Below are 71818 nucleotides of genomic sequence, written 5' to 3'. Positions count from 1 at the left end.
TTCCTGCCAGAACGGTCACTCCTACAGGTCTCTGGTTTATTGTAACAGTGCTCCCTGGCCACCACTGTCATATCCCACTTCCAAGTCTTCCCCACACATCGCCTGTGGTCTGTGTGCCCTGCATGTAAATACTTCATTTGGGGTACCTCCTTCAAAACCCCTGTGGCTCATCACATACAGATGTGCTGTTTCCCTACCATTTTCACTCACGTGCTCATTGTCATGGGAGTCACTGCTACTGACCTGGGCACACATGAAGTCATTCAACAAACATCCTTCCTGCCAAACAAGAAATGTCCCAAACACTCAAAATTCGTGTAGGAGACAGCTCGTGTTTGAGTTGTTTCCCTGAAGGAAAACCCCTTGGCAGCCGTGGTAGCTGCTGACGAGTTGCCTTTAAAGTATTTATTATCCATCCAGGGAGAACTCTCTTCGTCTAAGAGGGCTGCCTGTGGTATGTGGGTAGGAAGGTGCCACTAATAGCACAACAAATGAGACAACAGATTAAAATAATATCAGTTAAATATTTGAACAGAGTTCTGGAACCATACTTACACGTTCCTGGATCCCTCCACATATTTGGATGACTCTATTCAAATGTTTTCTTGAGGCTTTGTCACCTTAAATACAATATGTTTGCACTTTTCACATAGCTGTTTAATTAATATGCAAATCAAATTTATTTGAATAGTGGCATCATGCAGCCAAGCAACCTCGGGAGTGAACACTAATAGACACTGACTTGATTTTCCACATTTGACTCTCAATCAGCTGTAGACGCCTGCTCACCCTGTTGGGATCATAATGGTAAACAAGTTATGAACGTTGACACGTACCCCTTTGCTTTTTGTGTCTGCAGATGGGAGGCTCAGACCTTTAAAATGTGAAGCCTCTAAACCTGCACATATTAAATGGCCAGGCTGTGGTCCTTTGCACAAGCCACATGAACAAGCTTTCCCTTGGCCTGTTCTCTTTTTTTTTTTTTTTTTAAATATTTTATTTTTTCCCTTTTTCTCCCCAAAGCCCCCCGGCACATAGTTGTGTATTCTTCGTTGTGGGTTCCTCCAGTTGTGGCATGTGGGACGCTGCCTCAGCATGGTCTGACGAGCAGTGCCATGTCCGCGCCCAGGATTCGAACCGACGAAACACTGGGCCGCCTGCAGCGGAGCGCGCGAACCCAACCACTCGGCCACGGGGCCAGCCCCTGGCCTGTTCTCTTTAGAAGGTATTTTGGAGAATAAACTTTTGTATGAACTTATTGCATGTGGCAACATAATCCTGACGTCTGGTCTGACAGTAGAGTATTAATCCTGCCCGCAAAATGGCAATGATGAAACAGAAGGTAACTCATGGAAAATGTCTTAAATGAAACACGGTAACAGACAGATTTTCTAGACATCTACAGGAGCTCAGTGTAGCGAATTCTTAGAAGTAGTATAGGCAAATGAAGATAAGAAAGCATCTGTAGAAAAAGGACTATTTTATCTATGATTCGTTTTATACAAATCTCAAGGTAAACACAAAACAAAAATTTAGAGCAGAGGAACCAAGCATTGAAAAAGAGGAAACTTAGAAAAACACAATTGGAAACCGCAAAGTAAAATGTCAGACAGAAAACAAGGGAAAAGGAAAAATGGAGATATAGATCAATAAGAAAAACAAAAGACAGAATGGCACCAGTAAGTCCTCCTAGATCAATAATCAGCCTAAATGTAAATGGATTGACATCACCAGTCAAAAGGCCCAGAGTGGCCACGTGGAGTAAAAGACATGACCCAACTCTCTGCTGCCTCCAGGACACCAAGCTCAACTCTAAAGACAAACACGGGCTCAAAGCGAAGGGGCAGAAGAGGAGCCTCCAGGCAAATGGCAGCCAAAAGAAAGGGGGTGTGGCCATACTGACATCAGACAAATAGACTCCAACCCCAAAACAGTAACAACGGAGATGGACATTATATAGTGATAAAGGGGCTAACCCATCAGGAAGACATAGCAGTTAATAATATGTGTGCACCCAACACGGGAACACTCAAATATATACAGCACCCATCAGCAGACCTCAAGGGAGAAATTGACAGCAACGCGATAATAGTAGGGGATTTTAACCGCCCCACTTACATCAGTGGGTAGGTCACCCAGGCAGAAAGTCAACAAGCAAACATTGGCCTTAAATGAAACACGGTAACAGACTTCCTAGATATATACAGACCGTTCCATCCAAAGGCAGCAGAATACCATCCTCCTCAAGTGCACGCAGAACATTTGTGTTGGGACCCAAAGCAAGTCTCAGTAAATTTAAGAAGACTGAAATCACATCAAGAATCTGTTCTGACCACAATGGTACGAAACCAGAGGTCAACTACAGGAAGAAAGCTGGAGAAATCCCAAATCTGTGGCGAGAAAACAACAGGCTACTGAACAACTACTGAGTCAGTGTTGTCACAGATGAAATCTTGCCATTTGTGACATCATGCATGGATCTTGAGGGTGTTATGCTCAGTGAAATAAGTCCGAAGGAGAAAGGAAAATGCCGTATGTTTTCCTCCGTGGAATATAAAACAAAAACAAAGCCAAGCCCTGTCACCCCAGCTGCCACTCTGAGGGCTTTCCTCCTGGGAAGAGAGGACTTCAAATTGTCAAAGCCTGCCCCAGCGGCCTGTTGCTGAGGGTGACCAAGTGCGGTGCGAGTTGGCTCAAAAAGTTGGGACACCGTTGTTTCACTCCCTCCACATGGAACTGAGGCGACATCCATGGTGCAGTGACCTGACAATCCTGGGGCACTGGTCCCCCTGTCCCAGCTGCTGAGGTGGCTGGAACATAAGTCATCCATGAGGTGCCAGGAGACACAAGGAAGACGACCTCTGGCTGCTGTCTCTCCCCTCCCCTGAGCACTCAACTCCTGAAGTGGGATTGTCACTCAGAAAGAGGCTTCCCGTTGTCCTCCAGACAACTCCAGGGTCCTGGCACAGAGATTTTTCCTGAATGTGGGGGTGAAGCAAGCCGTAAAGCACATAGCTCTTCATTCCTTTCCAAAGAATGAAGCTGGCTGGCAAGAGATCACGAAAAGTGCAAGTCAAAGGAAGCTCTCAAAGAAGTGGAGAATGAGGTGAAAGGCAATTAGCAGTAGATTTAAGTATTTCATAAAGATCCAACTTAAACTGTGGGCTGACTGGTTTCTGGAAAGAACCAGATAAGTAGACTGCTGGGAGGGGGCTTCCAAGGGTCGGAACAAATATCCAACACTGACTTCTGGAAGTGTTTCTACAAAGGAGCAGACTGTTATTGGACTAACTGGTAGAGCCAATGATGCCCCCAGGACCCTGATGAAAACAGGAGAGCAATCAGGCAGCAGTTAACTGAATGGAACCACCGCGTGTGGCCCCTAAAGGAGGAAGAGAGCCCTGGCAATACCATTATCCCCCAGGACAGCAGTGGGCGCACCCAGAGCGGGGCCCACCTGAGGAGCTGGGGAAGAGGTTTCTCTCTGTATGGTGGCTGGTGAGAAACAACTTTTGTTCTGAGTTCCTGCCTCAGTGTGTTACAGTCTGAGGCCCCTGCTCACACCCAGAATCTGTACGGTTTGAGAAGGACCTGAGTTTAGGATTCTGCCCTAAGTTCCCGCTTTACTTTCCCAGGGCGCCTTTTAAACTGAGCACTTAGAGTTCAGCCCGGGAATAGTTAGTGACCTCCGCCACAGCGCACTTCTAAGTACCGGGTGCTTTCTCCCTGCTCTCTGTCTCCTGCTCGCTCCTGACCTGGACAGAGGATGGCCCTTCCCCCAGCTCACTGCACCCTCAGCCCCCGCTTCTGTGACCTTTGAGTAATAAATCCTGTGACTCTGTCCCTTTGGGTGGGTGCGTTGAAACTGCCCCTTCAATCAAAATGAGCCTGTGGGTTTCACTTCCCCACAGTGGGAGCTCGCATGCTGAGGGACCTGCCTGCTGACCTTGTTTGGGTGGCCTTTGTCCCCTCCTTCAGTGGGTCATAATCTACCGATCAATTCAATACACCACCTCCAGCTTCTGCAGACAATTGTCCAGGGGGATGGGGCTGCGGGCTGTTTGTATGCACTCAATGCCTTGGAGCTGTGAAGGGCTTACTAACCTCCTCTCCTGGACTGCTCAGTCTCTCTGGGAGGAACCACCGCTTGCTGGGATCTGCGGCAGGTATTTCCACTGCTGCATAAGCTGCTGCCGGGTGAAGCCTCGGATTCCCACCCTACACTGTCAGTGCTGTAGGTCAGAGCGCCCTACAGAGACTGGCCTGCAGGCCTCAGTCTGAGGTGGGTGTGTCTCCCACTCCTTTCTGAGAGACCCCGCTGGGTGTCAGGGCTGGAGGTGATGGGCTGTAATCACATTAGGAAGCCCTGGCATTGAGCCCAGGAGAGCTGACTGGGAAGGTAGGGCTCTGCCCCGTCCCCCCAGGCAGGGACCAGGGGCCTGGTTCATCAGGTCCTGGGAGCCGAGGAGAGTTCCTCTACATCGGTGCCGGGAGGGGAGGTGGCTGCTGGGACCACCGTGTCAGTGGCAGGTATCGGGGTGTTGAGCTCAGCCAGCCAGCCCTACCCCATGACAGAGGCAACTCTCCCAGGGGCATCATGGCAGTCTGCCCGGGTAAACGCTGCCAAGGCAAGTTCTTCTTATGGTGCTGCCTTCCTTGCGGCTGTCACAAATCATCCCTGACCCCAGGGGACATCGGGAGGCCCAGCCTTGACGTGGTGCAGCAGAATGAATTCTCCCGAAAAGCAGGCCCCTGAGCACATGGTACCAGGTCCTCCCAAGTCCCCAGAGGAGGTTGGAAAACTACCAGATGCTTGTAAGAGCCCTGCTCCAATGTCTTGGGCTCCACTGAGTGCCCCGGTGCATCAACAGGCCAAATCACCATTGGTGTGTTCTTGGGGCTCGGGAGCTTTCCTGAGCACATCAGCTAACACTGGACTGGTAGAGGTGGGCTCCAGCCCCCGGAAGATGACGGGGACACCCTAGAATGGGAGTTGGGAATAGGCAATATGCTCAGGTCTTCCCTGTCACTATCCAGCAGGAGTGAGAGACAGAGACACGTAACTATAATAATTATCCTGAGAGAAGTCCAAGGGTTTTTAGAAAAAATTGTCCAAAGGGAGAAGGAGAGGTGCACATGTTGGCTCTTACAGGTCTTTGGACCAAGCTCCGAGCTGTTGCTCACTGAGACTGAGTCATGCCAGCTCGCTGGACTGGTCAAAGATCCCAGAATTCACAATTTGTTAAGAAAAAAAAAAACCTCAAGATATTGAGGGCCCATTTTATTACAGATACCCTAGGGGACACCACGGACTTGTCACCACAGCGAGGACACTCCCAAATGATGTGAGCGACCAGTGCAGAAGATGCAGACAAAAAAGGAGGAAATGGACTCTGCAGAAGAGACCCCCCCCCAAGCTCTGGAGCCCACAGGGATGAGGGGGAGACACGGTGGCTGTCCTGACTTGGACTTTTATGGCTTGGCGCCAAGCCCAGCCTTCCATCATGGTTGTCACAGCGAAGGCTCACTGTGCATGGAAAACCCGGCATGACACGCACCTCCTGTTACATCAAATCAGATGGTTCAATGGGTGTATCGTTCTGTTGAGAGGCAGGCCCCCACAGAGCCCCTGACCATTTCCACCCCAGAGGAGACACCCTTGGGGCCAGTATCTCAAGAGTTCTTCTTAAAGGGGGGTCTGCTATTCTTAAGGCCATGCTGTCACAATTCATAGAAATGTCAGCTACACTACAACAGGCAGTAGACTGCATCAATGCTGTAGCTGGACACAGAAAAGAGAATTTTCCAGATCTTGTTTGCCAGTAAAGGTGAATGGGCCCCACTGCCCCCTCCCCCAGAAACACAACAGAGGGTTCCTAGGGAATATGGGGGCTTCCAGGCTCCTTATTGGTACCACAGAGGGGTGGCACCTTGTCCCATCTCGCTCCTTCATGAGATGACCAGCAGGTCTCCCTGCATTGGCAGCTTTGGAGATCAGGGGTCCCGAATGACCTAATTTCAGGACAGCCCGATCACAAAGTAGAAGCATTTGCTCAGGGACTGTGGGCTCTGCAAGAGACTGCTGACCCCCCCAACCCAAGTATAGATGCTGTCATCTCTCAGAATGCCCCAGCCCTGGCAGCAGGATCCGAGATCCGTCCCCTGATCTCTGAGAGTGGCAGCAATCGAGGCCCCTGTGCTAGGAACCTGGCTGTTCCCCAGAGAGTGTCTCTCCCCTGGGGGACAATCGCCCGCACACTTCTTTAATTATCTATTGGGACACACACAAGAAACAACCTTTTACTGGTCTCATCAACTCTGGAGCCCCAGTTACAGTGCTTCCTGGGAACCCCTCCAAACATCAGCCAGGGGCACCCTTTAAATTTCAAGGTGTAACAGGTGGGACAGGAGAAGGCGTTCAACTTCCATTGGATGTTGCTGTCCAAACAATCTGCATTAAAAACCTTCGGGGCCGGCCCAGAGGCACAGCGGTTAGGTTCGCACGTTGTGCTTCAGTGGCCCAGGGTTCGCCGGTTTGCATCCTGAGTGCAGACATGGCACTGCTTGGCAAGTCATGCAGTGGTCAGCGTCCCACATATATTAAAAAAAAAGTGGAGGAAGATGGGCACAGATGTTAGCTCAGGGCTAATCTTCCTAAAAAAGAAAAAAAAGAAAATCTTTTAGTGGTGGTGACCTCTCTGGCCATACCCTTTCCTGTTATAGTATGGACACCTCAAGGTGCCACCACACCATCTGGAACAAACCCACAACCCTGGCCTTCCTGGTGGGAGCTGCCCATTGGTAGCCAGTAAACTACCACTCCTCATTAAGGACAGTAAATACTCCCAGTATCATTTCCAAAAGGGGACTGAGGAATTACGGCCCACAATTCAAGATTTATGAAACACTACATCCCTTTCGATTCTCTCATTTGGCTGGTATAGAAGCCTGCTCCTGTGGAGTAGTGCCTCACAGTCCACAATGGAAATTTAAATGCTCAGCTGCCCCCTATTAAGGCTCCCATTCCCTACGTTGTCCAATTAGTAAAAGACATCCAAAGGACTCCAGGGGACTACTGTGACATGATCAATCCAGTTAATGTGTTCTCTACAGCATCGATCACCAAGGAGTCCCAGTCAAATTGTTTGCATATTTGAAGGGACCCAACATCCCTTTACCCGGCTGCCTATGGGTGATGTTAATATCCAGGCTATTGCCCACAATCTTTGCTGGCAAATCCTGGATGCCCTTACAGTGTCCCCTCGCACAGTCAGACACTATATTGATGGCATTCGAACTCGGGGCACTTCAGAGGATGTGGTGCATGAGAGCCTAGCATAGCTGGTGACCCACCTACAATGTAGAGGATGAGCTATGGCTGGCCCCACATAAAATTCAAAGGCAGCCACAACTGTTAAATTTCTGGGAATTCATGGGTCCTCTCAAGGCTGGGCAATTTCACTTGCAAATGAACATCAATTCTTAACTATTCAGCCTCCCATCAAGCTACAAGCCCAACACATCTTAGGTCTCTTCACATTTTGGAGCAACACACACCGCACTTAGTCATCACTCTCAGACTCATTCACGCAGTCACACAATCCCCCACATTTCATTAGGGAGAATCTCAACAGCAAGACTCACAGCTGGTGTAAAGGTCAGTTCATCAAGCTCTCCCCTTGCGTGCTCCTGGCTCCTCCTTCAGATGGAGGCCCTGGCCACCATGGACTATGCGTCCTGGACCCTTGGACTAAACATGCCTCCTCCTGGTTGCCTATGGGCTTCTAGAACAGAGGGCTGCCTCCCCCAGCTGCCTGCTATACCCCATTGGAACATCAAATTCTGCCCACTCATTGGGCTTTGTTAGAAACAGGCCTTCACAGGACAGGAGCCTGGTCTCTGCATGCCCACATTCCTGTCACATCATGGAAAAGGGATGCCTCCCAACAGTGGCTCGGCATGGCCACCAATGCCTCTTTGCTAAACTGGAAATGGTACCTTCAGGAATGGGCTAAACCTGACATGGCAGATCTTTCTAAATTACAGGAGGATGTGACTTCCCTGAGCCTCACCCCATGGACCTTGAGGAACTGGTGACAGCACCCCCATTGCCTAAGACTCTGGTGGCCTGGGTGGACCCTGGGAAGAGCCGATGGAGCTACTAAGAGTCCGTGTACTTCACAGACAGCAATGCCCCCACTGGACATGGTGGAGCCTGATGGAGAGCAGAGTGTACCTTCCTGCCAGTGGTGCCACTCATCAAAGATGGCAAGTCAGGGTTGGCTCAGCTTGCTGAGCTGGTGGCAGTACAAATGGCTGTGCAGAGTCCCGTTGCCCATGACAAGCCTCTTGTCCACATTTTTACTGAGTCATGGGCAGTTACTAACAGGCTAGTGGTTTGGTTGGGCCCATGGAAGTGGGACAATTTTCACATTCAAGGCCGTAGTCTTCGGAGAGCACCAATTTGGAGGGATATTCTCCAGACACCAGTCACAATTATGGTCACTCACATTTCAGAACATACAAATGCTGTCACATCAGAGTTACTTTTCAGAAACTCTGAAAAGTAGAATTTAGCCTTTGTAAGAGACATGTCCATTTGTAAAGGAAATCTCCATCTGTAAAGGTGTCTCCCTCTCTGTACCAGGAAGAAGGGGGGATGACCTTCTCTCTAGAAACTCTTCTCAGTGTAGAAGACAAGGACTCAAATCTGCATAATGACCTTACTCTTGTTTACGGTGCTTTTCTGGGAACCTCCCATAACTGACTTCCCCCACCCCCAGCATCCTCCTTTGTCTTCAGCTGAGGAGGGTATTTAAGGTGAGAAACTCTGCCATTTTGGGGAGCTACCCAGTTTTTCTGGGTCTCTCCCATGTATACATGTTATAAAGTTTTGTTTGATTTTCTCCTGTTATTCTGTCTCATGTGAATTTAATTCGTTGTCCAGGCAGAAGGACCTAGAGTGGGTAGTGGAAATGTCTTCCTCCCCTACATATACATACATTTGTTTAGTTGAAATGAATCTGTAAGATAGCAAAGTGGAACTCTAGAAGACTTACTGCCAATATAGCCTTGTCCCCTCCAGTGCTGTTAATCTAGCCACCCCCAATACAGTTCTGATCATTTCTTTTTTTAAAAAAAAAGATTTTATTTTTCCTTTTTCTTCCCAAAGTCCCCTGGTACATGTTGTATATTTTTAGTTATGGGTCCTTCTAGTTGTGGCATATGGGATGCCACCTCAGCATGGCTTGATGAGTGGTGCCATATCTGTGCCCAGGATCGGAACCAGCGAAACCCTGGGCTGCCAAAGCAGAGTTCACGAACTTAAGCACTTGACCACGGGGCCGGTCCTTGATCATTTCTTGAGACTGCTGTCAGTGTTTCTTTATATAGATCAATGGGAATGCATATTTTTCTTAACCACATTTGTCCCTGTAAGGAGAAGTCCGTCTCTACATTTTGGGTGACTGCTCACAGCTTAAGTCTCACCCCACTCTCCTCCCCTTGTGCCCCCACCTGGACAAGCTGAGGAGGAAGCCTGGGTGCTCTCTCCTCTAGAGCAGGCAGGAGATTCCCACCACCCCAGCCCCTGCCTGTGTGCAGAGCTCTTGCCCCGGCCCCACCCCCAGGGCCAGTGAACCCCCAGGCCAGGCTCCATTCCTTGCTTTCTGAGCCCTGTGAGAGCTGCTTGAGAGGCTGGCCCTGCCCTCCCCTCAGACCTCTCTTATGTGAGTCCTGAGCCTTTTCCTATCCTGTCTGTGTGTGTGTGTGTGCCACCCTGGCATCAGTGTCAACAAGGGAACCAGCCCTCTGCAGGTGACCATAACAGTTGGCGCCCGCGCAGCATGTCCAGACATGTCCCTACCCATGGGTCTGTCTTGTCCTGCTCTGACTTGCTTACCGGCTCTGCCGCCTTGTGGTGACAGGCACTGTGGGTGCAGCTTGCTGGGGAGCTCGTGCTGTGAGCTCAGTGGCCCCATGCTGCATTGCTGACCCTATAGTTCTAAGCCACAGTTGTAGGTTCAGCTGCCCAGTGCTGGCAGTTTGAAGAATTTATAGGCAGTTGGGAGCAGGACTATGGATTGAGACCTCCTTAAATGAGTCCTGGGTCATGCTTCTGGTGGGATGTTTCTGTGTGTTAGAGTGAAGCTGTGACAGAGGCTGGGTGGGCCCTGACATACTCCAGGGATGGGGGTGGACAGGGACTATACCCTTTGCAAGAGGTGGGTCCATCACATATTCACTCTTGAAAGAGCTGTCATTTAAAGAAAAAGAGAAGTGAGGGGAAAGGCAGGCAGTAGGTGGCAGGCTGAGTCCATGCTCCTGACACCAGAGGGCTCCCCAGGCTGCTTCAGTACCTCTGCTGCTGCCCCTGCCTCTACTGCCACAAGGATCCTGACCTTCAGGGTTGCAGGGGACAACACCCATGGCATCCCTGTGACACAAGGGATTAGTTCAAACCTGACTTAAACCCAGGGTTTAAACCTTATAAAGCAACCAGTTGTTATAGGGGAGGCTCCCAACCTTGGTGGCACTAGGTGTCATATTACAGTTATACCTGGGAACCCACTAAATTTAAGGAAGGTGCCCCTGAGGATCTTAGGGGTGTTATGAATATAATATAGAGGACAAATAGGACAAGTATTTCATCTTTAGCCGTCAGAACTGTGGTCCTGCCTAAATTCTCCATGGTCATAACACTTATTACCATAAAATATCCCATAGTGAGCTGAGGAGTTCTGAACCAATGATCAGAGCTAATTGATCAGAGTTAAAATTAAATGAAGTTTCTGCCACTTACAAATTGGCTTGACAAATTGGGACCCCAGGGACCTCAGCACCCAAATAAAGTAGTTAATACGGCCCAATATAAATCACCCAGGGCCTTGTAGGATTGGAAACTGTAGAGGAAGCCTAGTTAGTGAAGGGTTGATTATTCCCAGTGCTTTTAACAGCCCAATTCATCCTATGAAACCTATTTGTCCTCTGGGCCTCCCAGACTTCATTCCTGTGGCTGCTCAGGTCCCCACCCTCCTTCACCAGGGACCGACCCCCTCCAGGGGTTACATCTCAGCCAGGAGAGCCTAGACTGCAAGTTTTGGAATATGGTTAACTTTCTGAGTGTGGGTTTTCCTTCTGAACTGTAGGTAAGCAGGCAGCTTCTATGAGCTGATCTGCATATTTGTGTTTCCTTGGATCCGTTTATCAATTGAAGGCTGCAGCCCTCTCATTCTAGATTTGTTTGCTCTTGGAGTTTTAAAATCTAAGTTGATGGAGAGTTATTATGTGAGTAAGGGAAGAAAATTGTGGAACCAAATAGAATTTGTGTTCCATTTAGGCAAGAGAACCTCAAGATGTGAGATGTGTGTATGTACGCTCTCCAAGTCTGTATTCCATTTTTAGGTGAGTTTTTGTGTGTCTATTGATGCGGGCTTGGTGAGCTGAGGAGTCGAAGGAAAGATTTTGTGGACTCTCAAGGTCTGGCAGTAGTGCTCCTTTATTCAGAGAATAGCGTGGGGACAGGACCCACGGGCAGTAAGAGCTGCAACATGGGGATAGGATCCATGGGCAGCGAAGAGACGCAAAAATGGGTTGAGGGTAACTCTAAATTTATAAGGCATAGGTGTGTGAGTTATCTCTATACAAGACAAGGGGAAGCTTATGTGAAAAAGTCATTAAAATGGTCTCAGTACAGGTGGGGTGTGGTTATTGGGTGGTCCTGTAACTTTAGATAAGAATCAGAGTGGTCAGGTCAGGACGTCCTATGCTTCCTGGAGGATGATGTAGGTGGGTCCATAGGGCAGGACGCCTTGGGCTTCTTTCTCTCCCTGGGCAGCCTTGATCCTCATCATCTGTGTCCCTAGAGGACTTTGACATTTAACAGGCTATGCTGTTCCTAAGGTGGATGAATTCCTGTTTTAATGGTGTGAGGAAGGATCCCTTGATTTCCTGTTTTCATTGATATGATGAAACTGGTCAAAGTTCATGAACATCTCTGGAATTCCTCGTTTATTTCAGGGCTTAATTGCAAACCCCTAATGGATTACAATAAGCTACTCCATGCTGATAATATCCACAGTGTAAATATACTGGAGGGACAAACTGTGAGGTCCTTTGTCCTTTTTGTTGGAAAGGGATTTGTAAATTTTTTATGGTTTGCAGCTTTATCGCCGTGAGTGCTAAAGGATTAAACCTTGGAGTGGTTTCCTATTTAGAAATGTTAAAATGAAATTAATTTTTAAGCAAAAGTTATTTAAAAATAATGATCAAGCATAGGAAATAAGGTGTATATAAATGTCTCTTCTTATTTTAAATAGATAGTGCAAGAGAAGGTTTAAGAAATTCCTAAGAGAGGAAACTCCCTTAAGGAGACTCCCTGCCTGCACGTCCTGCCCCACTCCTCTGCTCTGACTCCACCCTCCCTACGTGACCAGTGTTGATCACTCCTTCACCATCCTGTTCGTGTTTCTTTATGTAAAAACAAGCCAGTGTGAATGCTTATTTTCCTCACCCAAGTTTGCTCTTGTAAGGAGTGGCCAGGGTGCCCAGATTTGCTGCTTGACTATTGTAAACTTAAGCCTCATCCTCCCTTTTCCCCTGGGCCTTCTTACCTGGACAGGCTGACGAGAAAGCCTGGAGGCTCCTGCCCTGTGGGCTGCTGCTTGCTGGGCAGCTCCTCCTGGGCGCTGTGCTGCCCTGTGTTGCATTGTTGACCCAGCACACTGGGTTCTAACTACAGAGAACACCAAGTTGGCAGTTTTGGTAATTTGGGGCAGTTTTTCCTTGTCCTTGGGAGCAGGAATGTGGCCTCTGTCAGTGTCTTTAGTGGAATCTGTGTGTTTAGAGTGAAGGTGAGCCTGAGGCTGGAGTTTCCTTGACATTAGCGGGAGCCTGGGGTTAAATGGATGATTATAGTGTGACTTAGCTGAGCCCCCTGATGGTCCCTGTTTAAAGAGCAATTATTCAGAGAGAAAGAGAAGAGACAGAAAAATGCTGCCAGTAGGTAGTAAGATCACAGAGGGCTCACCAGGGCCCCAGGTAACTACAGCTGCTGCCACCCCTGCATCTATTGCAACAAAGATCCTGACCCTCTGGGTTAGAGCGGACCAACTCCACAGTCTGAGTTTGGCACAGCAAAGGGATTAGTTCAACCCCCCCTTAAGCCTGGGTTCCTTAAACTCTTTAAAGCAACCAGTTGTCATGGAGGAGGCGTGTGACCCTGACGACAGTGGTGTGATGCTCTCTGGAGGAGGGCCTTAAGTTGTCCATAGCCATCCTATGAAGAAACTGCCCTAGGCCCCAAACTATATGCCATTAGATCTGCTGTTATGTCCAGGAACTGAGATCTCTTGAAAACAGAGGCTCTCATAAGCACTGAGCATGTGACCCTCTACCGAGGTGCCTGTTATGCCTTTGACCCCCAAGACAGCACCCTGTCAGCTCAGCCCAGTGACTGGCATCTACCTGTGATATGATAAAGCCTAACCTTGGCCCTACAGCTTGTGCCACCTGCAGGAGGAGCATGGCATTTCTTTCTTCAGTTCCTTGAAAGATGCTAGGGTGCTGGAGGAGGTCTCCCCTCTCTCAGACACCGTGGTTCCCGGGGTAGTTCCTCAGGATTAACTGAGTGCACAGCACTGGGGAGTGCATAGACTTGAAGGACAACAATACACATTCTTACCTGCGGAGCTCAGTGGAGAGTTGCTGCTCTTCATCCCTTAATTGGGACATCCCTGATGAAGAATCAAACCCAGGTGTCACCAGGCCTAACCAAACTTCAGGCAGTCATCTTTCTACTGGCCAAAAGTTGGTCTCATCTGAATATGTTCACAAACTCTTGGACAATTGTCTACGAGAGGCCCCTTTGTACTAAAAGAACTCTGAGAATCTCTTGACTCAGAGATACTCAAAATAGGAATAAGGTAACCCTTGTCTGTACATTACTAGGTCTACAATATGAGGACCCACCAGGACACTCTATCCCCTTGGAGTTCTGACACTACTGGGAGTGACCATGGCACTTCTCAGATGATACAGTGCTGTGTTCTCCAACAAGGCATTCGATGGAAGTTTCCCCTCCCTTATGGGTCTCAGGCTCATAGAGCACCACACTGGCTTATTGAAGTGTGTTGAATGAGAGATGTCCTGTTTCAGTAAAAAAAAGGGGTGAATTGGACAAATTACAGTGCACGGTGCACATTAGCGTTGACTCTGTGTGTATGGGTCCTCCACTGTATGGGTTTTGGCAAATATATAATGACATGGATCCATCATTTCTGTGTCATGGAGTGTAGTTTCACTTCCCTGAAACTCCTCTGTGCTCCACCTATTGACTCATCCCTCCCCCGAGCCCCAAATCCTTTACAAACTAAGATCTTTCTACTGGCTCCTGGTTTGTCTTTTCCTAATTGTCATATTCTTGGAATCACACACTACATAGACTTCTCACATCAGCTTCTTTCCCTTAGCAATAGACTTTCAAAGTGCCTCCATGTGTTTTCATGGCTTGATACCTCATTTCTTTGTATCACTGAACAGTATTTCATTGTATGGATGCACCCCTGTTTGTTTTTTCTGTTCGACTCTTGAAGGACATCTTGCTTAAAATGCTAACTGTTGCCAATTGTGAATAAAGTGCCAACAAACATTCATGTGTAGGTTTTGTGTGTTTTCAACTCATTTGGAAAAATAACAACAGTGTGATTGTTGGATCTCGCTCTACATAGTAACAGTGTATTTTGACTTGAAAAAACGTTCCTGTCTTTCACTGTAGGTGGACCTAATTCCATTTCCACCAGCTATGAATGAGGCTTACCTGTAACTTTGCATCTTCACCAATATTTGGTGTTCTGTTTTGAGTTCTACTTATTTAACAAGAGTTTGATGACACATCATTGCTGTTTTATTTGCAATTTCTTTTTCTATTGAGTTCATAATAGTTTAGATCAATGTGAGATGTCAGTTGTACATTATTTGTTTTTTTTCCTTTTTTTCTTTTTGGAAGAATATTAGCCCTGCGCTGGCATCTGTTGCCAATCCTCCTCTTTTTGCTGAGGAAGGCTGGCCCTGAGCTAACATCTGTGCCCATCTTCCTCTACTTTATACATGGGACGCCTGCCACAGCATGGCTTGCCAAGCAGTGCCATGTCCACACCTGGGATCCCAATCGGCGAACACTGGGCCCCTGAAGTGGAACGTGTGCACTAAACCACTGTGCCACTGGGCCAGCCCTGAGCTGTACATTATTTCTTGTCTGTCACCACATAAGTGCGCCCATTCACTCCCTGTGCCTCCCCTCTTCTCCTGGTAACCACTGAACTGTTTTCTTTGTCCAAGTATTTGTTTATATTCCACATATGAGTGAAACCATCTAGTGTTTGTCTTTCTCAGACTGGCTTATTTCACTTAGCATAATTCCCTCTTGGTCCTTCCATATTATTGGAAATGGGATGAATATGTCTTTTTTCTGGCTAAGTAGTACTCCATTGTATATATATACTACATCTTCTTTATCCAATCATTGGTCAGTGGGCACTTGGATTGCTTCCATGTCTTGGCTATTGTGAATAGTGCTGCAGTGAACATAGGAGTGCATATGTTAATTTGGATTGTTGATTTCTTTTTTTTTTTAACAACTGTTGCCAATCTTTGTGGTTCTTTTTCCTGCTTTTTTTTCTCCCCAAATCCCCCCCAGCACATAGTTACGTATTTTTAGTTGTGGATCATTCTAGTTGTGTAGGTTGTTGATTTCAAATGGGGTAGCTGGATAGCTGGGTCATATGGTAGTTCCATTTTTTAGTTTTTTGAGGAATCTCCATACTGTTTTCCATAGTAGCTGGAGCAGTTTGCATTTCCACCAGCAGTGCGTGAGTGTTCCCTTCTAGCCACACCCTCTCCAACGTTTGTTGGTTTTAGTCTTAGTGATTATAGCCATTTGAACAGGCATAAGGTGGTATCTTAGTGTAGTTTTGGTTTGCATTTCCCTGATGATTAGTGATGTTGAACATCTTTTCATGTGTTTATTGGCCATCTGTATATCTTCTTTGGAAAATGTCTGTTCATCTCCTCTGCACACTTTTTGACTGGGTTGTTTGCTTTCTTATTGTTCAGCTGTGTGACTTTCTTATATATTATGGAGATTAACCCATTGTCAGATACATGATTTGCAAATATTTTCTCCCACTTGGTGGGCTGTCCCTTTGTTTTGATCCTAGTTTCTTTTGCGTTTCAGTAGCTCTTTAGTCTGATGAATTCCACTTATTTATTTTTTTCTTTTGTTTCCCTTGTCTGAGAGGACATGGTATTTGAAAAGATCCTTTTTAGTTCAGTGTCAAAGAGTGTACTACCTATATTATCTTCCAGGAGTTTTATAGTTTCAGAATGTATCTTCAAGTCTTTGATCCATTTTGAGTTTATTTTTGTGTATGGTGTGAGATAGTGGTCTACCTTCATTCTTTTGTGTGCGGCTGTCCAGTTTTCCCAACACCATTTATTGAAGAGACTATCTTTTCTCCACTGTATGCTCTAGGCACCTTTGTCGAAGATTAGCTGTCCGTAGATGAGTGGTTTTATGTCTGGGCTTTCAGTTCTGTTCCATCGATCTGTGTGCCTGTTTTTGTACCAGTACCATGCTGTTTAGGTCACTATGGCTTTGTAGTACATTTTGAAGTCAGGGATGGTGATACCTCCAGCTTTGTTCTTTTTTCTCAGGATTGGCTTAGCACTTTGGGGTCTTTGATTGCCCCATATAAATTTTAGGATTCTTTGCTCTATTTCTGTGAAGAATGTCATTGGGATACTGCTTGGGATTGCATTGAATCTGTAGATTGCTTTGGGTAGTATGGACATTTTAACTAGGTTTATTCTTCCAATCCATGAGCAAGGAATCTCTTTCCATCTCTTTAAGTCATTATCAATGTCTCTCAGTAATGTCTTAGAGTTTTCATTGTATAAGTCCTTCACCTCCTTGGTTAAGTTTATTCCTAGGTACTTAATTTTTTTAGTTGTGATTGCAAATGGAATTGTATTCTTGAGTTCTCTTTCTGCAAGTTCGTTATTGGAGTATAGAAAAGCAACTGATTTTTGTAAGTTGATTCTGTACCCTGCAACTTTACTGTAGTTGTTAATTTGTCTGTTAGTTTCCCAAAGGATTTTTTGGAGTTTTCTATATATTAGATCATGTTTCTGCCAACAGTGAGAGTTTCACTTCTTCCCTCCCTATTTGGATTCCTTTTATTCCTTTCTCTTGCCTAATTTCTCTGGACAAAACCTCCAGTACTACGTTGTATAAGAGTGGTGATAGTCTGCATCCTTGTCTTATTCCTGTCCTCAGGGGGATGGCGCTCAGTTCTGCCCATTGAGTATGATGTTGGCTGTGGGTTTGTCATATATGGCCTTTATTATGTTGAGGCAATTTCCTTCTATCCCCATTTTTTCCACAGTTCTTTATCATAAATGGCCGTTGGATCTTGTCAAATGCTTTCTCTGCATCTATTGAGATGATCCTGTGATTTTTTCTTCCTCCATTTGTTGATGGTGTATCACATTGATTGATTTTCAGATGTTGAACCATCCCTGTGTCCCTGGTATGAATCCCACTCTATTGTGATATAGGATCCTTTTCACGTATTGCTGAATTCAGGTTGCCAAAATTTTGTTGAGAATTTTTGCGTCTATGTTCATTAGCGATATTGGCCTGTAGTTCTTCTTTTGCCTGCTGTCCTTGTCAGGCTTTGGTATCAGCGTGATGTTGGCCTCGTAGAATGTGTTAGGAAGTGTTCCATCCTCCCCAAAGTTTTGGAATAGCTTGAAAAGGATAGGTATTAAATCCTGTCTGAAAGTTTAGTAGAATTCCCCAGGAAAGTCATCTGGTCCTGGGCTTTTATCCTTTGGGATGCTTTTGATTGCTGTTTCACTCTCTTTCCTTGTGATGGGTCTATTAAGATTGTCTGTTTCTTCTAGACTCAGCTTTGCGAGGTTGTAAGAGTCTAAGAATTTATCCATTTCCTCTAGGCTATCCATTTTGTTGGCATATAGTTTTTTGTAGTGTTCTGTTATAATCTGCTGTATTTCTGTGGAGTCTTGTTATTTCTCCTCTTTCATTTCTGATTTTGTTCATTTGAGCTTTCTCTCTTCTTTTCTTTGCAGGTCTGGCTAGGAGTTTGTCAATTTTATTGATCTTCTCAAAGAACCAGCTCTTGGTTTCATTGATCCTTTCTACCACCTTTTTTGTTTCAATAGCGTTTATCTCTGTTCTGATTTTTATTATTTCTCTCCTTCTGCTGACTTTGGGCTTTGTTTGTTCTTCTTTTTCTAGTTCATTTAGGTGCAGTTTGAGATGGCTGATTTGGGAGTTCTCTTGCTTATTAAGGTGTGCCTGTATTGCGATGAATTTCCCTCTTAATATGCCTTTTGCTGCATCTCATGTGAGTTGATATAGTATGTTTTCACTTTCATTTCTCTGTAGATACTTTTTTATTTCTCCTTAAATTTCTTCAATGCTCCATTTCTTGTTCAATAGCATGTTGTTTAGTCTCCACATCTTTGTGCTTTTCTCAGCTTTTTTCTTTGATTAATTTCTAGCTTTATAGCTTTGTGATCAGAAAAGATGGTTGTTACTATTTCAATTTTCTTAAATTTATTGAGGCTTGCCTTGTTTCGCCACATATGGTTTATCCTTGAGAATATTCCATGTGCACTTGAGAAGACTGTGTATTCTGCTGTTTTGGGATGGAGTGTTCTATATATGTCTATTAAGTCCAACTGGTTTCACTTTTCATGTAATTCCACTGTTTCCTTGTTGACTTTCTGTCTAGATGATCTATCCATTGAGTGGAGTGTTGAGGTCCCCTGCTATTGAGTTATTATTAATATCTACTTTTAGGTTTGTTAATAGTTTCTTTATGAACTTTGGTGCTCCTGTGTTGGGTGCATAGATATCTGTAAGTGTTATTTCTTCTTGATGGAGTGTCCCTTTGATCATTACATAGTGCCCCTCTTTGTCTCTCTTTACCTGTCTTATCTTGAAGTCCAGTTTGTCTGATGTGAGTATTGAAACACCTGCTTTCTTTCGTTTGCCATTAGCTTGGTGTATCATGTTCCATCCCTTGGCTCTGAGCCTGTGTTTGTCATTGGAGCTGAGATGTGTTTCCTGGAGGCAGCATATTGTTGGCTCTTATTCTTTAATCCATCCTGCCACTCTGTGCCTTTTTATTGGAGAATTCAATCCATTTACACTTAGGGTGATTATCGATATACGAGGGCTTAATGCTGCCATGTTATCACTCGTTTTCTGGTTCTCCTGCATTTCCTTTGTTTCTTGTCCTGTGTGCTTTGTTCTACCCATTGAATGATGTAGTTTGTTATGAGGTGTTTCTTTGTTTTGTCCTTATTCGTTATTTGTGTCTCTTTCTGCTTTTTTGTTTAGGGGTTTGTGTTCAGATTCTCGTGTATAAGATAGTCCATTTTCTGACAGCCTCTTATTTCCTTAGTCTAAACTGATTCAACCTCTTTCCTCTTCCCCTCGTAAATTGTTTTTGTCACATCTTATTCCATCTTGTGTTGTGAGCTGGTGGTTAAAATGACAAAGTTATCTTTGTTTTCAGTATTTTCCTTCCCTTTATCTTTAATTCTATACTTGAGTATTTGCTATCCTATTCTGATTCTGTCTGCCTATTTATCTTCTTACTCTGAGCTTTGTAACCCCTTTATCCCTGTTTTTGTTTTTGTTTTTGTTTTTTTTTCCGGGTATGAGGGCCTTCTTGAGGATTTCTTGGAGGGGGGTCTTCTGGTTTGAACTCCCTTAGCTTTGGTTTGTCTGGCAAAGTTTTTGTTTCTCCATCATATCTGAAGGATATTTTTGCTGGATGGAGTATTCTTGGCTGAAAATTTTTGTCTTTTAAAGATTTGAATATGGCATTCCATTCACTCCCAGCCTGCAAGGTTTCTGCAGAGAAATCCGCTGAAAGACTGATGGGGGTTCCTTTGTAGGTTATTTTCTTCTGCCTTGCTGCCCTTAGTATTCTTTCCTTGTCATTCATTTTTTCCCAGTTTCACTATTATATGCCTTGCAGTAGGTCTTTTTACATTGACATATCTAGGAGATCTGGAAGCCTCTTCCACATGGATTTCCATCCCTTTATCTAGGTTTGGGAAGTTCTCTGCTATTATTTGAACACACTTTCTGCTCCATTCTCCTTCTTAAATACCTGTAATTCTTACGTTCTATTTCCTAATTGAGTCAGATATTTCCTGGAGACTTCCTTCATTTCTTTCTAGCCTTCATTCTGTCTCCTCCTCTGTCTGGAGCATTTCAACACCCAACACGGGAACACTCAAATATATACAGTACCCATTAGCAGACCTCAAGGGAGAGATTGACAGCAACGCGATAATAGTAGGGGATTTTAACCCCCCACTTAGATCAAAGAATCTCATTTTACAGCGCATGTCACCCAACACTGGGCTCTCCAACAGGGCATCTAGTGGAACTTTCATCTCCCATATAAGGCACAGGTGTTTTTGAACGCCACTGTGGTCTTGGAAAATCCTGGCTCCTTAAATTTCCAGGAGGTAAACGGACTCCTAAATGGGCTTCCTTGCTGCCAGGGGTGCTCACCACTTTAAACTCTAGGCCACACGGCCATCATTCTCCTCACCCCAACTGGTCTCCCCCCACCATGCTGCAGATGATTGTCATGGGGGAATCTGACGCCTTCATCTTATGGGACAATATTATGTCAAAACAATTTTGAGTCACCTTACACATTGGAAATGTCGTGTCTTTTTTTTTTTTTTTTTTTGGTCAGGAAGATTGGCCCTCAGCTAACATCTGTTGCCAATCTTCCTCTATTTTATGTGGGATGCCACCACAGTATGGCTTGATGAGCAGTGTGTAGGCCCATGCCCAGGATCTGAAACAGAGAACCCCAGGCCATTCAAGCGGAGCATGCACATTTAACCACTATGCCATTGTGCTGGCTGAAAAATGTCAGTCATTTTGTCTTCCAATATTCATTGGCAGCCCAATCAGGGACAGCTGGTTAGCTATGACCCCTGGTCATATACAGTCCTGGCCCATTAGAAGAACACAGACCCACTATGCTGCTGCTGGGCCACACTTCCCCACTTGGTCTGCAAATACCAGCTGAAAGTCCAGTGTTTAGTGGCTTTAGTGGAGGCTCATTTCTCCTAACCATCCCTCCCCATAGGAAGTGGGAATAATTGTATCCAGACCCAGTGAAGGAACCATGTGGGTCTCTGAAAGGGAGAAGAGGCACTCAGGTCGGTTAACAGCAGCAACAGTAGGACATGACAGCATGGCAATATGGTCACAACATGTGGCCCTACCCGACTTTGGAGGAGGCCACCCATGAGCTCCTGACTTGCAACAGCCCCATAATCTTCACACAGGGCAGCCGTGGGCAGAGAATAAAGTATAAAATGTGGCTGCTCACTGCTGGCCTTCCTCTGTGCCTTTGTGCCATCTGGGCCATGGGCTTCTCCTCCACCCCAGAGAGGCAACCCTGGAAAGCTGTTGGAACCACACAGCCCTCACCCATGACTGCAACCCTGGATGGGGGCCCGGTGCAGCCCTAGAGGGAAGTCAACCCTAGAGGGGCTGCACCCCAAATGCCACCAGGTGTGCTACTAGCCAGGTGACTCAAGCACTCTACCTTGAATGGGACTAATGGCACCAGTGCCTAAATGTCACCAACCCTCCTCTATTTATGTACCCCACTCAATGGAAGCCGTTTGTAACTCATGATACTCAGCGCCTCTCTGCCAGCAGACTAACCCCCTATGAGCTATTTCTTCTATCTTCACCAAATGTCACTCTTACTAACTGCCATTCCCTCAGTCCTGCCACTTTCCTCCCTTTGCCTTTTGATGAAACATCTCATGAGTTTCTGACTTTGACAAACCAATTATTGTTCCCCAGGCTGGATTTATAAGAACGCTCACTTGAAAATGCTGATGTAGTTTGCTTTCCTGATGAGTCTTCTCTAAAAGAGGAAAATATCAAATATAAGTTAGGATATGCAACTGTGTCTTCTATAGAAACAATAGAAGCTGGTCCTTCACCAACAGCTACCTCTGCGCAACAGGCTGAACTTATGGCCCTAGCCCGAGCCTGTTATCCAGCCAAAGGGAAAACTGCCAGTATCTATGCGGACAGCAGATGTGCCTTTGGAGCAGCTCATGATTGCAGCATGCTTTGGAAACAAAGAGGATTCCTAACCTCTACAGGTCAGTAGATAAAAAATAGCTCCTGTGTGTTCAATCTTGTTGACGCCATTCGGAGAACAAGGCCTTCAGCAGTAACAAAGCTTCCTGGACATTCTAAGGCAAACGTGGAGGAAAGTAAAGGTAATCATTTTGCTGATTCAGCTGCAAAAAAGTGTGGCTCTTCAAGATTACAAACTTCTCTTTGGATTTGCCCTAAAACCAAAATTATCTTTCATTTTCTGAGATATTTAAAAAATGAATCCATGGAAGCCCTTCATTTGGCTACTAGACAGGAAAAGAGGAAATGGACAGAACAAGGTTGCACGTTTCAAGGGAAGAAAAATTTATGGTCTGGTCCTAGTGGCCGTCCTGTCCTTTCTGATCACCTCCAGGAATCTATTCTAAGCTTTGTTCATGATTTAATCCCTTGGGATACTGATAAGATGGTGCTTTGGGGAAAACAATATTAGGGAACCAATACACAAATTGGCTTCAAGGGTTTATCAAAGATCCACATATGTCCCAAACAGAACCCTGGAGAGCCCATCCACAGTGCCATGGGCCATTTCCTTGACCTTCTGGGCCCTTCGAACATGGCAGTTGGACTTCATCCGACCGTCAGCATCTCCAGGGTGTGAATATGCTTTAGGAATGATCTGTGTGTTTTCCCCTGGACTGAAGCGTTCCCATGCTGCAGGGCACCAGGTCACACTGTGGGTAAAATTGTCCTAGAAAACATTATACCTACCTGCGGTGTCCCCTCAGAGCCTCACAGCAATCAAGGACCTTATTTTACAGGTCACAATGTGCCAACCAAGATAGTTATTTGGAAAGTAATTAAGAGTTTTCTGTTGATGTCTCACTTGGCCTCATCTACAGGTGAAATCTCAGTGCTAGGACCCTCCCGGTGTTTGGGGACAGTAGGAAGCCTCTCTGAGTGACAGCCTCATTTTAGGAGCTGAGGGCGCAGTGCAGTAGACAGACAGCAGCCAGAGGTCCTCCTGATTGTCTCCTGGCACCTCAGGAACTTCTTTTATTACAGCCGCCTCATGCGCTGGAACAAGGGCAGTTGGCAGCCAAGTCTTGTCAGCTCACCACTCCCAAGGTCTCGCCTCAGTTCCACATGCAGGGACTGAGACAATAGCATCCCAACGTTTCCAACAGTCCCACCCAGCGCATGTTAACAGCAGCAGGTACTGGGGGCAGGGTTCCGGGTGTTGCATCCTCTTCTTCCTGGGCAGCCCTGTCAGTGGAGCTGAGTGACAAGGTGCCAGGTGCTCTCAGCGCAGTGGTCTCGGGGGGAGTCTCCCCAAACATGGGCTGGGGAGCTGAGGGTGGATTTTTCTTGGTTCAAGTGCCAGACTCTCATGTTTCTTACAAAACTTCATAGATTTTCTTGAGTAAATGTTCTTCACTTGCTGTTTGCCTTTGGGACTATTTCCAGTGGCTTGAAATGTTTGTTATTAAGTAATTTTCACCAGTTTTATTGAGGAGTAGGTCAGCAGAGCTTCTGTCACGGTCACGCCACCCTAATGCACTGAGGATGAAGCCCATTCCAGGAAATACTCACCAGTTTCAAGTAGGAAGGAAGCAGAAGCTCTAACATCACTTGTGAACAAAATAGAGAGAGACATTTGTATGCTTTGCGAAAAGGCATGGAATACTTCATAACAATCACTGTTTGGAGGATTATACAATGAGAAGTGGCTTCCCACTTAAAATGAATCACTCATTTGGCATATATTTATGAAAAATAAAGTCTGGTGTTAGAGTTTATCAGGGAAACAACCAATATGATCTCTTATGTGCATGTGTGCTCATGCATATATGTCTGTTTTCTTTTTATTTAAGAGAGTGACTCAGGGCAGCCCCAGGGCCGAGCGGTGCAGTTGTCACGTTCTGCTTCGCCAGCCCAGGGTTTTCCTAGTTCAGATCCTGGACGTGGACATGGCACCACTCATCATACCATGCTGAGGTGGCATCCCACATGCCACAACTAGAAGGACCCACAACTAAAATATACAAGTATGTACAGGGGGCTTTGGGGAGAAAAAGGAAAAATTAAATTTTTTTTTTAAAGGTTTTATTTTTTTCCTTTTTCTCCCCAAAGCCTCCTGGTACATAGTTGTATACTCTTTGTTGTGGGTCCTTCTAGTTGTGGCATGTGGGATGCCGCCTCAGCGTGGTTCAACGAGCAGTGCCATGCCCGTGCCCAGGATTCGAACCAACGAAACACTGGGCCGCCTGCAGTGGAGCGCGCAAACCCAACCACTCAGCCACCGGGCCAGCGCCAGGAAAAATAAAATCTTAAAAAAAAAAGAAAGTGACTCATGTGGTTATGGAGACAGGGTCAAGTTAAAAATCTGCAGTCTGGCTGAGCCGGCTGGAAACCCAGGGGAAGAACTGTAGTTCAAGTCCCAGGCCATCGAGGGGCAGAGTTTCTACTTGTTCAGGGCAAGTCTGTCTTTTCTTTCAGTTATGCTTTTTGGTGAGGAAGATGGGCCCTGAGCTAACATCTCTTGCCAATCTTCCTGTTTTTATCTCCCCAAAGTCTCAGTACATAGTTGTATATCTAGTTGTAAGTCATTCTATTTCTTCTGTGTGGCATGCTGCCACAGCACGGCCTGATGAGTGGTGTGTAGGTCTGTGCCCAGAATCCAAACCGATGAACCCTGGACTGCCAAAGCACAATGTGCGACCTTCACCTCTCAGCCAGGGTCCACGCCCAAAGTCTGTCTTTGTTCTATAAAGAACTGCAATAGAGGGGCTGGCCCGGGGTCGCAGCAGTTAATTTCGCACGTTTACTTCTTGGCGGCCCGGGGTTCGCAGGTTCGGATCCTGGGTGAGGACATGGCACCTCTTGGCACGCCATGCTGTGGTGGGCGTCCCACGTATAAAGTAGAGGAAGATGGGCACAGATGTGAGCTCAGAGCCAGGCTTCCTCAGCAAAAAGAGGATTGGCAGCAGATGTTAGCTCAGGGTCAATCTTCCTCACAAAAACAAAGCAAAACAGGGAATTAGTTGGCTGGCAGGAGGCTTGCAGGGCTCAGAAGAAATATCACCCCATGACTTTAGAAAATAGTTATGGGGCTGTCCCCGTGGCCTAGTGGTTAATTTCCCGCAGTTTGCTTTGATGGCCCAGGGTTTCGCTACTTCAGATCCTGGGCAGGGACATGGCACCGCTCATCAGGCCACATTGAGGCAGCGTCCCACATGCCACCACTAGAAGGACCCACAACTAAAATATACAACTGTGTACTTGGGGGATTTGGGGAGAAAAAGCAGAAAAACAAATAAAAAAGAAGATTGGCAACAGTTGTGAGCTCAGATGACAATCTTTAGAAACAAAAAGAAGGAAATATTTCTGTAAAGGAGCCCGACTTTTATTGAATTGCTTGTTAGAGCAATTTATGCACCCCAGGACATTGGTGGAAACAATAGAGCAATCAGGGATCAGTTAATGGAGATTACCCACTGGCTGTGGTTCCTGAAGGAGAACGAGGGCCCTCCCAATATCGCTGGCCCAGGAGGGCAGGCTTTCCCCAAGCCATGTCCCCTTCGAGGAGCTGTGTCAGAAGTTCCCCTCTGTTGGGGACATAGACTGAAATCCAGCCAGTCACTGAACAAATAAATTAGCCAATTCCAGTAAAACCCCCTAGAAGGAAGGGGACCAGTTCCTGGAGTTACTACAGTACATTACCTAAAATGTCTGATTTGCAACAAAATTACAAGACATGCAAACATACTGGGCAGAAAAACGGTAGTTGACAAAATCACGGATCTGTTACGAGGAAACCGCAGTCAACTTAACTGCTGACATCTAAGCAGAAAACAAAGGAGGTCAGAAGGCAGAGGAATAACGTATTCAAAGTGCACAGGGAAAAAACCTCTCAACCAGCAGTCCTGTATTTATCAGAACTACCTTGTAAAAAGGAAGGTAAAATAAGGAAAATCCCAGATCAAAAAAACTGAGAGGTTATGTTGAGAGCCAACTTGCATGCAAGAATTACTGGAGGAGTTCTTCAGGCTGAAAGCAAGTGACCCCAGGAGGTAATTCAAATCATTATAAAAAACTAAAACACCAGTATAAGTGATTATGTAAGTATGAAAGACAGAATCAGTCCCTATTTCCTCCTTTCTTCACTCAACTGATAACAAAGGACTTGTATAAAATGCTATGTATGTAAAGTGCTGTTGGGACTGTACTACGTAGAAAGGTTCTCTATGTGTAATATGTTTGCCATTAAATGCAGAAATGACACGATGGGAGCAAAGCTGTATTGAGCTAAGAAAATGACTACAGAGGGCAAGGAAATGTGTGACAATGCATTATTGAGTTATATCATTAATGGATATAATCTGCATAAAAATACCATATAAATGGCAAAAGGGGATAGAGCAATGTCTGAGTAATGTTTCCATGTATCACTGGAATCAAGGGAGCGTAAAGCTGAAGCTCATTCTTATAAATTAAGAAGGATATGTTATGGGCCGGCCCGGCGGTGCAGCGGTTAAGTTCACACATTCCACTTTGGTGGCCCGGGGGCGCGGGTTCGGATCCCGGATGTGGGTATGGCAGTGCTTGGCAAGCCATGCTGTGGCAGGCATCCCACATATAAAGGAGAGGCAGATGGGCACGGATGTTAGCTCAGAGCCAGTCTTCCTCAGCAAAAAAAAAAAAATTGAAAACACTCTTTGGAACCCTTGTGTGCTGTTGCTGGGAAGATAAAATCATATTCAGGTTCTGAAAAACAACATGGCATTTCCTCAAAAAAGTACAAATTGAGTTACCATCTGATCAACCAGTTCTATTTCTGGCTAAGTACCCAAAAGACTTGAAAGTACAGACTCAAACACATATATGTCCACTATGTCCCCTCATGTTCACATTAGCATTATCTACAATAGCCAAAAAGTAAAAGTGACCCAAATGTCCTTCAACAGTTGAATGGATCAAAATTCTGCCAGTGGCTTTTAATAGCTCCACTGTCCAGATAGTGCCCATGATTTTCCCTAAAGACTAATGCCTAGGCATCATGGGGTCTACTTTGAATAGAAAGACAACTATTTTGAGTTACCATCTGGGAATTTCAGAGTCTGACAACCCTGCTCACTCCGAAAATCTGGACGTTGAGTATGTAATGGCCAGTGCCCAAAGGTCAGGATATTGGTGACCATTTGGACAGGGGTGGTGACTTGTAAGCATTTATGCCATTGATCCCACTTTAGAGGGTTTGAATTCCCCAGCCAGTATCCATACCTTGTGACATTTACATACTTGTATTAAAAATATATAAGCATCTGTTATAACCTAATAATAAAAAGTCAAATAACTCAATGTAAAAATGACAAAGTTGTGCATACATATTTTTCCAAGAGAGATAGACAAATGGCCAAGAGCATATGAAAAACTGCTGGACATCATTAGTCCTCAAGGAAATGCAAATCAAGACCTCAGTGAGATACCGCTTCACAATCACTAGGATGGCTAGAATCAAAAAATCAGACAATATCAGATCTCATCAAGATACACAGTGAAATTTCAACCCTCATACATGGGTGGTTCAAATATGAAATGGTGCGGCCATTCTGGAAAACAGCCTGAGACTTCCTTAAAAAATTAAACCTTAGAATCACCATACGATGCAGCCATTCCTTTCCTAAGTATGTGCCCAAGGAAAATGAAAACACATGTTGGAACAAAACTTGTACATGAGTTTTATGGTAATGTTATTTCTAGTAGCCAAAAGGTGGAAACAGTCCAAATATCCAGGAATGGATCCGTGGATAAACAAGTTTTATCCATCCCCTGGAATATTATTTGGCCATGATAATGAATGACGTATTTATACAGGGTCTAACACGGATGTACCTTGAAAACCTTATGCTAAGTTACTGAAGCCAGTGCCAAAGTCACTGTCAGCACACACATTGAATTATTCCATTCCTAGGAAATAGGGAGATCTATAGAGACAGAACGTAGACGAACGGTTGTCTAGGGCTGGGAATTGCGGAAGGAAGAGGAGAAGATTGGGAATGACTGCTAAAGGGCAGAAGAGTTTCTTTCTGAGGTGAGAAAAATATCAAAAATTCACTGTGGTGGGCCAGCCCTGATGGCCTAGTGCTTAAAGTTTGGCACAGTCTGCTTTGGCGACCTGGGTTCCGTTCCTGGGTGTGGAAGCGCACCCCTCGTCTGTCAGTAGCCGTGCTGTGGAGGATCATATGAATCATATGATCGGTCTATTCTAGTTTTTTGAGGAACCTCCATCCTGTTTTCCATAGTGGCTGCACCACTTTACATTCCCCCAATAGTACACAGGTTTCCCTTCACATCCTCACCACCGTTTGTAACTTCACACTTGTAGAGCTTTATTATTTTCTACTGATGTTTTGCAGTTTTCAGAGAATTTGTTTTCTACTTAATTTCTTAAATTTATTCCTATTTTATTTCTCTTGATGCTACTATACGTAGATTTCTTCTGTTAATTTCCTTGTCAGATTGTTCATTGCAGTGTATAAAATGCAATTTATTTTCATACACTGATCTTGTTTCATACAAATTTGCTGTACTCAATTATCGGTTCTAATAGATTTTTTTAGTGGGTTACTTAGAGTTTTCTATTTGCAAGATAAGACACATGCAAGTGAAAATAGTTTTACATATTCCTACCGAGCCTGGATGGTTTTTATTTCCTTTTCTTGCAAAACTGTTCTGGCTAAAACTGCCAGTACATTGTCAACTAGAAGAGGAAGGGCAGACATTCTTGCTTTGTTCCTCATTTTTCGGAGAAAATAATCAGCCTTTCCCCTTTAAATATAACATTAGCTGTGGGTGTCCCATACTTGCTCATCATCAGGCTCAGGAAATTTCCTTCAAATTCTGGTTTCCTGAGTGTTGCTCTTGTGAAACGATGTTTAATATTGTCAAGTATTTCCTCTGAGTGTATTGAGCTGATCAGGCCATTTCTGCTTTTCTATTAATGTGACGTGTTACATTAATGGATTTTGAGCGGTTAACCCGACCCTGCATCCCCGGAATGAATCCCACTTGTTCATGGTGTATAAACTTTTTAAGTTGTTGCTGGATTAGGTACTAGGATTAGTTGAGGTTTTTCTGGATCCATATTCACAAAGGAAATAGGTCTGTAGTTTTTTGAGATACTTTTGTCTGATTTTGGTATCATGATAACACTGGCCCCAAAATGAATTGGAAGTGTTGTGTTGATTCTGTTTTGGGGGAGACTTTGTGAAGAGTCTCTGTTAAGCCTTGATTGGATGTTTTGGAGGATTCTGCTGTGAAAATCTCTGGGCCTGGGCTTGTCTTTACAGGTATTTTTTTGCTTACTTATTCAACCACTTGTTCTAATTCTAATCAGATTTCCTTTTTGAGTCACTTTTGGTAGCTTGTGTTTTTCTAGGAATTTGTGCATTTCATCTAAGTAATATAATTTGCATGCAATTGTTAATTCCTTTCTAATGCTTTTGATTTCTGTAATCTCAGTAGTGATATCCCCTCCTTCATTCTGCTTCTGGGGATCTGAGTCTGCTCTCCTTTTCCCTAGGTCAGTCCAGCTATTGTCTGCTAGTTTTCTATTGTCAATCTTGTTGGTCTTGTCATAAAACTCACATTTGGTTTTATTGATTTTCTTTATGGGTTTTCTATTCTCTATTTGCTTAATTTCTGCTCTATGTTTTATTTCCTTTTCTCAATACATTTGGTTTGGTTTCTCATCCTTTTGAATTTGAGTTAGGTAAAAGGTTTGGTCATTGATTTGGGATCTTTTTTCTTTGTTAGTTTAGGCATTTGTGGGTATAATTTCTATCTACATAGTGTTTTCAAAGTAGCCCTAAAAATTTGTTATATTGTGTCCTTTTTTTCATTCATTAAAAATATTTTCTAATTCCCTTCTTGACTTCTTTGACCCATTGGTTATTTAGGAGTGTCTTGTTTAATTGGCTCAAATTTGTTTTTTTCCCCAAATTTTCCCAAGATATTGATTTCTATTTTCATTCCATTGTTGTCAGAGATCTTAGTTTGTATTTTAAAATAGAAATTTCCTAGCATTTAAAATTTATGAGGTTTTTTAATTTTTTTTATTTTTTCCTTTTTCTCCCCAAAGCCCCCCGGTACATAGTTGTGTATTCTTCGTTGTGGGTTCCTCTAGTTGTGGCATGTGGGACGCTGCCTCAGCGTGGTCTGATGAGCAGTGCCATGTCCGCGCCCAGGATTCGAACCGACGAAACACTGGGCCGCCTGCAGCGGAGCACGCGAACTTAACCACTCGGCCATGGGGCCAGCCCCAATTTATGAGGTTTTTTAATGGTGAAGTTTACTCTATGCTAGAGAAAGGTCCACGTGTGGTTGAGAAGCATGCGTATTCTGTTGTGTAAGGAGTTGCACACCAGATGCCACAAACCTCATTCACATGGCCCAGTATTGATTCCAAACTTAGAAAACAGGTACAATTACCAGCCCAAGCTCTTTAACTTCATGACAGTCTAAACTCACTCTCCAGAGTTTTGTAACAGCAAACATGCAAATTAAAGAAGAAGGGGGTAAAAAATGCCCCCATGTATCTCAGGTTTTTGAGGATAGACCTTGTCTCTTCCATTCCTCCACAGATAAGGTGTTACTTCTGGGCTACTGTCTTTGTTGGGGAACAGACCAAGAAGCACGCAGTTGGCCTTTCCCACCAGAACATGCCTCACTAAAAGGGTTAGGAAATCCACATATGTATTTTGCACATAAATAAGTACAACTATTTGCATTTTGTATCTTGAGCCTAATGAGCTTATCTATAACTTTATTAAGCATTTAATAATTTATAATTTTATAAGGTTTATGACTGGTCTTTGAACATCTTTATTGCAATATTTATATTTTGTTTTTGATTGTTAAGACCTATTTCAACTGCTAATAATATGATCTTTCTCTCTATATTATTATTGAAAACATTTTCCCAGGTGGTGTTTCTGTATATATATTTTTTAAAGATTTTTTTTAACAATTATTTTTTTAAAAGATTTCGTTTTTCCTTTTTCTCCCGAAAGCCCCCGGTACTTAGTTGTGTATCTTTTAGTTGTGGGTCCTTCCAGTTGTGGCGTGTGGTATGCTGCCTCAGCATAGCTCGATGAGTGGTGCCGTGTCTGCGCCCAGGATTCGAACTGGCGAAACCCTGAGCTGCCAAAGCAGAGGGCGCAAACTCAACCACTCGGCCACGGGGCCGGCACCCCTCTATATCTTTTATTATTAGCAATGATACGTTTACATTTTTTAGCTTTTCAAATCTATTCAAATATCATCTACATTTTTCTTGGAATATCATGACTTCCACTGCTTAAGTATACAGAAATACTTTCTCATGTTTACTTTCAGTGTTTTCATTTTGTATTCTTACTGTTTAACTCTTTACCCCATATAGAATTGTTCTGCGTAAAGGAGACAGGAGAGTTCTAGACTGCCGGGATTCACGGTCTCTTTTGTTCCATCCTTGTGTCTGTTGGTAGAGCATCAGGGGCTCATCTGTCCAGTCCACAGTTTCTCAATGTTGACACTACTTCGATGTTGACAAGAGAGTACTCTGTCGAGGGGACTGTTCTGTGAATCGCAGGGCCCCTAGATGTCTGTGGCAGTGCTCCCCACCTGCCACAGTCATGACAGCCTGAAATGCCTCCAGATGCAGCCAAATGTTCCCTGAGAGGCAAAATCACCCTTCTGACAAACAACAGGTCGGTTCTTATGGTGGCAACAGACCATTAAATTATGATGAGTCATTAATTTGTGGAATTGGTGCATCTGGTGAAACTTGTTCTTCTTCCTTCTTTTTAGCAATATTTTCCAGAATACCATTTGGAGTTATTTTCAGAGATATACTTTAGGATTACTGTATTTTGAGACAGAAAAATAGATCCTGATGCAAATTTGAGTAAACTGTTTTAAAATGTTGGTGTGTGTAGAGGGAGCTGCATCTTTGACTTGAGGAGTCCTCCATGCACCAAAGTTGATTATGTTTCCATGGAGGGGATGCGTCTGTCACCTCACCAGGACATAGGCTTTTGTGCATATAGCTCTCACACATGGCATTGGCCCTAAACCTCCACATTTCATATATATGTTGGAGGACATGTGATTTTAATTAAATCCTCTGTGTTGTTATATATTATGCGTGTATTTACACAATGTTCAGCAAATGGACTCCATCATCAGTTGTAGTAATTTTATCTTGTCAAATAAACAGTGCTCTCATCTCCAATAACAGTATTTGCTTCTTCCATCTTATTCATCAGATGGATCACTGTGTTTTCTGACGTGAAGTTACAGAGGAAAGCGATCATAAGCACTAGGAGTGAGAAGAAACGTGTTTGGTTCTTGTTTGGATTGGCTCCTCCTTTCGATGGGCTGCCTCTCACACAGCGGTTCCTCTCCATGCTCTGCTCCCAAACATCTTCTATGAGTACTAGGCTGGCCTGGTTGTCATCGTGCCTGAGAGTGACCATGGGATTTTAGCATGAAAAGGTGGCTAAAAATGCTGTGGCACCCTCTTGAGATTTCAAGCAAGGGCAAAGGGAATCTGTTTCATGGTGGGGATCTGAATAAAGCCTGTGGGGAAGAACAGAGTTCTTTGTGATTCACACAGAGGAATCAATCCTAGTGAAGGAACCATTTGTCCTAATTTCATACAAAGAGATGAAGTTGCTTGGTGGCAAAGCTTGGTCTGAGTCAGGCAGCCTGGTGATGAATCGAGCACCCTCCTGACTGCCTGTGTAAAGTCACAGCCGTCACTCAGCTCCCTTAAGTCTCGGTTTCCTCTCTTATCAAATAGGATCATATTAATGCTTTCCTGTTAGAAGTCTGTGCAGATGAAAAGCAATAAGCCAGTCCCCCTAAGGTGCTGAGTGCCGTGCCTCACACTCAGTAAGCCTCCCCATCGTGCCTTATTATTAGTGTCAGCACTCCTGTTAGTATTCTCACTGTCATTGTCATCATCTTGATAACTACTTAGAAAGCAGAACTTCTCTCCATGGAATTAACATTTTACACTGCAGATGACCCACTGGTTCCTTGACATGTAGGTTTGCAACTGGCCCGTAAGATTACGGAGAACTGATGCATTGAGCAGAGTCCTGTGATGACTATTTTGATTTCCTCCATGGATACTTACTTTCCCATACTTTGAAATCTTCACTATATAAATGCTGTGACAATTAGTTTTTGGTAATTCAGGCCTTCCTCACCAGATAGAACACTTTGGTTAATCATTCTTCCCACTGCTACCTCCAACACCATGCCGATATTTCAGCTAGACCATGAAGAAAAAAGAGTTTTCAAAGTGCCAACATCTATCTATGAGGTCGTGCTATTTAAAGGTACTTCATCATTCCCAGCACAAGGAGAATCAGTTGCGCTCTCATTGTCATTCAGAGCTAAGATCATGTTGGATGGTAATGTCAGGAGTTCTCCAGGTGACATCTGAAACTGGCTCCCATGCATGGGGGGCAAAGAGAGAGCAAAGAGAGAAGCAGCTCACTCCAGATTGGCAGATGGCCATTTGAATAAGCAAGGGAACATGTATATGAGCTTGTGTTAGGCGAGGCAAAATGAGCAGATGTCTGCACCTGCCCACCAGAATTGTAAAAGTTTCTATAGAGGCTTTGACGGGGCTCAGTAACGTCTACCGTCCAGATGGTCTCAACAGCACATTCTTCCCTCCAGGCTGCATCATTGAAATGTCTCAGGAACATTGTGAGGCGCGTATATTCCAAGGACAGGGGAGTGAGTAAGAAGCCTCTGACTTACCGAGTCCATCTGGAGTGTCAACAAGTGGTCACATCCTCTCAGTGACCTCCAACAGAGAACTTCTGGAATCTTGGGTAGCTCATTCCACTGAGGTCATTTTTCAAGGTCATGGGTAAAATATCTCTCTCCATACCTACAAATAACCCCCTGTGCTTCTTCAGTGGAGCTCTTTGCTTAGAAGACCACCTTGTGGGGTATCCTTGTGTCCTCATGGGCTTCCCTCAGTGCAGGTGGATGCACCAGCACTCTAAGTACTTTTTGGCCCTCATGTTTGCCACGATGGAGACTAACAGGAAGAACCTGCAAATACCAAACACAACCTTCAGATATCACATCTCTCGTGCTGAGCACAGTGAGTAAAGGACCTTTGACAGCACCATGAGGTGACCTCAAGACAGAGCCAGGCTGTCCTTAATGTTACCTGTGAGAAGCAGAAGAGTTTATCGATTCATGAGTGGGGGAAGCACATCCTGAGTTTCTGCACACATGGGGCCACTACTGGAGCGGTGCACTTCCCACAGTGTGATGAAAGTAGGGTGGGGAGGGCAGTGATGAAATGTAGCTTCCCCGGCACCATGTTTCTGACTGTGTGAGAGCGGAGCCAGACTCATGCATCTTCCCAGGTGGACGCACATTCTTAGGATGGTGTTTCCTTTGTTTGAGGTGGAGATGAGGAGTTGGGAGTTAAAACAAACAACAGAGGCATTCCTGAGTTAGGAAGTCAGAGTGATTTCCTGGAAACCTCCTTCTAGACTATCATTTTCCAGATAGTTCCTAAAGGGAAGAAGAATAACAGAAAATGAAATGGAAACATCTTCTGCATCTCTCAATGCTTGATGCTGAATATCCACAGAACTTCTCTTCCTACATTGGACAGGTGACTGATCAATGATGCTACTGCCCAGCTGTGTTCCCCCTTGTATGATGAGCTCTGGTGGCAAACTGGGCCCTTCTTTTCTCTCTTCATTGAGATCACTGTGGTTCTTAGGCCTGGCCCCTCAGCATTCTTCCAGGAATGCTTCTCTGTCCCTGGGTGTGCTGGAGTTATGGTTACACTTTGGGTGGACTTGAGAGGCCTGTTTGTCTCAGATGACATCAAAGGTGAGCACTTCCTCAGGGAATTGGGAGAGGAAATGAGCAGAGATGCTATCTGTGCAGACTAAATGGAAAGTATGCCTGTCCACGTGTCCCCAACACTGCTGGAATGAACGTTAGTCTCTAGTATCACAATGGAATGATCATTTCGATGAAATCCAGTTTTCCGATGTCTCATTATATTTGGATTAAATAGTGTAACCACAAGGAACAGGTGGGTCATGGCCACAGAGAGTCATTTAACCATTGGTAAGAAAGAGTCTCTGCTTACATTTTTTATAAGACACAAATATTTTAATGTCAGAAATATTTTCTAAAGTTAACCATTATGAACACCCAGAAGTCAGTTTTCTTCTAAAATGATGGTTTGTTTTTTCTCAAAATGCGCTTATTCTGAATCTGACTGAAGCATTGGAAGGATGCCCACCTACTGCATCCTTGGTACTGTAACTGAACTCAATGGGTTCACCTCTTGGTCAGAGCAGAGCTGAAAACACAAGCAAAGCAGAAGTAGGTGAAGAAAGTTTTATTTCTTGCAGAAGCAATGGAGAACACCAGGGATCTCTCCCAAAGCAGTGTCTCCCCAAACAAGGATTTGAGGGGTCGTTTTATTGAGATCATAGTACAGTTCATGAATATTCAGTTGAGGAAGAGGCACGGGAGCAGGGTTTATTGCCTAACCATCGTGTTCCTTTAAGTCTCATTGGTAGAAGGGACACATGCGACTACATACATAGTATGATCCAGAAATGGCTCCCTGGTCCCTCCCAGAGGAGGAGAATTGAAAATATTAATGAGTTGATAATGGGGAAAGTTCACTTCAGAGCAGATCGAGGCGAACAGAACTGGCTTCGGCCAGCCTGCTTGTGGGAACCTCTGGGGGTTAGGCTCTTCCTGTAACTTTCCATGTGCAGACACTCAACAGACAATGTTAGTTTTTATCAGATCCTCTGTACCCCTTTCCTGGCCTAGTTCCCTGGTCACCGTATCTGTCTGTGTACCTATTTGGCAAAAACTGTCAGACTCCAGTTGACAACAAACATCAAAATGGAGAGAGACTGATCATTGTCATGTGGGGACGGTGAGCCGAAGAGTGGAAAGAAAGATTTCTTGGACTCTCAAGGTCTGGCAGTAGTGCACTTTTGTTTAGAGAATAGTGTGGAATAGCATGGGGACAGGACCCATGGGCAGTCAGAGCTGCTGCTGCCATGTGTTCAGGGCTAGGGCTAAATTTATAAGGCATGGGTACATGCCTTATTTTTACTAGACAGAGAAAAGATGATGTAAAAAGTCATTAAATGGTTTCAGTGCAGATGGGGTCTGGTTATTGTGCGGTCGTATAACTTTAGATAGGAATCTGGTCATATAGACCAGCATGTAGGCCAGGATGCCCTGGGTTCTCTCCCTGGGGCAGCCTTAATCCACACCATAAAATCCATCGCATCATATAAATCAGCATGTAGGCCAGGACACCTTGGGCTTTTCCACCTGGGGCAGCCTTGATCCACATCATAAATCCCCCCCTGAACCCACTTGGCCCCAAAATCTCTTGGGGATATGGATGACGGTAAATCTTCTGTAACTACTTCTGGCTGTACAAGGTCGTAGAGCTGTCCCTAAATGGGGCCATAGGTACAGGCAGGAAGTTCAGAGGACCGGAAGGCTGCACCCGTGGAGTCCAAGGCTGACAAGGTACACGGATCCTCTGGAGACGAGAGAGTCATTTGACGAGAGGAGGTCCAGGAAGTGAAACTTTGTTGACATGCGGAGGACAAGCAACGAAATAGACAGCAAATTATAATAAGAAATACAAGCAATATGATTAACGCAATGAATGAGGCTTTGATAGTAGTCCAGAGACCTGGTCCTGACCAGGAGTCCAACCTATCATTTAGGGATAGGGTAGGGTCCGATCACAGAAGTAGCCAAGTTTATTTCTCATTTGCCCTTTTGAGTCTTTTGTCATTTGCAGATAGTTGCTGTTTTACTCTGATCCTTTTTGTTTTTGCAAATATGTTTCATCTTCAGAGAAATTCCTGGAAAGGAATCTGACACAAGATTCTAAACTACAGGTTTCTGATAAACTTTCAGATTGTAAAACTGAACTGGGTAAGAAATTATAGAATTCTAACGGAGAAACTGAGCTCATAGATCTGCTAACAGAAGATTAAGCTCTAGAATTGATTAGACAGGACTGTGTGAACTGATGAGGATGATTATAATTTCTTTTATGACTTCTGTTTGAAATATTGTTGAGTTTTGATGGGTTGTTTTGTTTTCTCAGATTTAAGGAAATCTTTTTCTCTGTTCTCTTATGGTAACCAAGACACAACAATTTAGTGAAATTATACCTTTATGAGCAAAACTGAAACATTTAGCTTTTTCTCCCTACCCAATCCCTCCAGAATTTGGAAAATCTTTGTGAGTATGGTTATTTCGTGGAAATATAGTTATTTGCATAAGTTCACTAAGAATTTGGTCTCCTTATAACAGGACACATTGGTTATCTTACCAAAGCTTTGACTGGAATGTCATATTTGAGAGAAACATACAGGCTCAGATATGACAAGAGAGCTTTTCAGGAACAAAGATTGGACTCTCTGGAAATAAAGCCACTTGGAAATATGGGCCTGGTACCTTGTTTACAGAGATTCTGGCAATCTTGCCTGGTAAGTAAGGAAGATTGCTCATCTGGCAGGTGCAAGGAACCTCAGAATATTTTGGGTGACCTCGAGAAGAGAGGAGTCCATCCAAACCTGTAGGTATTGCAGGCAAAATCTGATGGCAAGTCCTTGGCTTGGCTTTTCTGGTGTCAAGAGGCCTTTACAGTTCAATCTGAGATTCCTCATAAAAAAAAAAAAATTCCAGCAAAGCAGGTTTCAAAGAGCCTGTATAATTAGTTGCTATCCTTGTTGCACTTATGTAAATAATTGGACGAAGTTGTGTTGAAACTACATTTATTTTGCAAACCAGTTAATCTTAATTTGGCTATCTTTTGTAAAAATGAGGGTGGTTTTAGAGAGAAAAAATAATGTTTCAGTAGAAGCTATAGTACACATTCATGGATATTAGATTCTAGTTCTTTTCTTCTACAAGATTCATCTGTTACTAATCATAATGTCTCCTTGTGGCCATCCATCTCTGATACCTGGGAGTTCCCTGGCCACAATCAAACCTTTTCCTTCAATAGTACTGCCCAAATACTAACTAGATTTGCCTTGTCACAGGTGGATCATAAATAACAAGTTCCAAAGGCAAAGTCCCCAACCTATCTGTGGGAAGCATTCCCCCACTCTAGTTACCATTGCATTGTGACAAGGTCTGGCAATGGAAGGAGAATCGTGCAAGGCACTTCTCCAGGGAACATAATTCTTTAGGCAGAATCCTTCGTCCTCCTTTCTGAACTCCTTACTTCAAAGCCTATCATTGATTAATGTCTTCCTCTCTGCTCTGGAAACCTTGTGGAAACAGGCAGAACCATATCTCTAAAAGTAATGAGCTACCCCTAAGGATGAGGGAGTCTGTGTTCCGTTAATTATATACTCACTGTCCTCCTAGCTTCTTTGAAGACCTTGAAACTATATAACCTCTTCCCTAACAATTGATACCTATGCTTGCTGCACATATGGTCTTTGGATAACAGCCCTCGCATGTAGGAAAATAATTATCTTTAGTTATGCACTACCCCCCACCTATTGATCTTATGACGACAATAGTCAGACCACCTCACATAATTTTTCACTATATATGTATGCCCCGTCCCCGAAATAAATTGTACTTGTTTGCAACTGCATCGAGTCACGTCTTGCACTTGCACTTTCGACGACGCCGTCTCTCCCGCGGGAACCTGGACTCTGCCGAGGCTGGACCCCAGCACCTATTGATACACACAGGACGGACTATATCAAATTTGGGATGAATATATTTGGCTCACTCCTAGTAGTGGTCAACTCAGTCAAAAGGCCACTCTATGTTGGGAACAAACCAATCACACCTGTGATACGTGGCCCAATAACACCCGACCTATGGGGAAAATTTCCAGTTATATGTGTTCTCATATCATAGCCTTAAAAAATACTGATTGGTTTGGGACTGCCTGGGATAGGCGGCCCAGCATACGTTGGTTAGCTCTTAATGGCACTCAGTGGCTATGTGACTCCAACTTATGGCCTTGGCTGCTACCTGGATGGATTGGACCATGCACCCTAGGCTTCATCTGGATGCAAGGTAGAGCTACATTTACTATATCTCCTCCTGCTAACCTACCGAACCTGCACCAGCGCTGGACACGATCTGTCTTCCACTGGTATGATCACCTTGCCTCAATTTTCCTTCCCCAATTAGGAATTGAAAGTGTCATCTAGCACATGGAAGCTCTAAACAAATTTATTATGAAGGCATTAAATGGTACACAACATAGCCTTTTGCTGCTCAATTTAGAAGTATCCCAAATGCGTAAGGCAGTCCTCCAAAACCGAATGGCACTGGATGTCTTGACAGCAGCACAGGGGGGCACTTGTGCCATTATAAAAACTGAATGTTGTGTCTACATTCCTGACTACCATTAAAATATCTCTGGCTTCCTATCAGATATGAGCCACCAAATTAAATCCATGTCTGACCCTACCCTATCTCTAAATGATTGTTTGAACTCCTGGTCAGGACCAGGTCTCTGGACTACTATCAAAGCCTCATTCATTGCGTTAATCATATTGCTTGTATTTCTTATTATAATTTGCTGTCTATTTCGTTGCTTGTCCTCCGCATGTCAACAAAGTTTCACTTCCTGGACCTCCTCTCGTCAAATGACTCTCTCGTCTCCAGAGGATCCGTGTACCTTGTCAGCCTTGGACTCCACGGGTGCAGCCTTCCGGTCCTCTGAACTTCCTGCCTGTACCTATGGCCCCATTTAGGGACAGCTCTACGACCTTGTACAGCCAGAAGTAGTTACAGAAGATTTACCATCATCCATATCCCCAAGAGATTTTGGGGCCAAGTGGGTTCGGGGGGATTTATGATGTGGATCAAGGCTGCCCCAGGTGGAAAAGCCCAAGGTGTCCTGGCCTACATGCTGATTTATATGATGCGATGGATTTTATGGTGTGGATTAAGGCTGCCCCAGGGAGAGAACCCAGGGCATCCTGGCCTACATGCTGGTCTATATGACCAGATTCCTATCTAAAGTTATAAGACCGCACAATAACCAGACCCCATCTGCACTGAAACCATTTAATGACTTTTTACATCATCTTTTCTCTGTCTAGTAAAAATAAGGCATGTACCCATGCCTTACAAATTTAGCCCCAGCCCTGAACACATGGCAGCAGCAGCTCTGACTGCTCATGGGTCCTGTCCCCATGCTATTCCACACTATTCTCTAAACAAAAGTGCACTACTGCCAGACCTTGAGAGTCCAAGAAAACTTTCTTTCTACTCTTCCGTTCTCCATTCCCGCATCAATTGCATATGGTGAGGGGACCTTCAACTGTGTGTTTTTATAAACAAGGATCACAGTCCCAGAAGTCCCCTCCCAGCACTACCTTTCAATGCGAACGGCCCTGCAGACAACGAATTCTGTCTGGCATTCTGCTCAGACACCTAAACTCAGAGGCTGTCACTCAGACAGACGAGGGTGAGTCTTTTGAATTGTCCAATCAGACGAGGCGCCGGGGTAGGTGGGTGGGGCGAAGTGCCCCAACCCCCGGAAGTAGCTGACGCTCCGGCGGCGCTGGGGACCGCGTCTCCCCGCCATTAAACCCTTGGCCCTGCCGCATGTTCTGTCGAGTTGTGGACTGTAGCGACCGCAGTGTCCTAGGAAGGACTCGGGGGACCCAGGAGCCCTGGAAATGGTGAGTGTGCGGCCCCGGGGTGAGGACGCGGGAGGAGAGGCTGGTGGGAAGCGGGGGGCGGGCCCAGCCTCCCGCGGTCCCCTCCGGGGTCTGCGGCCCTGAGTCCGCGGCGGCGCCACTCGGCCCTCAGGCCCCTCCGGCCCCAGCGTGGGGGCGGGGCGGGCAGCCGGGCCCCGGGCGTCCTGTGGTCCCTGCGCGCGGCGACTTGGGCCGGAGCGTCTCTGGGCCGCTGTGCGCCCGCAGCCCCGCGTGTCACAGACGGTGCGGGGCCCGCAGGACAGTCGGGCCTGGGTCTCCGGGGTCCGTGCGCGGAGGGGCTGCGGTCTGTGGGGGTCCCCAGGGCCTCATTTCTCCTCGGAGGGGACCCGTTTTCTCCTGAGTTTTCCAAATGTTTGGGGAGCAGCGCCGCAATCCACAGTCCTTTCCCCACAGGCTGCTCTTCCTGGGCCTGACAGTAAATCCGTACATTTTCAGATGCCTCCCCGCACTCCCAAAGCCACTTCCCCTCTTTCATTCACGGATCCTTATCAACACTTGTCCTCCATGGCGCATTTCAAACAGACTCGATATTTTAAATGCTTATCATTATGCCCCAGAGCCCTGGATGGCTCTATTTTCCAGATTATGTTTGTCTGTGGCTATTTTACATGAGAGGAAAGCGGAGAATAAGCACTGGGAACTACACTTTAGGAAATCCTGGTGCCTCTCCCCGGGATCATCTAGGCCCAGACATCCTATGGCAAATCCTTTTGTTGCGGGGTGGGTGAGCCGAGGAGTCAAAAGAAAGATTTCTTGGACTTTCAAGGTCTGGCAGTGGTGCTCTTTTATTTAGAGAACAGTACGGAATAGCATGGGGACAAGACCCATGGGCAGTGAAGAGCTGTAGGCATGGGGACAGGACCCATGGGCAGTGAAGAGCTGCTGCTGCTGCATGGGGACAGGACCCGTGGGCAGTCAGAGCTCCTGCTGCTGCCCTGAGTTGAGGGTTAGGGCTAATTTTATAAGGCATGGATACGTGACTTATTTTTACTGGAAAAAGAAAAGATGATGTAAAAAGTCATTAAATGATTTCAGTGCAGATGGGGTCTGGTTATTGTGCGGTCATATAACTTTAGATACGAATCTGGCCATATAGATTGGCATGCAGGTGAGGATGACCCGGGCTTCTCTCCCTGGGGCAGTCCTAATTCATACCATAAAAAAAGTCCACTGGGTCATATAGTTTGGCATGTAGGCCAGGTCACCTTGGGCTTCTCTAGCTGGGGCAGCCTTAATCCACATCACTTTGGGTGGGGGTTCCCCTTGGAAAAATGTCCTGAGTGATCAGTTCCATTGGCATTGCCACACCCCGCCCAGGTTTGTGAACGAGAAAAAATTATTCACTGATTTAAGTGTCCGTTTTGCAAGAAGGGTAAATGTATCTAGTCAGTAGAGCTTGAAAGACACTATAAAATAGTTCCAGACAGGCAACAAAGAGGTGAATTTCAGAAAAAATATAACATTCCTTTGTTACGTTCCATTTGTTAAGAATACTTATTTCACTCTCTCTTCCCTTGAATGTCTGTCGTTAGTTTCTGAGGTGTGTTCCTTACTTTTGGGTGCTTCCAAAGGAGATTCCAGGGCTGAGACACGCAAACCACAAGTGTTCAAGTGTGATTTCTTGTCATGGAAATAATGTCACCACAGGCCCAGGAACAGACTTGTCATCCCAAATGATGCGTCTTTGGTATAAGGGCTATTTTGAGCTGATGATTATTAAAAAACAGCAGCCACAGGCAAAGCTCTGAAAACCTAGTAGAAGTTACCCTTTTGTAAGGTCAGTTTACATTCTAAGAGAAACGTCCCTTTTTAAGGGTGCCTCCCTCTGTGTGCCAGGAAGGGCAGGATGACTCTAGATCTCTAGAAACTCTTACCAGTGGAGAAGGCAAGGAGTTAAATCTGCAGGACAACTTGCCCCTTGTTCACTGTGCTTTTCCTGCTGACCTCCCGTCACTAACCCCATCTTAACAGCAGGATATTAGAGCTCTTTGTCACAGGAGGTGGCCAGCCAGGAGCCTGTGCGGGAGAGAAAGTTTTGATCTGCCAGTCAGACCTCACCCTGCCAGGTCTTTTCATCCCAGCCGGCCCTCCCTGCTCCCTTAAGCCTCAGCCCATGCTCTGGATGAGGGAGACGGAGTTGAGAGCCTGTCCTCCTGTCTCCTTGCCAATCGATGGCACAGTCAACTGTTTCATCTTTCAAAGCCTGGTGTGCCGTGGTCTCAGCTTCTGTGTGCATCACGTGGTGAGCCCTCGCTCAGTAACAGTAGCAACTCACATTTTTTCTTAAAAGAATATACATTTGTGCTTTTCTAGTTGAAGTGGTAGAAATACCGTATAATATTTTCCCTTATTTTCTGTGGAAGGACTGCGTTTAAGTGATTTTGCTGGATTATTCCAGCACTGGGTTTGTGTGATTTAAAATAACAGTGATGTTCCAGAGCATCTCCAGTGGGGAGCAGAGTCCCCCAGTCCAAGACCCAAGCTAAGGCCCCCTTGAGCCTGCAGAGGGAAGGCCTTGCGGGCCCAGTTGTTCTTCCTGGAGAGCCACCCCCGCAGGTGTCCTACTGCTCACACCCCCACGGAAGGAGCCTTTATCCTGAGAGGAGCTGCAGAGCCCTGGAAAGCTGGGGGTGAATGTGCCCATGGGGTGGGGAGTGACACCCTTTGTGAGGTTGTGGTTGTGTCTGGACATTTTAGACATCGTTTGAGTTTTGCTTTGACACTTAGGTGCACTGAGAGTGTAATCTGTGCACAGTGAGAAAGTCTTTGAAGAGCAGGTGTTCTGTCCTGTGGACAAAGAGTTCATGTATTTGGAGTTCATGTGGGTCTGAAGCTTAAACTGAATCCGGTTGAGAGTTTCCTCACTTGTGAGAGTGGGAGCCTGGGGAAGGCAATGCGTCCATGCTCACAGGAGAGGGAGGGTGTGTGGGGCTCCCAGAGTGCATTCCTTTGGCTGCTCAGGGGTCTCCACCCTCCTTCACCAGGGCCTGACCCTCTCCAGGGGATCTGTGTCCACTCAGAGAGTCTACACCTTAAGTCTGGGAATATGGTCCCTTTCTGAGTGTGGGTTTCCTTCTGGGCTGCAGGCCAGCAGGCTGCTTCCATGAGCTGAGTGGAATATTCCTGTTTCTGTCCTCGGGTTCCTTGATCAGTTGAAGATTACAATCCTCTGATTCTAGTTTCCATTTGCACTTGGGGTTTTGAAAATTTTATTTCAGAGATATGATGTGAGCAAGGCAAGAAAATTGTGAAAACAGTTTTCTTTCCATTTAGACAAGAGAACGTCAAGATGTGAGATGGGTGTATTTCAATTCTCAGGTGCATTTTCCATGTTTAGGTCAGTTTTGTGTGTCCTTGTCCCTAGAGAACTGTGACATTTAAAAGGCTGAACTATTCCTGAGGCAAATGAATTGCATTTATTTTCTTATTGTTTGTGTGTGTGTGTGTGAGAGGAAGATTATCACTATCTACTGTGTGTGCCCATCTTCCTCCATTTTATGTGGGATGCTGCCACAGCATGGCTTGACGAGCAGTGGTAGGTCCACACCTGGGATCCAAACATGCGAACCCCAGGGCACTGAAGCAGAGCAAAGTGAACTTAACCACTATGCCACCGGGCCAGCCCCTGAATTCTGTTTTAATAGGTGTAGGGAAGAGGCAGTTGAATTTCTGTTTTCATTGATCTGAGGAATCAGATCGAAGCTTGTGTAAATCTTTGGAATTCCTAGTTTACTCAGGGCTTCATTGCAAACCCCTAAGGTATTGTGATATGCTACTCCTTCCTAAAAGCATTCCCAGGGTAAATATACTGGAGGCAGAAACCAAAATGCCCCTTGTCTTTTTTGGTAGAAAGAGATTGGTAAATTTTTTATGGTTTATAGTTGTGTGTCCATTAGTGTTTAAAGGATTAAATCTTGGAATGGTTTCCTATGTAGAAACGTTAAAACTAAAAGTTATTTAAAAATGGTGATCAAACATGGGAAAATATGGCATATATAAATCTCTCCTTATGTTATTTTATGTTTTTGAGGAAGATGCGCCCTGAGCTGAGATCTGTGCTCATCTTCCTCTATTTTATGTGTGGGATGCCTGCCTCAGCCTGGCGTGGTAAGAGGTGTGTAGGTCCATGACCAGGATCCAAACTGGTGAGTCCCAGGCCTCTGAAGCAGAGCACGTGCCCTTAACCACTGTACCACTGGGCCAGCCCGTGTCTCCCCTTATTTTAAATAAATACTGCGTGGGAAGGTGTAAAAAATTTGTAAGAGAGGAAACTGCCTGAAGGAGACTCCCTGCCTGCAATCCTGCCCCACTGCTGCTCGGACTCCAGCCTCCCTACATGACCAGTTTTGCTCACTGCCTCACCATGCTGTTAGCGTTTCTCTATATAAAAACTACCAGTGCGAATGCCTATTTTTGTCCCCCAAGTTTGTTCTTGTAATGAATGGGAGGGTTTGGTACTGATGATGTTTGATGACTGAACACTTAAGCCTCACCCTCCCTTTCCCCTGGGCCTTCTTCCCTGGACGGGCTGATGAGAAAGCCTGGAGGCTCCTGCACTGTGGGCTGCTGCTTGCTGGGCAGCTCCTCCTGGGCACTGTGCTGGCCTCGGTTGCACTGTTAACCCACCAAGCAGGAGTCACCTTGACATTAGGGGGAGTCTGCGGTTATGAGGATGATTGTACACTGTCACCGAGCTAAGGACATCCGATGGTCAATCCTTCAAGAGCAGTTATTTCAGAGAGAAAGAAGGGACAGGAAGGTGCAGCCTGTAGGAAGCAGGATTCCAGAGGGCTCCCCAGTGCCCCTAAGTCACTCGGCTGCTTCTCCCAGCCCTGTACCTGTTGCAACAAAGATCCCGACCCTCTGGGTTATAGTGGACCACACCACAGTCTGAGTTTGGCCCAGTGAAGAGATTAATTCAACCCAACTTAAGCCCAGGCACCTGAAACTCTATAAAGCAACCGGTTGTCTTGCCCCTTTGTGGGAAAAGAATTCTGGAAATCTCTTGACTCAGAGATCCCCAAAATAGAAGTCAGATTCACACTTGTCTGTACACTAATAGGTCTACAATAGCAGGACACTCGTCATCCACCTTGGGCTTCTTCCACTCCTGATAGTGACCATGGCACTTCTCAGAGGATCCAGTGCTGTGCTCCCCAACATGGCATCCGATGGAAGTTTCACCCCCCCTGTGGGTCTCAGGCTCCTAGAGCACAGCCTGGCTTCCTGAGATCAGTTGAAGTCATGGCACAACTAGAAGGACCTACGACTAGAATATACAACCATGTATTGGGGTCTTTGGGGAGAAGAAGAAAAGCAGATTGGCAACAGATGTTAGCTCAGGGCCCATCTTGAAAAAAGAATAAGTTGAAGTCAGTTGAATGAGAGCTGTCTTGTTTCAGTAAAAAAGGGGTGAATTGTCATGAGTCTGTCTTCATCATTTTCTAAAAAGACAGAGGTTTTAAGTTTACGGAAAAATTGATTAGAATTTTCAGTTTCCACATAACCCTTCTGTCTGCATCCACACAGGTGGCACTCTTTCACATTTGGTATCACTGTGGCACACTTCTTAGAATTTCCAAGTCCATATGGATGCATTACAGTGCATGGTGCACACTAGCATTGACCCTGTCTGTTATACACTGTGTGGGGTTTGGCAAATGTGTAATGACGTGTCCCCATCATTTCTGTATCATGGTGTCTAGTTTTGCTTCCCTGAAACTCCCCTGTGCTCCACCTGTTGACTCATCTGTCCCTGCAACCTCCAAATCCTTCACAAGTAAAGAGGTTTCTAGTGTCTGATACTTTTCTCATTTCCAGAATGTCATGTGCTTGGAATCATACACTACAGACCCTTTGTCACATTGGCTTCTTCACTTAGGAATAAGTTTTAAGGTCCCTCCATGTGTTTCCATGGCTTGATACCTCGTTTCTTTTTATCATTGGACGGTGTTTTGTTGTTCGATACTTGAAGGACACCTTGTTCAAAATTCTAACTCTTGCCAATTATGAATAAAGTGCTTATAAACATTCTTATGGGCTGGCCTGGTGGCACAGCGATTAAGTGTGTATGTTCTGCTTCTCAGCAGGCCGGCGTTTGCCGGTTCAGATCCTGGGTGTTGACAAGGCATCGCTTGACAAGCCATGCTGTGGCAGGCGTCCCACATATAAAGTAGAGGAAGATGGGCACGGATGTTAGCTCAGGCTCTGTCACCCCGAACAAAAAGAGGAGGATTGGCAGTAGTTAGCTCAGGGCTAATCTTCCTCAAAAAAATACCAAAGAAACAAAAGGAACACATTCTTATGTAGGTTTTGTGCAAACATAAGGTTTTTCAGCTCATTTGGGAAAATACCACGGAGCATGATTGCTGGCTCTTACTCTATGTAGTGACAGTGTATCTTATTCTGAAAGGAGGTTCCTGTCTTCCAGTGTGGGTGTTCCCAATCCCGTTTCCACCCACGATGAACTAGGATTCCCTTCGCTTTCCATCTTCACCGATATTTGCTGTTCTGAACATTTTGACTTTTACCCATTTAATAAGTGTTTAGTGATCCCCATTGTTGTTTTCTTTGCAATTTCCTAATGACATTTGATGGGGATCATGTGTCAGTTTGCTTATTTCCCATCTAGATCTCTTCTTCAGTGAGCTGTCTGCAGATCTTTCACCCGTTTTTAATTGCATGTTTTTCCTCTATTAAGGTTTAAGAATTCTTTGCATATTTCAGATACCCGTCATTTATCCAACAGTGTTTTACAGAGATTTTCTCTTACTCTGAATTGCGTTGATCTTCTCTTTACACCATCTTTCTCAGAGGAGGAATTTTTCATTTTAATCAAGTAAAATTTCTGATGTTGTCTTTTGTGGACCATGCCTTTTGGTTTTCAAAGTAAAAATTCATCAACAAACACAAGGTCATCCAGATTTTCTTCAGTGTTCTCTTGTAGGAGTTTATTCCTTTGGCATTTTACATTCAGATGTGTGATGTGTTTTGACTTATTTTCCTAAAACGTGTAAGGCCTATGTCTGTGTTTTGTGTGTGTGTATTTGCACGTGGGTATCCATCATTTCTACCACTGTTTTTCAAAATACTTTCTTTTTCATTTGAATCTCCTTTTCTTCTTTGTCAAACATCAGTTGACTCTATTCGTGTGGTTCTAGAAGGAAAGCAGTTGACTCACACATCTTGCAAGCTTGCTGTGCTCTCATTAATCCCAGGAGTCGTTTCTGTCATTGTGAGTTCTTCCAGTTGTTGCGTAGAGACAGTCATATCATATGGAACAAGCACCATGAATTCAGCTACAGGATTTGTGAAGATGTTCTTTCTCAAGAAGTGGAAGTTTCCCTCTATTACTAGTTTATCATAAATGGATGTTGCATTTGCTCAAATCTCATTTTTATATTCATTTCTCCTCCTTTCCTTTCTGATATTAGTAATTTCTGTCTTCCCTCTTCTCTTTGGTATCTTAAGTGCATATTTCTCAATTTTATTGGTCTTGTGAAACAAACAGCTTTTTTCTTTTCGTTTTGTCCATTGATTTCCCACAATGACATTCATTTCCTTTCTGATTTTTATTATTTTTGCTGTGGGTTTAACTTCCTCTTTTTATTCTTTGCAAAGGTACATGCTTGAATTAGTGATTAGAGATCTTTGATTTTTCCAGTGTATTTGTTTCATGGCATGAATTTCCCCCATATACTCCTTTCGCTACATCCAAGAACCTTTGCTATGTTGTGTTTTCGTTCTTTTAGTTCAAAATAATTTTTCATTTTTCTTGAGACTTCTAGTTTGATATTCTGTATTATTTGAAGTGTATTTTTGAATCACCACATATGAAGGGGTTTTCCAACTATTGCTGGTATCGCCTCCTAGAGGAATGCCTATGTGGTGTGAGAGCCTATTTTGGATGATTTCTGTTCTTTCAAATTTGTTAAGATGTGCTTTATGTCCCAGGGTGTGGTTTGTTTTGGTGAATGTTCCATGTGAACCTGAGAAGAATGTATATTCTGCTGTTCTGTGAGTATTCCGCAGATTACAGTGAAACCCAGCAGTTTCGCAGTGCTGTTCATTGCACCTCTGTCCTTCCTCACTTCCTGCCTACTGAAATTTCTAATTCCTGATGAGGGGGTGTTGACTTCTACAGCTGTGGTACTGGATCTGTCTATCTCTCCTGCATTCCATCAGTTCCTCCCTGAGGTGTGTTGCCCCTCTGTTGTTAGGCAGCTACACATGCAGCGTTGCTGTGCCTTCTCAGAGAATAGGCCCCTTTATCCGTACCTGCTGCCCCTCTATCTCTGCATCTTCCTCAGTTTTAAATCTGCATTGTCTATGATGCCTATTCCTCTGGCCGCTTCCTTTCGATTCGTGTTGGCATGGTCTGTTTTTCTCCATCCCTTTACCCTGCGTCTGTCTGTGACTTTATACTTAGAGTGGGTTTCTTGTAGACAACATATAATGATCTGTTTTTTTTGTTTTTTTTTAAAGATTGGCGCCTGAGCTAACATCTGTTGCCAGTCTTTATTTTTTTTTTCCTTTCTAGATTGGCACCTGAGCTAACAACCCTTGCCGGTCTTTTTTTCTTTTTTGCTTTTTCTCCCCAAATCCACACAGTATATAGTTATATCTTCTAGTTGTGGCATGTGAGATGCTGCCTCAACATGGCCTGATGAGTGGTGCCATGTCCGCGCCCAGGATCCGAGCCCTGGACCACCAAAGCGGAGTGCACGAACTTAACCACTTAGCCTCAGGGCTGCCCCTATGATGGTATTTTTTGAAATGTATTACTGTGTCTTTCAGCTGTAATGAGACTGTTGATGATTAAAATTTTTATTGATTCAGTTGGATTAATATTTACAAAAATTTTTACTTTCTCCATTTTTACCCTTGTTTTTGTCTTTTTGCCACCTTCTCTGGCTAAAATTGAGCAATTTAATTCTTTTTTTCTCCTCTCTTAGCATATCTGTTACACACTTTTTAAAAAACACATTTTAGTGGTTTCCCTTAAATTTTTAGCCTACATTTACAGCTAAGCCATCCCTCTGCCAAGTAACAGTGTGCCACTTGACTGTGTACAAGTACCTCTTAACACGCTGTCCCCAAGTTTCCTTTCCCTGTGTTTAAACAAAGTGTCATCTGTTGTATTAATTATAAGAAACATAAAAGATACTTCCCCTCATTTTTTCTTCTTCTAATCCCCTACCTTTATCATTTACATTCTTTCTTGTAAACTTTTGAACAGTTTCCTTCAAAGTATGTGTACTCGGTACGAATTTCCTCAAATTTTGTCTCAGAAAGTCCGTATTTCTTCCTGGTACTGAAGGATAATTTTGCTTGACCGAATTCTGGGAAAGTGGGTTTTATTTTCAACACTTTAAATCTTTCAGTCTCCTCTGTTCTTGTTGCATGGTTTTTGAGAAGAAGTCTGATTTAACTCCAATCTTTGTTTCTTTCTATCGAAGTTGTGTTTCTTCTCTGGGATTTTTCAGTACATTCTCTGTCTGTGATGTGTCTCTAGTTTCAGGGTGATACCCTCGGGTGTGCACTTTGTACTTTATCGTGTTTAGTGTTCCGTGAGCGTCCTGGATGGACAGTGTGCTGGCTATCATTAATTTTACGGTATTTTGGTCATTACTACTTCACGTTTTCCTCTGTCTCGCTCTGCTTTTCTTTTCCTTCAGGTTTTCCCGTTATCTGGATTTTAAACCTTCTCTTATAGAGGCTGTCCTCGGCTTCATGGAAATTGGGTTCTGTCTTTCTTGTTATTTTTGCCCTTGCATTAGACTTTGGGGAAATAGATTTGTTTTTTTTTAGTACAGGCCGTATTAAGAACAGAACATGTGGGGCATATTGCAAAATGCCATCTTTTTTTTTGTCTTTCCCAAGTTTGGAGACTTCATTTGTCCTGTGACCTCAAGGCTCTCCTGGATCTAAGAAGGGTTGTTCATTTCAAGTTTGTTCATTTTCTTCTTGTGAGATCAAGAATGACACCTTCTAAGCTCCTTTGGCACAGGGTCATAAGTCAGCAGGGCATCATCCAGAGTGGGTGGTCAGGAAACACTTCCTCTTGACGTTGAAGAAAGGAAATTTTATGTTCTTTTGGAGGAAACCACTGACAAATCCTTCATGTATTTTATAATCATGGGCAAATTTAACATCAAACCATTGTGGACTTCAAGGAGCTCGCTTGCCATCTGCAGCTCTTTTTTGTTGTTGTTTTTAAAGATTGGCACCAGCTCTAACAATTGTTGACAATCTTCTTCTTTTTTCCCCGGCTTTTTTCCCCCACGCCCCCCAGTACATAGTTGTATATTGTAGTTGTGAGTACCTCTGGTTTTGCTATGTGGGCCGCTGCCTCAGCATCACCTAATGAGTGGTGCCGTGTCCAAAGTGGAGTGCGCGAACTTAACCACTCAGCCACGGGGCCAGCCCCAATCTGCAGCTCTTAACCTACCCCTCAAGGGGAGCAGAGCTCAGGGCACACCGTTGACATTTGACTAGAAAGAGCTCTTATGGCATATTATTATCCGAGAGTGTGTTCTAAAAATGGTGGCAAGTAGCTTTGAGGCCAATGAGTGTAGGGATCTTCTGGTCTAAGTTTTCATGGCTTCTTCCTTGTGCCTGAGCTCTCAGTTCATAATAATTCCATCAAATCATCCAGAGTGAGAAAGGTAGAACCGAGTCTATGATAGATACTACACAAGTTAAAAGCAGCGTTTCACCACAAGAGGAGTTCCATTCAGCCAGCTGCATCTGATTACCTGTAATGGCCTGGAGTAGTTTAGGACAGTGTGGGCAGCTGGGCTTGGTCAAAGTGTGATTTCTTAGGCCTCCTGGACTCTCACTTTGGTGATGGGACCAGAACAAAAAGCTTGCATTTGTTCACTATGTTTTTATTCACTGAAACATCCCGTAGATTTCACTCTCTGCCTCTGCCATTTCCCAACTTGTTCTGGAACTTGTTATTAGAGAGAAGTCGGATGTAATGTCATCACAGTAAAACTGTGTAAATATTTCCATGTGTTCATAATATTGTTAAATTGATGAGACTGTGTACAGAAGAAAGCGAGTTTGTGATGATCACACATAGAAGAAATATTTGGAGATAATAGAATCCCAGGTAACCTTCCTAGAATTGGCGTATAGATCCCCAGTGCTGTCAGGCTCATGTATGCTACTCGACACGCATTTGTGGTGTTTCAGGACTCAGTGACCACTGAGGATGTGGCTGTGAACTTCACCCCAGAGGAGTGGGCTTTACTGGATCCTTCACAGAAGAAACTCTACAGAGATGTGATGTGGGAAACCTTCAGGATCCTGGCCTCAGTAGGTAAGAATGAGGACATTCCTTCATTGCATCAATGTGAGAACAACTGCTGCCTGAACATCAAGAGTGTTCTAAGGGGCTGGCCTGTTGGCATGGCGGTTACATTCACACATTCTGCTTCGGTGGCCCAGGGCTCACTGGTTCAGATGTTGGGTGCAGACATGGCACCGCTTGTCTGTGGCAGGCGTCCCACATATAAAGTAGAGGAAGATGGGCACGGATATTAGCTCAGGGCCAGTCTCCCCCAGCAAAAAGAGGAGGATTGGCAGCAGCAGTTAGCTCAGGGCTAATCTTCCCCAAAAAGAAAAAAAACAACAGTGTTCTAAGGATTAGAATGTGGAAAGGTGAGGTTGTTAGTAAATAAAGTAGAAATGGTCATAGATTATCGCATACTTAGAATCTAAATTTTTTTCCATAGTTTCTAATAATTGGAATAAACGTTCTTTGTCTGCATTTCAGGAATAACATGGGAAGATCATGATATTGAAGATCAGTACAAAGACCTGGGGAGAAAACTCCGGTGAGTGACACAGTAGAAAGCTCTGTCTCATGTGAGAATCCTTGTATGTCAAGACAGTCTTTTTAAAAAGAGCAAACAAAAGAAATAGCCCTTGCTTCACATTTAGGTATTCTTCAAAGATTTTCATCAAGTACACTTTCTGAAATGTGATGCAGTGGTTCACTTTTTGCAATACATTTCACTTAGTAATAGTAATAATGAATCGTATCTATGAATATTGCTGTTTGGATAATAGCAGAAAATTCAGTATATTTATTTCAGAGAATTCACAGAAGGAAGAAAACAAACATTTCCTGTAAATCATAATAAATGTAAGAAATATAAAACCATTAATAGAGAAATCATTAACAATGTGCTTCTTGTTTGTACAGAAAGCATGTGGTAGGGAGACTCTGTGAAAGCGAAGAGGGTAGTCAATGTGGAGAAAACGTCAGCCTTCTTGCAAATCTCAGTCTGAACAAGAAAACTACAGGAGCTAAACCATGGGGATGCAGTGCATGTGGAAGAGCCTTCACACATCATTCATTGCTGAAAATGCACATTAGATGTCACACTGAACATAAAACACGTGAGTATCAAAAATATGGAGAGAAGCCACATAAATGTAAGGAATGTGGGAAAGCCTTCACTTACCTCACTTTACTTCAAACACATGAGAGAACTCATACTGGAGAGAAACCCTATGAATGTAAACAATGCAGTAAAGCATTCACTTCTTCCAGTCAACTTAAAAAACATGAAAGAAATCACACTGGAGAGAAACCCTTTGTATGTAAAAAATGCAGTAAAGCATTCACTTCTTCTGGTATTCTTTCAAGACATGGAAGAACTCATACAGGAGAGAAACCCTACGAATGTAAGCAGTGCGGTAAAGCATTCACTTCTTCCAGTTATCTTCGAATCCATGAAAGAATTCACACTGGAGAGAAGCCCTTTAAATGTAAAATATGTGGCAAAGCCTTCATTTCTACCTGTCCTCTCTCAATACATGAAAGAACTCACATGGGAGGGAAACCCTACAAATGTGAAAAATGTGGTAAAGCATTCACTTCTTCCAGTTATCTTCAAATTCATGGAAGAATTCATACTGGAGTGAAACTCTATGAATGTAAAAAATGCAGTAAAGCCTACACTTCTTCCAGTTATCTTAAAATACATGAGAGAACCCACACTGGAGAGAAACCCTTTAAGTGTAACATATGTGGTAAAGCCTTCATTTCTACCAATTGTCTCTCAGTACATGCAAGAAGTCACACTGGAGAGAAACCCTATGAATGTGAAAAATGTGGTAAAGCATTCACTTCCTCCAGTTACCTTCAAATACATGGAAGGATTCATACCGGAGAGAGACCCTATGAATGTAAAACGTGCCGTAAAGCATTCACTTCTTCCGGTCATCTTAAAAAACATGAAAGAATTCACACTGGAGAGAAACCCTTTGAATGTAAAAAATGCAGTAAAGCATTCACTTTTTCCGGTCTTCTTTCAAAACATGAAAGAACTCATACAGGAGAGAAACCCTACGAATGTAAAAAATGTGGCAAAGCATTCACTTCTTCCTGTTCTCTTCGAGTTCATGAAAGAACGCACACTGGAGAGAAACCTTATGAATGTAAAAAATGCAGTAAAGCATTCAGTGTTTCCTGTTGTCTTCGAGAGCATGAAAGAACTCACACTGGAGAGAAACCTTATGAATGTAAAAACTGCCCTAAAGCATTCAATTCTTCCAGTTCTCTTCGAGTACATGAAAGAACTCACACTGGAGAAAAACCGTATGAATGTAAAATATGCAGTAAAGTCTTCACTGCTTCCAGTTCTCTTCGAGTCCATGAAAGAAGTCACAGTGGAGAGAAAGCCTCATGAATGTCAGGAAAGTGAGACAGGCTTTACTTCTCATGCAACCTTTTGAGGCTATGCACAAATGCACACTAGAGGAGAAACCAGGTAGATATAAACAATTTGGGAAACACTTTTGTTATCTCAGTTCTTCTTGAAGGCATGAAAGGACTCACTTGATAAAAACGTCTTGAATGTGAACAGCATGAGAAAGCCTTCATTTGGCCTACATCCTTCTCTGTGAAACTCCCACCAGCAAGAAATGTAAATGTAAGTCATATGAGAAAGCTTCATGGAATAAACTTTCAACATGAAGAGTTGTTATAAAAGTAGTAAACATATTGTATTTATCAAGCCTGTTTCTTAAAGTGCAGCATTGGACTGTGGATTTGTATTAATTACTTCAGAAATGAATATTGAGGTGAGATGATTCTGCTAGTCAGCCTTCATAAATGGTAAATAAGATTCATAGGTAGTGCTTTTCCCTTAAATCAGTTAATAATTTTGTATTTTTAGTTTTTTTATAATGTTTTAATTGTTCTTTGTTACGGGGGTATTGAAAAAATGACAGTTTGTACGTGGTGATTTTCTTACTGGCCTTGTGTTTACAGCTCCCGGATATGCCTAATTCATTGTCTATATTGTACATTTTATTTTAACTTTTTATTAAGATTATTACAACCTTGTTAAATTTCAGTTGTAAAGTGTTGTCAGTCATGTCGTACGTGCACCACTTCACCCTTTGTGCCCTCCCCCCAAACCCCCTTTCCCCTGGTAAGCACCAATCAGTTCTCTTTGTCTGTATGTTTAACTTCCACCTATGAGTGGAGTCATACAGAGATTGTCCTTCTCTATCTGGCTTATTTCACTTAACATAATTCCCTCAAGGTCCATGCATGTTGTTGTGAATGGGATGATTTTATCCTTTTTTTATGGCTGAGTAGTATTCCATTGTATATATACACCATATCTTCTCTATCCAGTCATCTGTTGATGGGCACTTAGGTTGCTTCCACGTCTTGGCTGTTGTGAATAACGCTGCAATGATCATTGGGGTGCCTGGGACTTTTGGAATTGGTGATTTCAAATTCTTGGATAGATACCCAGTAGTGGGATGGCTGGGACATATGGTAGTTCTATTTTTAATTTTTTGAGAAACTTCCATACTGTTTTCCCTAGTGGCTGCACCAGTTTGCATTCCCACCAGCAATGTATGAGGGTTCCTTTTTCTCCACAACCTCTCCAACATTTGTCACTTTTTGTTTTGTTTATTTTTGCCATTCTAACAGGTGTAAGGTGATATCTTAGTGTAGTTTTGATTTGCATTTCCCTCATGATAGTGATGATGAGCATCTTTTCATGTGTCTATTGGCCATCCGTATATCTGCTTTGGAGAAATGTCTGTTCATGTCCCCTGCCCATTTTTGGATCGGGTTGTTTGATTTTTTGTTGTTGAGTTGTGTGAGTTCTTTATAGAAAATGACTTGCAAATACTTCTTCCCAGTTAGTGGGTTGTTTTTTGTTTCAATCCTGTTTTCCTAGCCTTGAAGAAGCTCTTTAGTCTGATGCAGTCCCATTTGTTCATTCTTTCTGTTGTTTCCCTTCTCTGAGAAGAAATGGTGTCCGAAAAGATCCTTTTAATACTGATGTCAAAGAGTGTACTGCCTACATGTTCTTCTAGATGCCTTATGGTTTCAGGTCTCAGCCTTAGGTCTTTGATCCATTTTGATTGTATTTTTGTGAATGGTGAAAACGCATGGTCAATTTTCGTTCTTTTATATGTGGCTGTCCAGTTTTCCAGCACCATTTGTTGAAGAGAATTTCTTTTCTCCATTGTAGGCCCTCAGGTCCTTTCTCAAAGAGTAGCTGTCCATAGATGGGTGGTTTTATTTCTGGGCTTTCAATTCTGTTCAATTGATCTGTGCAAAATACAGAGCGAGAGATGTGTGTGAATGGTTTCTGTTCTGATATGTAAAGATATCTGAGTGATCGCTCTCATCTTCAGAAGAAAAATACTAAACACTCTTAAAGGGAACACCTCTTCTTCGATCCATAAGAGATTTGAGTTTACATGGCAACAGTGCCCCCTACATGAGAGAAGGTGAATATAGATAATGCCCATGTACCAGGAGGCGGAGTGACTGGAGCAAGCAACTTTCTAGGAACACATCAACATAACAACAGATGAATTGCTAGACACACAGTATGGATTATCTTGAGAGTTAAAAACTCTAGGGAGGGGCCAGTCTTAGGGGTCCCCCCACATTCATGAATGCTTCCTTCAGCAGCCCAACGTGGTCTTCATAGTGAAGATCAGAAAAAATTGCCTCCTGCTTCATCCAGCAAATGAGGAAAAACCTTTTGATATACATGAAAAGCATATTGCTGTCTGTAAAGTAGACCATCCGTCAGATAAAACTAATGTACCCACGTCTTAACTCAGTGTATAAAGTTCAAATAGACACCTGCAGTCACCTCAGGTTCCTCTCTGCCAAAAGCAGAGGAAATATAAGTGCTCAGATCCTGTTGTAAAGTTCACGGTCCAGGGATTCTTTACCACCAAACATTGCAGGTTTCATCATCACATGAGAGGACAATTTGCCTTTGAAATCCCTGACACCATATCGGTAGGGCCCCAGGATACAAACAGTGGATGAAAACAGAGCTGCAAGACACAGATTCTACTTAAGAATGAGTTTCTAGGGAAATCCAACAGACCAGGGAGATAAGTGCAAGGACACTGCAGACCATGAAGCCCCTGACCCCTCCAGCTGCAGCAAACACAAAACATAGTCTGACTCGTATTTAAGAAATCATGAAACCTCACACTAAAGGCCTGTTTATCTCAAATCTTATCGTGAAAATTCAAAAACGTGGAAATTAAGTAACATTCTTGGACAAACCATTGAGTCAAAGACAAAATCGAAGGGGAATTTAATATAAGTGTTGCTGAAGCAAGATAAATGAAATTTTCAAAATAACTTGAGACAAACAAATGTGAAAATACAATTTAAGAAAACTTGTAGGATGAGGCATAGGGAGTAGTAAAGGGAAGTTAGTAGTGAAAAACACCTGTATTAAGAAAAAGATAGCAAGTTAACAACGTACATTTATACCTTAAGGAACAAGAAGGTAAAACCAAAATTAGCTAAAGGTAGGGAATAAGAAGTATTAAAGCCCAAACAGTTTCAACTAAAAAAAATAAAAATAACAAACCCTAGCAATGAAGAGAGAAGACTCAGGTACATAAAATCAGAAATGAAGGAGGACATATTACAATGGCGCCTCAAGAATAAGAAGGATAAAAAAGGACTATTATGTACGTTTGCATGGAAACAGATAACTTAGAAGCAATGGATAAATTCCTAGAAACATGTAAACTACCTCGAAATAGTCAATCATTGCCAATCCCAATGCCACTACCAAACACCACCACGTTCAGAGAATTCGCACCAATCCTTGTTAAACTCTTCCAAAACTGGAAGTGGGGAAAATACTTCGAAACTCATTTTAGAGGCCAGCATCTCCCTGATTATCAAAGCCAGGCAGACACTAGAATATAGGAAAAGTACAAGCCACTAGCTCTGTGTCAACTCAGCTCCACCACAGTGCCCAGATACTGGTTCAAACATTCCACTGGATGCATCTCTGCGGGGATTTCTTTCAAGAGATTACATTTCAATGGGTGGAGTTTGAGTGAATCGGCCCCCATGGGGATGCGCCTCATCCAATCAATTCTAATTCCTAATAGAGCACAGACTGCCCTTCTGAGAACAGGGAGGAATTCTGTAAGTAAGCTGCATTTGTACTGGAAGTACAGTTCTCCTGGGTTCCCAGCTTACTCATCTAGACTACAGGTTTTTGATTTAACGAAGTCTTTATGTTTGCATGAGTCACTTTTTTTTTTTTTTTAAGATTGGCTCCTGAGCTAACAACTGTTGCCAATCTTTTTTTCTTTCTTTTTTTTTTCTTTCTGCTTTTTCTCCCCAAATCCCCCCAGTACATAGTTGTAGATTTTAGTTGTGGGTCCCTCTAGTTATGACACGTGGGATGCCGCCTCAACGTGGCCTGATGAGTGGTGCCATGTCCATGCCCAGGATCTGAACCAGTGAAACCCTGGGCCTCTGTACAGAGTGCGTGAACTTAACCACTTGGTCATGGGGCCAGCCCCACGTATTTGCATGAGTCACTTTCTTAAAACAAGAAAAGAACAAGTGATATATATGTATAAACAGACACACACTTACTTGTTCACATCATATTGGTTCTGTTTCCCTGGTGAGCTCTGACTAACACCGTATTTTACTTTTAACACTTTATAAGTTGAATGCATGGTTCATTTTAAAAGGGAAAGCATTTTTTTAATGTAATTCTCTAAACGTCAGTTTTTATGAAGTATTCAATACAGTTTTGCAAACCATAAAAAATAAATTTTCTGTCCTGTTCCCATATACAATGACAAGTGATATTGGAGCTGCTTCCATCCTATTTCACACTGGTGAGTACTGAGAGGAATGGCCTTCACTCTAATGTATTAGGGTGGCATAACTGTGAGAGGAGCTCTGCTGACCTACTCCCCAGTAAGACTGGTGAAAATTACTTTAATAAACATTTAAAGGCACTGGAAATGGTCCTGAAAGCAAAGATGAAATGAACATTTATTCAGGAAAATCTTTGAAGTTTTGAAAGAAACATGAGAGTCTGTGGTGTTGGGACAAAGAGCACTGCCTTCCTATCTCCTCCAGCTCACATTGGTGGAGACTCTGCTCCAGACCCCTGCAGTCTAGAAGACACGGCCCCCTGTCAACTCAGCCCCCACTCACAGGGCTATCTTGCTGAGAGGGTAAATAAGTGCTGGGGAAGTGTGCTTGAAAAGTAGGGACACCATTGTTTCAGTCCCTACACATGGAACTGAGCTGATGCCCTTGGAGTGGTGAGCTGGCAATACTTGTGTGCTGATTGCCCTTCTTCCATCTCATGAGGTGAGTGTGACATAAGTCATTTGTGAGGGACCAGTAGACACAATTGAGAGCACCTCTGGCTGCTGTCTCTTTACTGCACTGAGCCCTCTGTTCCTAAAATGGGATTGTCACTCAGAGAGAGGCTTCCCATTGTCCTCAAAGGAGCTCCAGGGTCCTGTCATAGAGTTGTTTCCTGAACACGCAGGTGAGGTGAGCCACAGAACACAACGTTCTCAATCACGTTCCAAACAGTTGATGTGGTTGGCCCAAGATCATGAGAAGTTCAAGGCAAAGGACACTATCAAGAAAGTGAGGAAAGGCAATTAGCAGTAGACTGGTATCATTGTTCAAGACACAATTTTGAGTCTAGGCCAACGATTTTCTCAAAAAAGAAAAAACCCCAGGGAATTAAACTGCTGAGAGGAGGCTTCCAAGGCTCAGAACAAATACCACCTAGTGACTTCAGAAAATATTTCTGTAAAGAAGCCAGAATTTTATTGAATTTATTGATTGAGCAGATTATGCCCCAGGACATTGGTGAAAACAGTAGAACAAGCAGCCAGTAATTATTGAAGTTTATCCACTGGCTGTGGTTCATGAAAGAGAAAGAGGGCCCTCCCAATATCACTGTCCCAGAAGAGCAGGCTTTCTCAAAGCCATGTCCCATTCTAGGAGCTGTGTCAGAGATTCCACTCTGTATGAGAGACATAGACTGAAATCCAGCTAGTCAGAAACAAATAAATAAGTCAATTATAGTAAAAACTCCCAGAAGGAGAGGGATGAGTACCTGGAGTTACTACCATATATTACTTAGAATGTCTGATTTGCAACACAATTAAAGTAAATGCACAGATACAGGAAATTAGAAACCAGACGCCGTGAGAAAACAGCCGTTGAAAAAATGATCCAATTCAGACAAGGAAGCCCCAGTAAAATTAAGAGCTGGTGTCTCAGCAGAAAAAGCGAGGTCAGAAGGCAAAGGCATAGCATATTCAAAGTGCCCAAAGAACAAACCTGTCAACCAAGAATCCTATAATCAGCAAAACTACCTTGGAAAGGGGCCGGCCCTGTGGCTGAGTGGTTGAGGTTACACACTCTGCTTTGGTGGCCCAGGGTTTCACTGGTTCAGCTCCTGGGTGCCGACATGGCACTGCTCATCAAGCCATGCTGAGGTGGTGTCCCACAACTAGAAAGACCCCCAACTAAAACACACAACTATGTACTGGGGGGCTTTGAGGAGAAGAAAAAAACATTAAAAAAATAAAACTACCTGGTAAAAAAGGAAATTGAAATAAAGACATTTCCAGATAAACAAAACTGAGAAAGTATTGATAGCCAACTGCCATGCAAGAATGAGTGAAGGAGGTCTTTAAGCTGAAAGCAAGTGATGCCGGGTGGCAATTCCTATCAATATAGAGAAACTAAGACACCAGTGTAAGGAAGGATGTAAGTCTGAAAAGAATCTGCCAATTTTCTCCATTCTTAATTGATATCAAAGGAATTGTATAAGATACTATGTATGTGAAGTGCTGTTGGGAGTATAATACGCAGAAATGTAATATATGCATAATGTTTACCATTAAATGCAGAAAAGACTGGATGCAAAGCTGTATTGAGCTAACAAGGTTACTACAGATGGTAAGGGAAGAAGAGTAACAATATATTATTGGGTTCTATTATTAATAGATGTAATCTGCATAACAATACCACAAAATGGGAAAAGGTCGTAGAGCTATATATGAGTAACATTTCCATGAATCAGTGGAATCAAGGTTGTTTAAATGTGAAGCTCATTCTTGTAAATTAAGTAGATGTTAAATAGTGGTACCCCCAAAAAACTTCAAAAATACAGTGAAAAACATTTACAAATTAAAATGCTACTTTAGGAAATATTCACTTAATGGAATAGAAAAGCTATAAAGGAGGAGTAGAGAAACTAAAACAACGTGAGAATTGTAGAAAACTAAAAGTAAAATGGTGGATGTAATTGTAACCATGTCAATAGTACTACATGTGAATGGATTACATTATCCTACAGGAGGAAGAGATTCTCACCTCAGATTTAACAAACTGTCATCTAAATATGTGCTATGTGTCAGAAACACACTTTAGATTGAAAGATACCAATAGATTGAATATAGAAGTTTGGGAAAGATACATCTGTAACCAGCCCCGACAAGACAGCTGGAGAGCTAATAAAAATATCTGCCAAATGGACCTGAAAACAGAAAATGTCACTAGAGGTATTGAGGAACATGATGTCATGCTGAAAGGGCTGCATCTCAAACACAACAGAGAACACAATTTATAGCTATCAGTGCCTATACTGGCAAGGAGAGATCTCGAATCCATAACCTAACCTTTCGCCTAAACAGACTCTAAAACATGAGGTACCAAACCCATAGCAAGGAGAAAATGAGAGAAGAAAGATGGAGCTGAAATCAATGAAATGAGGAATAGAATAACCACAGAGAAAATCACTGATACCAAAAGTGGGTTCTGCCAAAAGCTTGGGCAAATTGACAAATGCGGGAGGAGGCGCTGGTGGGAAGCGGCGGGGCGGGCCCGGCCTCCCGCGGGCCCCCCGGGGTCTGCGGCCCCGAGTCCCCGGCGGAACCTCTCTGCCCTCAGGCCCCTCCGGCCTCAGCGTGGGGGCGGGGCCGGCAGCCGGGCCCCGGGCGCCCTGTGGTCCCTGCGCGCGGCGACTTGGGCCGGAGCGTCTCCGGGCCGCTGTGCGGCCGCAGCCCCGCGTGTCCCAGACGGTGCGGGGCCCGCGGGAGGGCCCGCAGGACAGTCGGGCCTCGGTCTCCGGGGTCCGTGCGCGGAGGGGCTGCGGTCTGTGGGGTCCCCAGGGCCTCATTTCTCCTCGGAGGGGACCCGTTTTCTCCTGAGTTTTCCAAATGTTTGGGGAGCACCGTCTCAATCTACAGTCACAGGCTGCTCTTCCTGGGACTGACAGTAAATCCGTACATTTTCAGATGCCTCCCAGCACTCCCAAAGCCACTTCCCCTCTTTCCTTCACAGGATCCTCATCAACACTTTGTCCTCCATGGCGCGTTTCAAACAGACTCAATATTTTAAATGTTTATCATTATCCCCCAGAGCCCTGGAGGGCTCTATTTTCAAGATCATATTTGTCTGTGGATATTTTACATGAGAGGAAAGCAGAGAATAAGCACTAGGAACTACACTGCAGGAAATCCTGGTGCCTCTCCCGGGGATCATCCGGGCCCAGACATCCTATGGCAAGTCCTTTGGGTGGGGGTTCCCCTTGGAAACATGTGCTGGGTGATCTGTCCCATTGGTATTGTCACACACCCCAAGGTTTGTGAACGAGAAAAAATTATTCACTGATTTAAGTGTCCGTTTTTCAAGAAGGGTAAATATATCTAGTCAGTAGAGCTTGAAAGACACTATAAAGGAGTTCCAGACAGGCAACAAAGAGGTGAATTTCAGAAAAAATATAATGTTGCTTTATTATATTCCATTTGTTAAGAATACTTGTTTCACTCTCCCTTCCCTTGAGTTTCTCTCGTTAGTTTCTGAGGTGCGTTCCTTACTTTTGGGTGCTTCCAAAGGAGATTCCAGGGCTGAGACATGCAAACCGCAAGTGTTCAAGTGTGATTTCTTGTCATGGAAATAATGTCACCACCGGCCCAGGAACAGAGTTGTCATGCCAAATAGTGCGTCTTTGGCATAAGGGCTATTTTAAGCTGATGATTATCAAAAAGCAGCAGACACAGGCAAAGCTCTGAAAAGCTAGTAGAAGTTACCCCTTTGTAAGGGAAGTTTACATTCTAAGAGAAACGTCCCTTTGTAAGGGTGCCTCCCTCTGTGTGCCAGGAAGGGCAGGATGACTCTGCATCTCTAGAAACTCTGTATCCATGGAGAAGGCAATGAGTTAAATCTGCATGACAACTTGACCCTTGTTCAGCGTGCTTTTCCTGCTAACCTCCCGTCACTAACTCCATCTTAAGAGCAGGATGTTAAAGCTCTTTGTCACAGGAGGCGGCCAGCCAGGAGCCTGTGCGGAATAGAAAGTTTTGATCTGCCAGTCAGACCTCACCCTGCCAGGTCTTTGCATCCCAGCTGGCCCTCCCTGCTCCCTTAAGCCTCAGCCCACGCTTTGGATGAGGGAGACCGAGTTGACAGCCTGTCCTCCTGTCTCCTGGCCAATAGATGGCACAGTCAACTGTTTCTTCTTTCAAAGCCTGGTGTGCCATGGTCTCAGCTTCTGTGCGCATCAGGTGGCGAGCCCTCGCTCAGTAACAGTAGTAATTCACATTTTTTCTTAAAGGAATAGACATTTGTGCTTTTCTAGTTGAAGTGGTAGAAATACCGAATAATATTCTCCCTTATTTTCTGTGGAAGGACTGCATTTAAGTGATTTTGCTGGATTATTCCAACACTGGGTTTGTGTTATTTAAAATAACGCTGAGGTTCCAGAGCATCTCCAGTGGGGAGCAGAGGCCCCCAGTCCAAGACCCAAGCTAAGGCCCCTTGGGCCTGCAGAGGGAAGGCCTTGAAGGTCCAGTTGTTTTTCCTTCCGGGGGCCTCCCCCTGCAGGTTTCCTACTGCTCACACCCCCATGGAAGGAGTCTTTCTCCTGAGACGAGCTGCAGAGCCCTGGAAAGCTGGCAGTGCACGTGCTCATGGGGTGGGCAGTGACACCCTTTCTGAGGTTGTGGTTGTGGTTCCTTAGGCCTAGATATTTTAGACATCGTTTCAGTTTTGCATCAACACTTAGGTGCACTGAGAGTGTAATCTGTGCAGGGTGAGAAAGGCTGTGAAGATCAGGTGTTCCGTCTTGTGGACAAAGGGTTCATGAGTTTGGAGTTCATGTGGGTCAGAAGCTTAAACTGAACCCAGTGGAGAGTTTCCTCACATGTGAGAGTGGGACCTGGTGGAGGCAGTGCCTCCATGCTCAGAGGAGAGGGAGCGTGTGTGGGGCTCCCAGAGTGCATTCCTGTGACTGCTCAGGGGTCCCCACTCTCCTTCTCCAGGGCCTGACCCTCTCCAGGGGATCTGTCTCAACTGGCAGAGTGTACACCTCAAGTCTGGGAATATGGTCACTTTCTGAGTGTAGGTTTCCTTCTGGGCTGCAGGCCAGCAGGCTGCGTCTATGAGCTGGTTGGAATATTCCCGTTTCTGTCCTTGGATTCCTTTATCAGTTGAAGATTGCAGTCCTCTGCTTCTAGTTTCCAGTTGCACTTCGGGTTTGAAAATGTAATTTCAGAGGTGTTATGTTAGCAAGACAAGAAAATTGTGGAAATCAACAGTTTTTTTTCCATTTAGACAAGAGAACGTCAAGATGTGACATGGGTGTATTTCAATTCTCAGCTGCATTTTCCATGTTTAGGTCAGTTTTGTGTGTCCTTGTCCCTAGAGAACTGTGACATTTAAAAGGCTGTACTATTCCTGAGGCAAATGAATTGCATTCATTTTCTTATGGTTTGTGTGTGTGTGAAAGAGGAAGATTTTCCCTGAGCTACCGTCTGTGCCCATCTTCCTCCATTTTATGTGGGATGCTGCCACAGCATGGCTTGATGAGCAGTGGTAGGTCCACACCTGGGATCCAAACATGCGAACCCCAGGGCACTGAAACAGAGCAAAGTGAACTTAAGGACTATGCCGCTGGGCCAGTCCTGAATTCTGTTTCAATAGATGTAGGGAAAAGGCAGTTGAATTTCTATTTTCATTGATCTGAGGAATCAGGTCCAAGCTTGTGTAAATCTTTGGAATTCCTAGTTTACTCAGGGCTTCATTGCAGATCCCTAAGGTATTATAATATGCTACTACTTCCTAAAAATATTCTCGAGGTAAATATAGTGGAGGCACAAAGCAAAGTGCCCCTTGTCTTTTTTGGTAGAAAGAGATTGGTAAATTTTTTATGGTTTACAGTTTTATGTCCATTGGTGTTTAAAGGATTAAATCTTGGAATGGTTTCCTATGTAGAAATGTTAAAACTAAAAGTCATTTAAAAATGGTGGTCAAACGTGGGAAAATATGACGTATATAAATCTCTCCTTATGTTATTTTATGTTTTTGAGGAAGATGTGCCCTGGGCTAAGATTGTGCTCATCTTCCTCTATTTTATATGTGGGATGCCTGCCTCAGCCTGGCGTGGTAAAAGGTGTGTAGGTCCTCGACCAGGATCCAAACTGGTGAAGCCCAGGCCTCTGAAGCAGAGCACGTGGACTTAACCACTGTACCACTGGGCCAGCCCGTGTCTCCCCTTATTTTAAATAAATAGTGCGTGGGAAGGTTTAAAAAATTCGTAAGAGAGGAAACACTTAAGGAGACTCCCTGCCTGCAGTCCTGCCCCACTCCTCTGCTCAGACACCATCCTCCCAACATGGCCAGTTTTGATCACTGCTTCACCATGCTGTTAGTGTTTCTTTATATAAAAGCAAGCCAGGGCGAATGCCTATTTTTTTTTATCCCCCAAGTTTGTTCTTGTGATGAATGGGAGGGTTTGGTACTGATGATGTTTGATGACTGAACACTTATGCCTCACCCTCCCTTTCCCCTGGGCATTCTTCCCTGGACAGGCTGATGAGAAAGCCTGGAGGCTCCTGCACTGTGGGCTGCTGCTTGCTGGGCAGCTCCTCCTGGGCGCTGTGCTGCCCTGTGTTGCACTGTTGACCCCACCAAGCCTGGGTTCTAACTGCAGAGTACTCCAGGTTGGCAGTTTGGGAAATTCTTGTCCTCTGAGTGCAGGAGTCTGGGAATCAGGCCCTCCTTAATGTGATCTTCTGTCAGTGTCTTGGGTGGCCTCTGTGTGTGTGTTGAGAATGAAGGTGAGACTGAGGCTGGAGTCGCCTTGACATTAGGGGAGTGTGCAGTTATGAGGATGATTGTACCCTGTCACTGAGCTGAGCCCATCCGATGGTCACTCCTTCAAGAGCAATTATTTCAGAGAGAAAAAAGGGACAGGAAAATGCAGGCAGTAGGAAGCAAGATTCCAGAGGGCTCCCCAGAGCCCCTAAGTCACTCTGCCGCTGCAACAGAGGGTCTATTGTAACAAAGACCCTGACCCTCTTGGTTATAGTGACAACACCCCAGTCTGACTTTGTCAGAGCAAAGGGATTGGTTCAAACCAACTTAAGCCCAGGCACTTGAACTCTATAAAGCAACCAGTTGTCTTGCCCCTTTGTGGGAAAAGAACTCTGGAAACCTCTTGACTCAGAGATCCCCAAAATAGAAGTCAGATTCACACTCGTCTGTACACTAATAGGTCTACAATAGCAGGACGCTCGTCATCCACCTTGGGGTTCTGCTACTACTGATAGTGACCATGGCGCTTCTCAGAGGATCCAGTGCTGTGCTCCCCAACAAGGCATTCGATGGAAGTTTCCCCTCCCCTTTGGTCTCAGGCTCCTAGAGCACAGCCTGGCTTCCTGAGATCAGTTGAAGTCATGGCACAACTAGAAGGATCTACGACTAGAATATACAACCATGTATTGGGGGCTTTTGGCAGACGAAGAATAACAAAAGCAGATTGGCAACAGATATTAGCTCAGGGCCCATCTTGAAAAAAGAATAAGTTGAAGTCAGTTGAATGAGAGCTGTCTTGTTTCAGTAAAAAAGGGGTGAATTGTCATGAGTCTGTCTTCATCATTTTCTAAAAAGAGAGAGGTTTTAAGTTTACGGAAAAATTGATTAGAATTTACAGTTCCCACATAACCCTTGTCTCTGCATCCACACAGGTGGCACTCTTTTACATTTGGTATTACTTGTGTACACTTATTACAATTTCTAAGCCCATATGGACGCATTACAGTGCACGGTGCACATTAGCATTGACTCTGTGTGTTACACACTGTGTGGGTTTTGGCTAATGTCTAATGACGTGTCCCCATCATCTCTGTGTTGTAGAGGGTAGTTTCACTTCCCTGAAACTCCCCTGTTCTCCACCTATGGACTCATCCCTTCCTCCAATTTTCATGGCTTCTTCCTTGTGCCTGAGCTCTCAGTTCATAGTAATTCCAGCCCCGTCAAAGCATACAGCATGACAAAGGTAGAACTGAGTCCATGATCAATATTTCACAAGTTAAAAGCAGTGTTTCACCAGAAGAGGATTTCCATTCAGCCAGCTGCGTCTGATTACCTGTAATGGCCTGGCATAGTTTAGGACAGGGTGGGCAGCTGAGCTTGGTCAAAGTGTGATTTTCACTGGACTCCTAAACTCTCAGTTTGGTCATGGGAGCAGACCAAAAAGCTTCCAGTTGTTCACTGTGTTTTCATTCACTGAAACATCCCATAGATTTCACCCTCTGCCTCATGGAGTGCCGTATCCGGTGGGTAATATGGAAGAAGATGAAAGAACTTTTCTTACGAGGGATCATTGGTCCACAAATGATAATATTTATTTCATTTGTATAGCATTTCTGTCATTTCCCAACCCGTTCTGGAACTTGTTATTAGAGAGAAACAGGATGTAATGTCATCACAGTAAAACTGTGTAAATATTTCCATGTGTTCATAATATTGTTAAATTGATGAGCATGTGTACAGAAAAAAAGCGAGTTTGTGATGATTACAACATAGAATAAATGTTTGGAGATAACAGAATCCCATGTTACCTTCCTAGAATTGGAGTATAGATCCCCAGTGCTATCAGCCTTATGCATCCTGCCCTATACACATTTGTGGTGTTTCAGGACTCAGTGGCCGTTGAGGACGTGACTGTGAACTTCACCCCAGAGGAGTGGGCTTTACTGGATCCTTCACAGAAGAGACTCTACAGAGTTGTGATGTGGGAAACCTTCAGGCACCTGGCCTCAGTAGATAAGAGTGAGGACATTCCTTCACTGCATCAATGAGAGAACAAGTGCTGCTTGCCCATGAAGAGTGTTCTAAGGCCCTGGCCTGATGGTGAGGTGGTTAAGTTCGCACTTTCCGCTTTGGTGGCCTGGGGTTCGCCAGTTCGGATCCCGGGTGTGAACATGCCACTGCTTGGCAAGTCATGCTGAGGTAGGCGTCCCACTTACAAAGTAGAGGGAGATGGGCTCAGATGTCAGCTGAGGGCCAGTCTTCCTCAGCAAAAAGAGGAAGATTGATGGCAGATGTTAGCTGAGGGCTAATCTTCCTCACAAAATACAAAAAGAATGTTGTGAGATGTAGAAGGTGGAAAGAGCAGGTTACTAAATACAGTAGACATGGCCATAGATTATCAAATACTTAGAATCTACAACTTTTTCTATAATTTCTAATATTTGGAATAAACTTTCTGTGTCTGCATTTCAGTAATAACATGGGAAGATCATGATGTTAAAGATCAGTGCAAAGACCAGCAGACAAAACTACAGTGAGTGACACAGTAGAAATCTCTGTGTCGTGTACGATTCCTTGTACGTTAAGAAATTTTTTTTTACAAAGAGAAAACAACGCTTGCTTCAAATTTAGGTATTCTTAGGAAATTTTCACCAAGTATACTTTCTGAAATGTGATGTAGAGGTTCACTTTTTGCAAAATAGTTCACTTAGAAATAGTATTAGTGAACCCTGTGAATGAATATCACTGTTTGGATAATAGCAAGGGTGAAGTCCTCTTGCAGAAAATTCAGTATATTTCATTTCAGAGAATTCACAGAAGGAAGAAAACATGAACATTCCCTATAAATCATAATAAACGTAAAATCCTTAATAGAGAAATGACTAACAATGTGCTTCTCATTTGTACAGAAGGCATGTGGTAGGGAGACTCTGGGAAAGTGAAGAGGGTAGTCAGTGCAGAGGAAACGTCAGCCTTCTTCCATATCTCAGAATGACCAAGAAAACTACAGGAGCTAAACCATGGGGATGCAGTGCATGTGGAAGAGCCTTCACGCATCATTCATTGCTGAAAACGCACATTACACGTCACACTGAACATAAAACATATGACTATCAAAAATATGGAGAGAAGCCATATAAATGTAAGGAATGTGGGAAAGCCTTCACTTACCTCACTTTACTTCAAACACATGAAAGAACTCATACTGGAGAGAAACCCTATGAATGTAAGAAATGCGGTAAAGCGTTCACTTCCTCCACTTATCTTCAAATCCATGTAAGAACTCACGCTGGAGAGAAGCCCTTTAAATGTAAAATATGTGGTAAAGCCTTCATTTCTACCATTTGTCTCTCAACACTCAGAAGAACTCACACTGGAGGGAAAGCTTACAAATGTAAAAAGTGCAGTAAATCATTCACTTATTCCAGTTTTGCTCAAAGACATGGAAGAATTCATACTGGAGAGAAACCCTACAAATGTAAGAAATGCGATAAAACATTCACTTCTTCCAGTTCTCTTTGAATACCTGAAGGAACTCACACTGGAGAGAAGCCCTTTAAATGTAAAATATCTGGTAAAGCCTTCATTTCTACCAATTGTCTCTCAACACATGAAAGAACTGACACTGGAGGGAAACACTACAAATGTGAAAAATGCGGTAAAGCATTCACTTCTTCCAGTTATCTTCAAATACATGAAAGAATTCATACTGGAGAGAAACCCTACAAATGTGAAAAATGCAGTAAAGCATTCACTTGTTCCAGTTATCTTTGAGTCCATGAAAGAAGTCACAGTGGAGAGAAACCCTACGAATGTGGACAATGTGGTAAAGCGTTCACTTCTACCAGTCATCTTTCAATACATAAAAGAACTCATACTGAAGGGAAACCCTATGAATGTAAGAAATGTGGTAAAGCATTCAGTTCTTCCAGTTCTTTTCAAATACATGGAAGAATTCATATTGGAGAGAAGCCCTTTGAATGTAAAAGATGTGGTAAAGCCTTTGGTTATACTGCTTCTCTTTCAAAACATGAAAGAAATCACACAGGAGCAAAGCCCTATGAATGTAAAAAATGCAGTAAAGCATTCACTTCTTCCAGTTCTCTTCAAATACATGAAAGAACTCACACTGGAGAGAAACCCTACAAATGTCAAAAATGTGGTAAAGCATTCGCTTCTTCCAGTTATCTTCAAATACATGGAAGAATTCATACTGAAGGGAAACCCTATGAATGTAAAAGATGCCGTAAAGCATTCATTTCTTCCAGTTATCTTCAAATACATGAAAGAACTCACACTGGAGAGAAACCCTACAAATGTCAAAAATGCGGTAAAGCATTCACTTGTTCCAGTTATCTTCAAAGACATGGAAGAACTCACACTGGAGAGAAACCCTACAAATATCAAAAATGTGGTAAAGCATTCACTTGTTCCAGTTCTCTTCAAATACATGGAAGAATTCATACTGGAGAGAAACCCTATGAACGTCAGCAGTGCGGTAAAGCATTCACTGTTTCCAAATCTCTTCAAGTCCATGAAAGAACTCACACTGGAGAGAAACCCTTTAAATGTGAAATACGTGATAAAGTGTTCAGTTGTATCAGCTATCTTTCAAGACATGAAAGAATTCACAGTGGAGGGAAACCCTACAAAAGTAAAAAATGCGGTAGAACATTCACTTCTTCCAGTTATCTTCCGATACCTGAAAGAACTCACACTGGAGAGAAACCATTTGAATGTAAACAGTGCAGTAAAGCATTCACTTTTTCCAAGTCTCTTCGAGTCCATGAAAGAACTCACACTGTAGAGAAGCCCTCTGAATGTAAAATATGCAATAAAGTCTTCACTGCTTCCAGTTCTCTTCGGGTCCATGAAAGAAGTCACAGTGGAGAGAAAGCCTCATGAATGTCAGGAACGTAAGACAGGCTTTACTTCTCATACAAGCTTTTGAGGATATGCACAAATGCACAGGAGAGGATAAACCATGTGGACATAAACAATTTGGAAAGACTTTTGTCATCCCAGTTCTTCCTGAAGGCATGAAAGGACTCACTTGATAAAAACGTCTTGAATGTAAACAGCATGAGAAAGACTTCAATTGGCCTACATCCTTCTATGTGAAACTCCCACCAAAAAGAAATGTAAATGTAAGTCATGTGAGAAAGCTTCATGGAAATTAATTTGTATATAAGGTTGTGGAAAACTTTCAACATGAAAGAGTTGTTATAAAATAAATAGATTGTATCTATCAAGCCTTTCTTAAAGTGCCACATTGGCTGTGGATTTCTATTAATTACTTCAGAAATGAATATTGAGGTGAGATGATTCTGCTAGTCATCCTTCATAAATAGTAAATAAGATTCACAGGTAGTGCTTTTCCCTTACGTCAGTTAA

General features: G+C 43.9%; 2 protein-coding genes across 3 annotated transcripts; both read left to right on the top strand.

Moving 5' to 3' along the window:
• The first annotated feature begins 40784 nt into the window (after positions 1 to 40784).
• LOC111774132 (zinc finger protein 709-like) lies at positions 40785 to 55382 on the top strand. Of its 2 annotated transcripts, XM_070274063.1 has the most exons (5): positions 40820 to 40968; positions 52207 to 52333; positions 52790 to 52850; positions 53222 to 53418; positions 53669 to 55382. In XM_070274063.1, exons 1-5 carry the CDS (start codon positions 40966 to 40968, stop codon positions 53944 to 53946), a joined length of 666 nt encoding a protein of 221 aa, XP_070130164.1. In that variant the 5' UTR covers positions 40820 to 40965; the 3' UTR covers positions 53947 to 55382. The 2 variants fall into 2 exon arrangements, with proteins under 2 accessions (XP_070130163.1, XP_070130164.1); XM_070274062.1 differs by having other exon boundaries at positions 40785 to 40968; positions 53222 to 55382.
• Positions 55383 to 69302: 13920 nt separating this feature from the next.
• Positions 69303 to 71467, top strand: LOC111774133 (zinc finger protein 709-like). The gene is given in 3 exon segments (XM_070274057.1): positions 69303 to 69770; positions 69827 to 69830; positions 69865 to 71467. Coding segments are annotated over 3 exon segments (1824 nt in total). The 5' UTR covers positions 69303 to 69415; the 3' UTR covers positions 71330 to 71467.
• The last annotated feature ends 351 nt before the right edge of the window (positions 71468 to 71818 follow it).

This window comes from Equus caballus, chromosome 7 (assembly GCF_041296265.1).
Source record: "Equus caballus isolate H_3958 breed thoroughbred chromosome 7, TB-T2T, whole genome shotgun sequence".
Lineage (NCBI taxonomy): Eukaryota > Metazoa > Chordata > Mammalia > Perissodactyla > Equidae > Equus > Equus caballus.
The sequence above is the reverse complement of the archived record's forward strand: the minus strand, read 5'-3'. Positions and strand labels throughout refer to the sequence as shown.

What these genes read in the sequence shown, in the direction of transcription:
- LOC111774132 (XM_070274062.1), top strand. An exon ending in CAGGATCCTGGCCTCAGTAG is followed by an intron (nt 52,334 to 52,789) that starts GTAAGAATGAGG and finishes TCTGCATTTCAG; the next exon opens with GAATAACATGGGAAGATCAT. An exon ending in GACCTGGGGAGAAAACTCCG is followed by an intron (nt 52,851 to 53,221) that starts GTGAGTGACACA and finishes TTGTTTGTACAG; the next exon opens with AAAGCATGTGGTAGGGAGAC.